The sequence below is a fragment of the Suillus paluster genome (genome assembly GCF_016628075.1).
Source record: "Suillus paluster strain FC165 chromosome Unknown EDB91scaffold_36, whole genome shotgun sequence".
Lineage (NCBI taxonomy): Eukaryota > Fungi > Basidiomycota > Agaricomycetes > Boletales > Suillaceae > Suillus > Suillus paluster.
In genome coordinates this window covers 283027-348230 of record NW_024537596.1, presented here as the reverse complement: position 1 = coordinate 348230, position 65204 = coordinate 283027, and the positions used below count along the sequence as shown (strand labels likewise).

At 47.4% G+C, this 65204-nt stretch overlaps 21 protein-coding genes across 21 annotated transcripts; 12 read left to right on the top strand and 9 right to left on the bottom strand.

The window, feature by feature from the left end:
* Positions 1–2413: 2413 nt before the first annotated feature.
* EDB91DRAFT_1083188 (uncharacterized protein) lies at positions 2414–3097 on the top strand (the record flags this gene model as incomplete). Its single annotated transcript, XM_041315591.1, has 3 exons — positions 2414–2483; positions 2653–2825; positions 2882–3097. The coding sequence occupies 3 exons, from the start codon at positions 2414–2416 to the stop codon at positions 3095–3097; spliced, it is 459 nt and encodes a 152-aa protein (XP_041175951.1).
* Positions 3098–8397: 5300 nt separating this feature from the next.
* On the bottom strand, positions 8398–10195 carry EDB91DRAFT_1141214 (uncharacterized protein). Its single transcript, XM_041318996.1, has 4 exons — positions 10006–10195; positions 9513–9949; positions 9245–9461; positions 8398–9191 (listed from the first exon to the last, which is right to left on the bottom strand). The coding sequence occupies exons 1-4, from the start codon at positions 10093–10095 to the stop codon at positions 8505–8507; spliced, it is 1431 nt and encodes a 476-aa protein (XP_041175950.1). The 5' UTR covers positions 10096–10195; the 3' UTR covers positions 8398–8504.
* Positions 10196–10318: 123 nt separating this feature from the next.
* EDB91DRAFT_1055285 (uncharacterized protein) lies at positions 10319–10953 on the top strand (the record flags this gene model as incomplete). The annotated part of the gene is made up of 2 exons (XM_041313903.1): positions 10319–10628; positions 10679–10953. 2 exons carry the CDS (start codon positions 10319–10321, stop codon positions 10951–10953), a joined length of 585 nt encoding a protein of 194 aa, XP_041175949.1.
* Positions 10954–11606: 653 nt separating this feature from the next.
* On the top strand, positions 11607–12187 carry EDB91DRAFT_1249799 (ACN9-domain-containing protein; the record flags this gene model as incomplete). Its single annotated transcript, XM_041323141.1, has 4 exons — positions 11607–11698; positions 11768–11847; positions 11901–12043; positions 12098–12187. The coding sequence occupies 4 exons, from the start codon at positions 11607–11609 to the stop codon at positions 12185–12187; spliced, it is 405 nt and encodes a 134-aa protein (XP_041175948.1).
* Positions 12188–12797: 610 nt separating this feature from the next.
* EDB91DRAFT_1249798 (cyanate lyase C-terminal domain-containing protein) lies at positions 12798–13623 on the top strand (the record flags this gene model as incomplete). Its single annotated transcript, XM_041323140.1, has 7 exons — positions 12798–12812; positions 12867–12945; positions 12999–13072; positions 13123–13308; positions 13364–13381; positions 13441–13532; positions 13593–13623. The coding sequence occupies 7 exons, from the start codon at positions 12798–12800 to the stop codon at positions 13621–13623; spliced, it is 495 nt and encodes a 164-aa protein (XP_041175947.1).
* Positions 13624–13799: 176 nt separating this feature from the next.
* On the top strand, positions 13800–15030 carry EDB91DRAFT_1291170 (uncharacterized protein; the record flags this gene model as incomplete). Its single annotated transcript, XM_041324851.1, has 2 exons — positions 13800–14197; positions 14265–15030. 2 exons carry the CDS (start codon positions 13800–13802, stop codon positions 14857–14859), a joined length of 993 nt encoding a protein of 330 aa, XP_041175946.1. The 3' UTR covers positions 14860–15030.
* Position 15031: 1 nt separating this feature from the next.
* Positions 15032–17084, bottom strand: EDB91DRAFT_491525 (uncharacterized protein). The gene is made up of 10 exons (XM_041327451.1): positions 16668–17084; positions 16444–16612; positions 16353–16389; positions 16108–16304; positions 15915–16057; positions 15823–15863; positions 15629–15771; positions 15421–15575; positions 15321–15372; positions 15032–15262 (listed from the first exon to the last, which is right to left on the bottom strand). Exons 1-10 carry the CDS (start codon positions 16824–16826, stop codon positions 15060–15062), a joined length of 1299 nt encoding a protein of 432 aa, XP_041175945.1. The 5' UTR covers positions 16827–17084; the 3' UTR covers positions 15032–15059.
* On the bottom strand, positions 17085–19943 carry EDB91DRAFT_491031 (beta-tubulin 2). The gene is made up of 23 exons (XM_041327449.1): positions 19825–19943; positions 19760–19768; positions 19629–19697; positions 19520–19555; positions 19371–19466; positions 19235–19322; positions 19165–19176; positions 18964–19109; positions 18861–18911; positions 18788–18808; positions 18661–18737; positions 18552–18612; positions 18439–18500; positions 18342–18384; positions 18205–18293; positions 18109–18156; positions 18004–18055; positions 17949–17954; positions 17856–17902; positions 17581–17808; positions 17507–17522; positions 17184–17451; positions 17085–17128 (listed from the first exon to the last, which is right to left on the bottom strand). The coding sequence occupies exons 1-22, from the start codon at positions 19849–19851 to the stop codon at positions 17398–17400; spliced, it is 1338 nt and encodes a 445-aa protein (XP_041175944.1). The 5' UTR covers positions 19852–19943; the 3' UTR covers positions 17085–17128; positions 17184–17397.
* Positions 19944–20051: 108 nt separating this feature from the next.
* On the top strand, positions 20052–21243 carry EDB91DRAFT_1237959 (cell cycle checkpoint; the record flags this gene model as incomplete). Its single annotated transcript, XM_041321650.1, has 6 exons — positions 20052–20094; positions 20144–20258; positions 20311–20653; positions 20703–20877; positions 20929–21102; positions 21134–21243. The coding sequence occupies 6 exons, from the start codon at positions 20052–20054 to the stop codon at positions 21241–21243; spliced, it is 960 nt and encodes a 319-aa protein (XP_041175943.1).
* Positions 21244–21608: 365 nt separating this feature from the next.
* On the bottom strand, positions 21609–23556 carry EDB91DRAFT_1083179 (uncharacterized protein; the record flags this gene model as incomplete). Its single annotated transcript, XM_041315590.1, has 4 exons — positions 21609–22184; positions 22225–23181; positions 23232–23473; positions 23526–23556. 4 exons carry the CDS (start codon positions 23554–23556, stop codon positions 21609–21611), a joined length of 1806 nt encoding a protein of 601 aa, XP_041175942.1.
* A 447-nt stretch (positions 23557–24003) lies between these two features.
* On the bottom strand, positions 24004–26773 carry EDB91DRAFT_1347922 (thiamine diphosphate-binding protein). Its single transcript, XM_041325947.1, has 9 exons — positions 26664–26773; positions 26462–26598; positions 26318–26410; positions 25789–26265; positions 25445–25735; positions 25155–25399; positions 24647–25102; positions 24462–24591; positions 24004–24405 (listed from the first exon to the last, which is right to left on the bottom strand). Exons 1-9 carry the CDS (start codon positions 26711–26713, stop codon positions 24371–24373), a joined length of 1914 nt encoding a protein of 637 aa, XP_041175941.1. The 5' UTR covers positions 26714–26773; the 3' UTR covers positions 24004–24370.
* Positions 26774–28612: 1839 nt separating this feature from the next.
* On the top strand, positions 28613–30390 carry EDB91DRAFT_1055213 (general substrate transporter; the record flags this gene model as incomplete). Its single annotated transcript, XM_041313894.1, has 3 exons — positions 28613–28845; positions 28895–29190; positions 29240–30390. The coding sequence occupies 3 exons, from the start codon at positions 28613–28615 to the stop codon at positions 30388–30390; spliced, it is 1680 nt and encodes a 559-aa protein (XP_041175940.1).
* Positions 30391–31254: 864 nt separating this feature from the next.
* On the top strand, positions 31255–33031 carry EDB91DRAFT_1249790 (general substrate transporter; the record flags this gene model as incomplete). The annotated part of the gene is made up of 3 exons (XM_041323139.1): positions 31255–31487; positions 31540–31835; positions 31905–33031. 3 exons carry the CDS (start codon positions 31255–31257, stop codon positions 33029–33031), a joined length of 1656 nt encoding a protein of 551 aa, XP_041175939.1.
* A 2568-nt stretch (positions 33032–35599) lies between these two features.
* Positions 35600–36500, bottom strand: EDB91DRAFT_1237955 (uncharacterized protein; the record flags this gene model as incomplete). Its single annotated transcript, XM_041321649.1, has 4 exons — positions 35600–35671; positions 35827–36161; positions 36211–36301; positions 36357–36500. The coding sequence occupies 4 exons, from the start codon at positions 36498–36500 to the stop codon at positions 35600–35602; spliced, it is 642 nt and encodes a 213-aa protein (XP_041175938.1).
* A 285-nt stretch (positions 36501–36785) lies between these two features.
* EDB91DRAFT_1083172 (uncharacterized protein) lies at positions 36786–41786 on the top strand (the record flags this gene model as incomplete). Its single annotated transcript, XM_041315589.1, has 18 exons — positions 36786–36870; positions 37025–37267; positions 37321–37397; positions 37449–37682; positions 37735–38043; positions 38098–38122; positions 38183–38206; positions 38262–38460; positions 38581–38797; positions 38847–39150; positions 39201–39559; positions 39610–39656; positions 39807–40015; positions 40068–40276; positions 40405–40491; positions 40593–41060; positions 41110–41257; positions 41347–41786. The coding sequence occupies 18 exons, from the start codon at positions 36786–36788 to the stop codon at positions 41784–41786; spliced, it is 3684 nt and encodes a 1227-aa protein (XP_041175937.1).
* Positions 41787–43726: 1940 nt separating this feature from the next.
* EDB91DRAFT_1055208 (uncharacterized protein) lies at positions 43727–44409 on the top strand (the record flags this gene model as incomplete). Its single annotated transcript, XM_041313893.1, has 2 exons — positions 43727–44226; positions 44277–44409. Coding segments are annotated over 2 exons (633 nt in total), but the record flags the coding sequence as incomplete, so codon positions are not given.
* A 1816-nt stretch (positions 44410–46225) lies between these two features.
* EDB91DRAFT_1002071 (uncharacterized protein) lies at positions 46226–46563 on the top strand (the record flags this gene model as incomplete). Its single annotated transcript, XM_041312249.1, has 2 exons — positions 46226–46363; positions 46417–46563. Coding segments are annotated over 2 exons (285 nt in total), but the record flags the coding sequence as incomplete, so codon positions are not given.
* Positions 46564–46877: 314 nt separating this feature from the next.
* Positions 46878–47108, top strand: EDB91DRAFT_1055224 (uncharacterized protein; the record flags this gene model as incomplete). The annotated part of the gene is made up of 1 exon (XM_041313896.1): positions 46878–47108. A coding segment is annotated over one exon (231 nt), but the record flags the coding sequence as incomplete, so codon positions are not given.
* Positions 47109–47598: 490 nt separating this feature from the next.
* On the bottom strand, positions 47599–49194 carry EDB91DRAFT_1249784 (uncharacterized protein; the record flags this gene model as incomplete). The annotated part of the gene is made up of 6 exons (XM_041323138.1): positions 47599–47897; positions 48056–48074; positions 48125–48298; positions 48367–48695; positions 48748–48849; positions 48900–49194. 6 exons carry the CDS (start codon positions 49192–49194, stop codon positions 47599–47601), a joined length of 1218 nt encoding a protein of 405 aa, XP_041175933.1.
* Positions 49195–49727: 533 nt separating this feature from the next.
* Positions 49728–52820, bottom strand: EDB91DRAFT_1249783 (uncharacterized protein; the record flags this gene model as incomplete). Its single annotated transcript, XM_041323137.1, has 6 exons — positions 49728–50063; positions 50148–50243; positions 50298–50545; positions 50593–50881; positions 50942–51432; positions 52157–52820. The coding sequence occupies 6 exons, from the start codon at positions 52818–52820 to the stop codon at positions 49728–49730; spliced, it is 2124 nt and encodes a 707-aa protein (XP_041175932.1).
* Positions 52821–59116: 6296 nt separating this feature from the next.
* EDB91DRAFT_1249780 (uncharacterized protein) lies at positions 59117–59917 on the bottom strand (the record flags this gene model as incomplete). The annotated part of the gene is made up of 2 exons (XM_041323136.1): positions 59117–59633; positions 59679–59917. The coding sequence occupies 2 exons, from the start codon at positions 59915–59917 to the stop codon at positions 59117–59119; spliced, it is 756 nt and encodes a 251-aa protein (XP_041175931.1).
* Between the last annotated feature and the right edge of the window lie 5287 nt (positions 59918–65204).

The following is a 65204-nucleotide window of genomic DNA, read 5'->3' as shown; positions in this document are numbered from 1 at the left end:
AAGGCTAGGAAAGATACCTATGATATCTGTTGAATATCTGTGTAAATCTATCTTCAAGTGTTCTTGTGCAGTGAGAGTGGTTTTGAGAAGATTGCTGAGCAACATGCCATCAGTGATCAAGAGATTTCGCGCGTACTGAGTACCGCTAGAATCACACCTTACAGGTGATCATGTCAGTGAGATCGTTGGTTGTTCGTCATGGCATCTGCTGACAGCACAAGATTGGCGATCTTCCTGTGTTCTCGGGTTCTAGATGGAAAATGCATGTCAGCAACACTGTTAGAATGATGCGTGCGTCTCGCAAGGATGGCACGATTGCAAGATATTTGCGCCATTGGCAGTGCTGCGAACCGGTTTGGCGATGCCCCTAGTTAGTCTCCCCTACCTGGAATAATGGCTTCGGACTTGAAACCTCACAACCAAGCTGTCTGAGCTTTACCAGCTCCACAAGAGCCACGACTTTGGTCCTGGGCGCCCAAGATTGCCAAAGCTTAATGAAACCAGTGATCGAGAAGCACCTGAGTGATCTGATTGGGGGATCAGCGAACTTCATGGAATCATGTAGTTGGAATATGTAAGTATAGCCTCAAGCTCAAGGCTTAGCTCACTAGAAAGAGGTTGTGAGATTGTCCAGACGTTCAAGTTGTAGATCAATATTGTAGATCTCGGTAACAATGAAATAATTTTCAGAGTTCCATTGCCACGCGGAAATGGAAACTGGTGTGAGTGCTGAAAAATAATGACTTGAACCTTGGCTGTCTCAGATCTTCTGCACACAGAATGTATATTCCACCTTGAAGTGCTAAGCATGCTTTGTAGGTAGCAGTACGGACGCTACTTCGATAACAATCATGTCGCAAACCATATCAATCCAAGCGCTCCGAGTCGATTTTCTTCTGGAACATTTGATAAGTTATTTCATCATTGCACATCAATGTTCAACCGATACTTCGTTTAGAAGGTCATACATTTAAGCTCTTCTAACTGGCGATGGTTCTATCAGCATGTCAATCTACCTCATGCGTAAGATACATTGGTCACTCATCAGCTTTGATCTGCTCTTCCTGATGACCGACCGAGTACAATGATCTGGCTTAGATGTCAACCTCGTGAGAGGACTGGTCCTTCCCGTGCGGACAGGTGTATAACCTGAGGAGCGTGGAGCGCGCACAGAACTCAAGGGGGCTTTCGACCAGTGTACGGTGCCGCTTGGTATTTGTCGCCAAGCTTTGCCCACCTCGTGTATTACTTAATTCCCCCATTTGAACTGTTCTTGTCAACATTGTCAAGACAGCGAGCCGACAGAAATCAAGTGCTGGCTCACTTCTATGTATTATCCCATCGTGACTGATTTGGGTGACAGGCAAGAGGGACATCTGCAATGGCTGAATGCAGATTCAGCGAGTTGATACCAAATCAGGTGTATAATAAAGCAGTGAGGCACTGCAGAATAGAGGTGCGGGTGGCAACGACGTTGCCATTTTTCAAATTGTAGATACCTACGATCGAACATGCCATGAGCTGAAGAGCAAGAAATAGTAGACTCTTGACTGACTGTATCCAAGTGCGGTGCCTCGAAGAGCAAAGATCCCTGGAGCCATTCTAGAATCTACCATCACATCTGCACGCTCTGCCTCTTTGCCTAACATAATATCATCCAGCCTGAGCCAATTGATGCAACTCCTCGTAGGTATCGCTTCTGAGGACCTTGAGATATATCCATTTCGCTGGCATGGCTGGGGCTATGTTGATTGTTCAATGTGGTTGCCTAAGGTCAAACTTTAGGATTGGGGTGTTTTCCCATGGAGGGTTTCTCATTGGAATCATCCCAAGGGATGCATGATACATACAAACAGCTTCTCCCACTCAAAGCCGCTAGTCCACATCATCACAGCTACACAAGCCCGCTGCAACATCTTGTGGCATTGATGTCTTATTTGCATTGGGATGTGAGTAGGCTTCGACCTTACTAAAGTGTTTCTGAACCAGCAGCGCGGCGCCATCGTGGCGTTAGAAAACCCCGGTTGAGTCTGCCTATAATATCTACAGAGCTGGAAAGCAATGACATGACAACATTACCCATACCTCTTCTGCTGTGTGATTCTGTGGAGTTCCCTGGTCCCCAATTTAGATCACTCAGGCACTTTTGAAATACCACTTTTATTCTGATCAAGTTTTGGCGATCTTAGGTGCCCAGGATACGTCGCGGGACTCACTGGGGCTGGTCAAAACTCACCCACAACCTGCTTGTAATTCCGGGCTTCAACACCATACCCGTCCCTTCCGTTCGCACTTAGTTGACCGGTCCTTGGCCTGGTCTTCAGGTGCTTTTTAAACCCGAGTTCCATTAGGCTATACAGCAGATGCCGACAGACCAGGACCAACTTTGAGGCGGTAACTGTGTTCACTGACTATGTGGATATCACTGGATGTGTTTCGACTCGGATTAGAGTCGTTAGAACTTAACCGGATATGGTGCGTATGTATGTAACATGTTTATAGGTACTTAGCTCTCATCTGTCCTGCATTCAATGACTTGACAGTCAACTAGTGCTTTATCTCAATGCTCACCGATGGATTCGGTATCGATCAACTTTGTTTCTTTACGACAATTAAGTACTACATAAACAACCACGCTTTCTTGGCGGCCAGCTGGTGCTTTATCTTACGGATTTGGTATTCATCAGCAAACCAGGGGTGTACTGGACAGAGCTGCAGAGCCCACAGCAATGCAATCTGTCATGAAAAAAGAAACTTCGTTTACAGATTACTACACCACTGCATTTTCTTGTGAGGCAACTGACGATCTGGATAATTGGTCCAACGTAATGCCCCATTCTGTCATTGAATGCTAGGGCATTGCTGATATTATTGCTGACAGGATATTTTCGCATACAACATGGGGCAATCTTGCCGTGATACACACAATATGATTGTTGTACTCGTGCGCAAACAAGGCCTGAGCCTACAAGGCGCTGTGGACTACCTGTGCCAGCTGTGCGAGGGCGCCATCCAGTGCTTCCAAGACGACCATGCTATCCTCCCTCATGGAGAGAAGAGCTTGAAATGCACCTGGCTATCTACGTCGAGGGGTTGAAGAACTGGATTGTTAGTTCCCTGCACTGGCCCTTCGATTCCACCTGCTATTCCAGGAAGGACAGGGCATCCTGTCAATCGGGATTCGGGACCGAATCCTACTTCCCAAAAGTAACGTTGTAAAGAGAAGTGCGTTGGTTTTACTAGGTGGGATAAATATTTCCTGCACTGCACAAATCACTTGCGTGGTAGAATGTTAACTTACACCATATACGTTTAACCATGGAGTTGAAATTTTTACTCTAGATCCATAACAAGCGTGATATGTTTTCTATATTCGTGGCTCTAGTTCTGGCTCCCATGCAGCACCCTTCCAGTTCCACATGTTCTGTCCGTGTTTTGTACTTCTAGTGGTATACCACCACTACACACAGAATAGTCTTATTCTTATGCTGAATAGAAATGTTCATTAGCATCAAAACTCTTATGATGTGTTGTGACGTGCTTCCCCATGCCATAAATATACAGCGCCAATATCGAAGATTAGCGCACTATGTAAGGGTCGCAAAACTTGTATGCCCTATCAAAGTTTACATTTAGCTTGTTCCAAGAGTTCAGCCTGGGTGAGCCCACCATTGGAAAACACGTGTGTGAGTATAGGGGGAGGTCACTGAGCAGGAGAGGAAGATGGCAAGCAATATAGTGCTTCTAAGGCATCAATAACAGGCACGAGGCGCCGTTGTTTTTGATTATTTGAGGCGACAAGATAACGGTGAGCAATTAATGCGAGATGCTCACCATAGTGCTGGTTGTCGTCCAGAAGACGTCAGGATTGCACCGAACAACTATTTGAGACACGTTTGGATATAACTTGGTATATGCATGGGTATAATTCTGCAAATGCCCAGGTTGTGCTCCCACTGTGGACGCGACTCATCCGAGAAGGACTACAGGAACACAAAAGTTGAGGGTCTCACTCCACCCGAATATCAGAATGACACTATAGCATGACCTGCTTACTAAATGCTACGTTTAGCTAGAAGTTGTAAAAAGTGAATCACAAATAACCAGGGGCTGTTATTTGTGAGGTATGCTCGACGTGAGATATGAGAGCTATATCTATGGTCACTCCTTCGAGTGGTGAAGACTAGATACGAGTTTCGCCAGTTGGGGGGAGGGGCTTCGGTTGGTGTTCGGCTTTAGCCGAGAGCCAAGAAAAAGAGAGTCTGAAGTCTCCGAAAAACAAGAAAAGATCGAAACGATGAGAAACTTTGATGTTATGATCAGCGCCGCGAGTCACGTGACACGTCAATGCTCGATGCAACTGATGCGAAGGCAAAGCAAGAGCAAGGAATTGTTTCGATCAGAGAAAGCTGAAAAGGAGACAGCCAGACGTCAAAATAAGCACAACCGAAGTCCTTGAGTGTGAGGTATTTGAGAGGGTTTTCAGAGCACGACACTACCCATAACGAGCAAGGCTCACAAACAGTCGTGGCTAGAAAACGCGACTCCCCAACTAGCAGACTTGCGAGTGAATAATGAGAATAGCAAAATTTGGAAGCAGTAGGACCAGCATTAATGGTGAAAATTCCTGAGTTCACGCTCGAAGGAAGTCGTGCCAAATGGAACGGTTTTCGAGGTTAATTGACGACTCACGAGTGAAAGGCAAGGTATGGGTTTTATGGAATCCTTGTGATGTCGCGAGCATGCCCGACGTCCTAGACTGACTGGGTATGAATATAAAGTTGAATAGAATCATCTCCGAGAGCGGGTGAGCACATTCTGAGGTTTTTCATTTTTGGGCAAGATGGTGGTAGTGCGGAAGGCCCTTGGCTAAATGCGGCCAACACCACTCGATGATCAGTATATGGCGAGGAAAAATCTCGTGACTATTGGATGTCCGAACGAGGTCTGCGCTGCGACTGGCGAGGAGTGCAGAGATATTGAATGTAAATTAAACCCTATTGACATAGTGATGCGGAGGTTGGCAGTAAAGCAAGAGTTGAATGAACAAATCAAGTCGCTGCACTATACCAATCTAACTCGTCGAGTTGGCATTGTGAAGGTGCACAGTTAATCCAATGGTTGAAGAAAACAAATTTTAAATCGTTGCGCTATATCAGAGTGACTCGTGTGTTGAAATTAAATTCAATGAAGCAAGGACTACCATGTCGCAGCGGATCTATTGCACTGTCACGAATCAAAGTTTGCCAGAGAGAGGGCCGGGAGGCGATCTGAAGTGTATCCATGCGACCAGATCCGAAATGGGACGAAGACGATGTATAGAACGGACGACTAGAAAGCAGGGTCATGCATCTTGCGAGTGTATATGAACGAAGTGTGACAATTCCTCGTCAGAGGTGACAAAGGGAAGATGTCATCAATAAGGCATGGTATGGTACCATGCTCTGGCAAAGCCGCGAATGGCGGGAGAGAAATGTCGAGGCATTTAATACCTCCATGTAAGCACTGAGTTCTGATGTGTACAAAACAATGAAATGGGACCAATATCCAGGTGGATGAGATGATGCCAGGTAGAATTCCTCTGACTGAAATGAGACTCGGAGGTGGTAAGCAGGTGCCAATGAAACTAGCAGAAGAAGTGGTGATAGCGAATTACATGCATCCGCAAGTAACGAGGTGTACCGGCAACAAGTAGCGATGGTCCGAACGAAGGGAGTTGGTCCCTCCTCCGGCGGTCGCACATACCTCAACCAGTGAAGGAAAAGGCATTGCCCTACACGAAGGCAGCCACACGGTCTAACAAGGAGGCGCGGCCTGTAGAACAGGTGTCTGACGCAATCAAGTTCCAAAACCAAAGTCTAGAGCAATCGAAGGTGGGGGGCGGACGACATGAAGCGAAACAGGTATCGGAAAGCACAGAGTAGTGCTGAACGGGACACTAAGCAAAGGAGAGACAATGACTCGTCGAAGCGCAGTCATGCAAAGTCCGAAAGGGAGAGACCACTTGTGCTCTGTAGTTATGTATTTACAACAGAAAGGGGCCGTAGACCCGCCGTTGCGGTCACGCGCACACCTGCAAGGAAAGGAAGGCATCGATCTGCACAAGTGCAGTCATGCGCAACCAAAAAAGAGGAAGGCATCGGCCCGCGTTACACGGTCATGCACGACCAACAGAGAAGAGGCGTCGACCCGCCGTCGCGGTCACGCACACTCCTGCAAAGAAAGGAAGGCATCGATCTGCACAAGTGCAGTCATGCGCAACCAAAAAAGAGGAAGGCATCGGCCCGCGTTACACGGTCATGCACAACCAACAGAGGAGAGGCGTCGACCCGCCGTCGCGGTCACGCACACTCCTGCAAAAAAGGGAAGGCATCAACCTGCACAAGTGCAGTCATGCGCAACCAAAAAAGAGGAAGGCATCGGCCCGCGTTACACGGTCATGCACAACCAACAGAGGAGAGGCGTCGACCCGCCGTCGCGGTCACGCACACTCCTGCAAAGAAAGGAAGGCATCAACCTGCACAAGTGCAGTCATGCACAACCGAAAAAGAGGAAGGCATCGGCCCGCGTTACACGGTCATGCACAACCAACAGAGGAGAGGCGTCGACCCGCCGTCGCGGCCACGCACACTCCTGCAAAAAGGGAAGGTATCAACCTGCACAAGTGCAGTCATGCGCAATCCAAGAAGAGGAAGGCATCGGCCCGCGTTACACGGTCATGCACGACCAACAGAGAAGGGGGTGTCAACCCGCCGTCGCGGTCACGAACACTTGTGCGATGCATCAACCTGCACAAGTGCAGTCATGCACCATCCAGAGGAGGAAGGCATCAACCTGCGCTACACGGTCACGCACAATCAACAGAATAAAGGAGGGGGGAGTCGACCCGCGGTCGCGGTCGCGCACACCTGTGCAAAGAACGAAGGCATTGACAGTACGTGGTCGTGTGCGGCCAACGAAGAGAAAGAGGCATTGACCCGCGGTCGCGGTCGCGCGTAGTCATGACAGCCACGCACGATATGTGAAAGAAAGTAAACCAACCACAGCAGCGGTTATGCACATCTCTATCCGAGAGAGACCCCACCACGCAAAACGCGGATGAGCAAACTCCAGATAACAGGTGTTCATCAAGGACGACAAAGAGAAAGGAGGTTTAAAATGGCTTGAAGCAGAGGTAGCAGTCTAGGGGGGAGAAAGACGTTGGAAGCACGTAAAGGACTGGGTATATGCGCTGAAAATACAGCATGTATGCGATGCGAATGAAATTCAAGTGCCGAGGCACGATCGCTGAAGCGTGTAAACGGCTGCCGAAGTATGTGTGCCCGAATACACACTCCGAAGTGCATGGATGGCTACCCATCCACTACAGATAGTGTCTAAACACGATAAGAAGAAAGCATACCGAAGACTGAGTATATGCTCTGAATTCTAGCATATATGCGCTGCAAGTGAAATGCAAGTGCCGAAGCGTGATCACTGAGGCGTGCAAATAGCAATCCACTAAATTAGTGTACCTAAGCACGAGCGCCGAAGCGTGTCAATAGCTTCGAGGCGCTGGGTCTGTGAGTGCCGAAGCACAGACGCCACAGCGTGCGGACGAGTGCCAATGTATATGCGCTAAGGCGAGCAAGAGGGTGCCAACGCGCCCGAGGAGGACCCAAGAAGACAAAACATAATGCAATCGAATAAAAGCCCTCGTCGCGGGCGAATCCTCGTCACAAAGAACGAGCAAAATTCATATGCGAGACATTAACGGACACATGAGGTGTTATCATGAGGAAGAGAAAACGAGAAGGTGAATGTATGCAGCCGGAAGAAGACTGACGTGAATAGTATGATACCATATCACTCAACTCGTCATGGCTAATGGCCGATAAACTGAATAGATTGAGGGGAACTCATCTTTGATCGAAAGGGGTACGAATACACCCATAACAACGTCGTATCAGCGTATGCAGGATACGCTCGGATGTCCAAGGACGACCAGGTTGGAGGTATTTTGTCAGACGCGCGAAGCGCCAGAATTCGACGGACAAACCAAACGAGCGTCGGATTCTCAACATCAAAGAAGACGAGTGAGCGAGAGATGAAGGAAAGAAGTAAGATGCGTGCATATGACGCATCGCAACTTAGATCACTCACTTGCTTAGTAAGCACTTGTTTGAGCTTTGCTTGCTCGCAGGCTCGCGAGCTAGCTCAAACGGCACGTCAACTAAGTGCATACCCGACTCACTTTCAAGTTGGTGATGTAATGTCCTCGGGGTCCTGACGTTGCTCACGCGCTCACAGATATCTATCCCACTGCCAATCACACTGGACCCTTTCAGCGCGTGAACTCCAGGGGTCGACGACATGCTTGTAGAGATGAGCCACGAAATGATAGGCGTTCCCAAAGACGAACCCGACGAAAAGATAACGACACGTGTTTTGGCCTAGGCTTTGACTATCTTCCTTCGATTGGATTGACTAGCAGTGTACAAGTGCTGAAACGCCGATATGTAAATTTATATATCCAGAATAGTGACAGCGCCAACATTCGAGCCTAGTGCAACGCAGCCTCTTTCCTCGTCGTAATCAAGGCATGTCCAATTCTCGCCGTAATTCTTCCACGATGACTTGACCTGCGGTTCACTCTGAGCATTCAGCAATCCAGGAAAGGCGGCGGCTACAAGTGTATCGTGAGATTGCGGGACAGGCATGGGTTGCAGGTGAACATTCGAAGATATTAGGCCGGCAATTGAATAGTCTCCTGGCTGTACCCAGACCGCAGTCCCATATGGGCCAAGCACCATGTCGGTGCATCGTAGGGCCCCCCGACGTGGGGTGATGATTTCAGTGGTCATAGAAGGAGGGAAATCGTAATGCGGCCTATCGACAGCGGTGTCATTAGACGCGATCATTGGACTCAAAGTCCAGAGTTGAATCTTGAATGTGGATGACCACGGGTCATCACTCTTCGTGCGAACGAGTATGGACAGCTGCTGCCCTTTCATTCCTGAAGGATCCTCGGGAGAAGATGGCGGAACAGCGACAAAGATGCCATCCACCCAACCAAATGTGCTCTTGGCATACGGGTGATGGGTGCATGTATTGGGATGTGGTGCTAATTGTGGCTCCGCAAATGCATGAACTGAACGAGCCCTGACGACAAGGATGGTCTTGTATGCAAAGACGACCTGAGTGCATTGGTTCTACAAATCTCATGATAATGAAAACGGGACTGTCAATTGACGGGGCGACATACCCGCCGAAGGCCTGCATCGACAGGACTTTGCATGACAGCATACTCCTGCGTTTTCCAGTTCCATATTACAGTTTCAGCTTCGTCGTCCGCCAAGGCCAGTAAGGACCCGCGCATAGCAATCGGCCGACGCAACGTCTTGAAGCGAGCAATGCATTCAAAGTGTGGCGAGGAGTCTGGCGCTGTAGACGTGATAGCCAATATCTCGATCACGGCGGAGCTGCAAATTATTTAGTGCACTGATGAACACGATCAGCAAGGCGGTACAGACTCAAATTGGTACAGTGACACCGCGAGAGCAGCTTCAGAGTCTTCAGACGTGTTCACTGCTAGAGCAGAGAAAACAGCCTTTTTTGGGGACCAGGAAGTAACTTGTGTCAAGGTACCGCGATCCCACAGTGTGATCATCGACCAGATACCTTGTGAGACTGTGACGAACCATCTCCGATCATAGCCTGGAATGAAGTGGATGCCTTGAACGGGACCCCCCCTACTCGCTGCGAAGCCGGACGCGCGAAATATTATAGAGGGAGCTTTCCAAGCATTTCCCAGATGGTAAGCTCGACGTACTCTGTCCTCCAGATCACGGACAGAGAAACTCGAAATAGGTTTCTTAGAGAACGGTATGCCCCACTGCAATATCTGAGAAGAAGCGATGTTCTGCCACACAATCTGCTGCCTTGAGAAGACTAGCAGTCTACGGCATGTCTAACATTTCGAGCAAGAGTGAGTAGCAAAACCTGGTTGAGACGAAACAATCTTACTTGTCTCAGGTTGAGTAAATCTGGAACTGTTAGCGCAGAGAAGACGCCGAGCAGCGTGTCGTCATCCAGAGAATCGAGAGAAGGACGCATGTCAGTAGTGGCCTTTGCAATTGAATATACACATGAGAGATCCTATTGGGTACACCTGCAGGTTCCTGTCAGTCCCAGACTTCCAGCATTTACTTACGATATGACTTGACTTCAAGATCGTGACATAACATACATATGCATACATACATGTAATCAAAATTACATACGTGCAAACAAGTCCTGCATATTCGTTTCTCCAATACTTTGCTTGAAGTACTGTGTTATGTCTGCCAAGGAGCCCAATCGTCATCAGCTCTCATCTCGTTTACAATACCAATCTCATATTCCCGCATTTTTGCAGAAATTTCAGAATAAAATTCAGGGTATAACGGACGAAGATGAGGATGAACCACAATACTACGACGACGGTTCAGGACGTCCACCAATACCTGTCCGTCCTGCGATACCTGAACGACCCGATGATGATCCTGGAAGTGCAGACGAAGACGGTATTGATGAAAGACCTCAGGTAGTTGTGCTGAAAGAAGGCAAGCATCTCACAGAGAGGGAAGCAGAGAATGAGAGACGGAAAGGTGTGTCTCACCCTGCATTCGAGACCCCTTATTCTGACAAGACTGCTTAGAGAAAGGACTGCCACCACTCCCTGATCCCACCAAGAAAGTCGAGGATGACGCCGAGGATGACGCAAAATCAGACATGAACTCTTCGAAGAAGAAGCACAAAGAGGCTGGTAGTCTGTCGTTTTCCTCTTCGGGTGCGAAGGCCCAACAATCCAACAAGCTCAAGCGAAAAGTTGTTGGAGATTTGGATGGTAGTGATGAAGGCACCAAGAAAGCATCGAAGAAAAAGTCGAAGAAACCACGGAAAGCACTACTTTCATTCGGAGAAGATGTGTAGTTCTCAGTCTCCGGCTTGGTAAGTTCTCCTCTCCAATCATTTGTGTATACACAATGACAATTCCAAGAATGTCGATTGCGTCAAGTTCTTACTGCAAGGGTATTCTCTTGCTTTCGTCATAAGGTATCGAAGACTCTTCCCGAAATAGGTTCGTATTCAAGTGAGACCATGACACGTCAATTGCCCAGTTCCTTGCGGTAAGACCCCTTGCAGATACAGAGGAGCATCATTATGCCTTAGCTCACGCCGTGCCATAGAGCTGTACGGACATGCTCTCGGAGTGTTACGACGACACGGTGACTTATGCCGATAAACTTTACGGCTTTCGAGAGAGCCTATCGAAATTTTTACAACATACAATTTGGAGCCCGTGCACGTTTTCTCTCGGGCTCCTACGACCGCTTTGATAGTAGACACAGACTTCGTGTGGAATACATACATATCCTGAGCATAACATTCTTGCATATCATGATCACGTGATCAAGTTTACAGTCTGAATCCTTAGTTGCGCGTTAGCTACTACGCAATAATATTTACCTCCAGGTCCAGAGGTATTTTCCATAGTCAGCCACTCCCAGCATCTTGTACAATCTCTGGGTGTTCAAAACATACCGGTTTCCGTGCCTACTGTCCATCGAAGGAACTACATAATCATGTACTCTACTTTTGTTCGCCTCGCAGAATCTGTGACCACTAAGCCTTTGAACCTGCGCCAGGCCAGTGTCACGCTATACCCCCCAATTCCGTATGTCTGGTCGTGATATTCCGGTGACGGCAAGCAACTCAATTTATTTTTGTTTTCGGTGTCTTGTAGCCTGTACCGCAGACTACTGAGGGCGCACCGGAGGCTCCCGGTCGAAATGCGATCGCTGGGTGATGACTATGTCAAAGCAGGTATGTGTTCTAAGATAGTGATGCACCACCGGCTCACACCGTTGTTCTTAAAGAGTTCAGAAGGCATAGAGAGATTACCAATCCAGTACACGTCATGGGATTTCTGACACAGTGGAAGATGTACTTGGATGAGCTACCTCGAGACCCGTCGGACTCGAGAAGCTTCAAAAAACTAGACCCCACGGTATTCGAAAAGGTCTTTATGATTCCGCTCATTTATGTATGGGATTTGGGGTTAACATGTTTCCAGATGTCTGCGGAACAACTTGGACAGTTGTACGAGTTTATGCACGCGACTAAGGAGATATGGAAACCGGTGAACGGCGAACAGGCCGATTAATTTGAGACCAAGAAATGACATCATCAGTCGTCCATACTACCCCGTCCTTCGTGTGCATACCGGACCAAGAAATGACATCATCAGTCATCCATACTACCCCGTCCTTCGTGTGCATACCGTTTGGTTCCGCGAAATCCTGGGCGGAACACCTAGGCCGAATGACCAAGAAATGACGTTCTCGGTCATCTATCCTCCCGTTTGGTTCCGCGAAACCCTAAGCCAAGGCATGTCATCCATACCCTTCCATACCCTGTCTCCGTGTGCATACATCCTTCCGCTTGCTTCCGTTCCGTCTTTGACACGACTCGGGTTCCTTCTGAGCGCTCAGGAACCGGCACCTTTCACATTGAGGTAATGTTAGTCTCCGGGGTAATCCGAGCCAAGACGAGAGAACCCATCTTTTTCGAACTACATTGCCTCACGCTTCGGTCAGTTCGCCATCAATAGCGCCGCACTCCTTCCCACTCCCATGAATGAACACATTGAGAGTCACGTGCACGTGTAGAATATAAATGAGGTCATGTAGATTACTTGGGCTATCATCATTTCACCCAACAATTCGCATTTCACCCAAAAATCCGCATTTCACCCAACAATCCACCCGTTCACAATGTCGCAAGCCGCTGTCAGTAATTTTCATTGATCTTCGTCTGTGACAGTTGACTGAGAAGTTGGGAAGACTGTCTCATCAAACAACCTGCCTTATGCTGACCTGCCCCCCATCGTGGCGGCGCTGTTCGAGGCTAAAGCGAAGAAAGGTAAGGCGTGAACGCGATATTGAATGACGCATTCTGATCTGACATTACAACAGGGTTGTCCTTTGAAGATATTTCTAAGGCAATCGGAAGAGATGAGGTCTGGGTAGCTGCAGCTTTCTATGGACAGGTTCGTCTACACTCTAGGATTGTGTCATGATCATTCATTCGTTTTCATAGGCCAAATTCTCTCCCGAGGAGCTCGAAGCTGTTGCGAAGGTCCTGGACCTTTCCGCAGTCAGCGTCCAGAGTGAGCTTGGTTCCCACTGGTGGCCTAACCGTGGTGGCCTTGGGCCTATGCCCCCCACCGATCCCGTCCTATACCGTCTATACGAGAGTGTGCTCGTGTATGGTCATGCCATCAAGGTCAGTCAGGGTTTGATATCATGCATAACGCAATCTTACAAGCCATCGAAATCAGGCTGTCGTTCACGAGAAGGTGAGAGATTTGACATTAAGTTGTCTAGTATGTCATATTAATTAACCTGCTTTCTATAGTTCGGCGACGGTATTATGTCCATGATCGACTGCAAAGTTAACGTCACGAGGAAGCCTGACCCGAAGGGTGACCGTGTTGTTTTGACTTTCGAGTGAGTTACAGCGTTGTCCGATGTTTCTGCTTAGGTCCTCATCCGGTTTTCTCCCATTAGTGGCAAGTTCCTGTCCTACTCAAAGTGGTAAAAACTTCGTACTTGATAATGTATATTTATGATGTATCGTTACCATAAATAATGCCAGGCAACCCTGACTGAATTGTTTCAGTTCTGCGTCCGATATTTCGATTCAGACCATGATATGATGAATAAGTCGCCCTCTGCGAGCGAATGCAACCTCAGTTCTAACCACTTCTACCCATGATGTCTAGTTTATGTTCATCTTCTGAGCGCTCTTCACGGGCGCACAGCCTTTCCTCGACCTCCCTATCGTCTTCGAGATCTAGTTCATCCTTCTTCTACCACGTTTCTAATGCCTCCAGCTCAAATACGGAGGTTTCTATCAGCTCCCCGGGCTCTCCAAATCCGCAAACATCGTCCCATAAGACCAAAGATTTCATCGCTGCTGCATCCGCTAAGCTATCCAAAGCTCGTGAGCAGGTCTCGCACGCGCTCAGCGACGCTACTATCCCTAAGGAGTCCAAGTTTCGTTCTTCCATAACTTCCGCTATCGTTGAGGAGGATGTGGGATATTATGGGTCGGATGGTGATATTCGTGGAGCGAATATGAAGTCAGCGAGCCTCCAGAAGGCACGACCCAAGTTCCTACGAGTGGACACAAAACAAGCGAAAGCGAGCTGCTTCTATCCTGTCCCTCCATCCATTTAGCATTACCACTAATGCCGGCGCTCCTAACACAAATACTACTTCTCGCAAACGTCTGCTCGCTCATCCTGATGTTCTTTCTAACACACGTGCTATTCCGGATTTCGAGCTCACCACCAAGACGTTATTGAAGCCGCCTGCTGGACTTGGCCTGGCTCTTCCGTCCGTACATCTATCGAAGCCTATCGCTCGTGCTTGCACGATGCCCTCTATCAAGTCCTCCTCTGAACACAATCTCCGAGACTCTCCCTCGTCAAACTCGCCGCCGCCGACCTCCCACCCCCATGGGCCGCCGAAGGTTTACCTTCGCCCCATAGAGCTTCCTGGCACACCGTCCCCTATGGAGCTTCTGCCACCTAGCATCATCATGTGTGAGTCAATGCATAGGAGTCTGTGCAAAGGTTTCAAGCAATCCTTATCTGCGCTTCCTTCGCCGGCCGAAGGATTGTCGCCACTCTGGACGCTCCCTCCCCTTACTGGCTTCGTAGCATCTCATACAACACCTCAGAGTCCCGTTCTACTCGGTGAAGGCGGGTTGAAGTTAATCAGTCATCCTATTGGCGGCGGAGACTGGAACCCATACTTCCCTTCGATCTAGGTAGGGCATGTGATGGTCAAGTATATCTGCCAACTAATCTGGTTAGCTTATACAGCACATATTAAACAACCCGTGTGTCAAAGCTAGATGATAGTGCACATATACGTATTGATGATAATGTAATGACCTGTTCACGTGTATGTAAATAAAATAACAACTGCAGCATAGAATATGAACGCACGACACGGACGAAACTCTTTCTATGCGACAGCGACAGGGAGACCCATCGCGATTCGACTGATAGGCTGGACAACATCTGCATCGACGCCAAGTCCAATGTATGGGAAGCCCGTCCCGTCCTTCGCGAAGTCGGGCGGGTTGGTACCGGCAAGGAACGTCTCGGCCTGCTTCTTTACGTAGGCTGTGTTTTGAGGGGTCTGCGGAACAGCCGGGATATACATAACTAGACATAGAATGGTCAGATCTGGACTTTTGCAGAGGGCTTGTTGGATCGGACTTACCAGCAGAGTCGCATGAACCGGTGTGTTCCTGCTCGACAGAGTGGACGACATCCTGTGCGGAGAATCAACACCAAAATGAAAGAGGGAGCGGATGACGCACGCAGTGCCAGAAAACCATGTCACCAGGGTTCACCTTGGGCACGGAGGTCATGGTATCATCTAGCCTGAGATGGGGGTGCAATTTTGGGGTGGGTTGTGGTCCGACCCAACCGTTGTCACGAGGCTGAATGCCAGGAAAATCAGGAGTGGATATATCTATAATCGTTCCTCAGGGGGCTGCAGAGAAAAACAAGACATTGTGTACAGACCGAACACCCAGTTTTCCGGATCAAGTATGTCCTTAGAGTCGAGGGGAACAGTCGGTCGGAAGAATGGGCGGAGGATGGTGTATGCATTTGACAAGAACACATCGGGGAATACTTTCAGGGTGCCTTGAGTAGGAGCGGTCTTGCTGTAATCGATATCAACCCTTGCATTCAAACTCGAGCAAAGGAAATCTGACCTTATAGCCAGCCAACCCTGGAAGGTCCGGAACACAGTTGCCTACGACAAATATGAGCAACGTCGTGCATTTCCAGTACTATTACAACAAACCTGTCCAGCTCTTCCATATAAGGATGCACGAGCATCAAGGCGGCCCTCGAGTTCATAGGGATCGTGCTGGCGCCAGTTGCCACTCAAAATATCCGCGAAGCACCTGCGGAAGTTGTCATCTTCCCAGCGCTCCATGGAACCCCCTAAATGTGTTTCAGAAACTGTTTGTTTTTGGTAGGACAAACAGGCACACCGTCAACATGAGGGGGGTGGACATCCCATTGCACACCGGGGTGACGAATGCGGATCCGATCTGCATATACCAACGGAACGTCGAGATCTACGCCTTCCATCTTCTTGTCGGTCTTTGTGCGGTAAAGGTTATTAAGCCAGATGGAAGCTTTAAGGACGTTAGGGTGGGCGCGTGCTTGTACTTGTGCTCGGGTCCAGCTAGCAAGGAATCAGTATCCGTGTCGACAACCGGGAACTATTTCTAACTAAAGGAAGAAGAATTGCTTGTCCCGTTCGGGGAAACCTGTAAGACTGGGAATCAGGCAAAAAACTTTCATTTAGGGACCAGAGGGCTGACCTTCGACGTGGGGGTTAGCTTTGATAAAATCCTCCAAAGCGGTCTTCCAGCAGGCAGCCTCACTCTCTTCAACAACGCCGTGGATGACAATAGAGCCCTTGCGTCGAATATCATCGAGTTGCTCAGGGACCAAAATGTCTAGGTACTGGAAATGGACTTGGGGGATGTACTGCGGAGCAATTAGTCACTCATAAATGAAAAAAAAAATTGTGTAAATGACTGACGTTGGGGCCCTCGTCCGTAATTTCTGTCGTGCGTTGATTGAGCTCCTGGAGAAGATCGTTCCAAGACTCAGTCAAGCGTCTCTCGTAATCGGGAGTCGCCTCCACAATTTCGCGCTTCAGGTCAGCAAAACGCTCAGGCCACTGTATTGTCAAAACCATCGCTGAAAGAAGATTCCAGCTAAGCCTTGCAATTATAGATGTCGGATCACTCGAAGCCCGCACTTCGCTCTTATAGCCTGATTGTTGACAAGGGATAACATTGTTTTTGGTTACGGGCCGCTTCTGACATCGCGAGTGTCCAGAGGCGCATTGTATGAACACCGACAATATTCCACATACGTATCAGGCGCTGATGGAATGCAAAATGCAGACAGCAATAGCAACGACGCTGCGAGCTGCGTGGTAGAGTCACGTCGGACGACCATTGCGATATTTTCAGCATGCTACGAAGTCCCGCGATTCTGATAACAGCATGAAGACCAGGTTGTGGACACCTCGCGTGAACTGGAGACATACCAAAACTCGACATTTGCCTGATCTGAGTGTTCGGTTGAGTTGAGGTCCGATGGGAAACAAGCTCATCAGTCGTATTTATAGAAAACAATGCCATCCAATTGGTCTCTGTGCATTAATAAAAATAGGCTGCGAAATTGGATCTATGCTGAAAGAATCAAAAGGTGATGTCACCGACGAAAGCAGAGCTAAAACCAAGTCACGATGTCAACTTGTATTATTGCTCGCTCTCGGCTTCAACTTCTTCCTCTTCCGCCGTGGCTTCTTGATACTGTAGGATACATAGTCAATCAGCTGTCATATCGCGAGAAACAGGTAATATTCACCTGTTGATATTCTGATCTGTATTCATAAATATATAGCCGTCAGTGATGAACGAGAGGTATAGGTATGTACTTACATTAAATCCTGAGTGTTACTCTCCGCTTCGGTGAACTCCATGATATCCATACCCTCTCCTGTGTACCAGTGCAAGAACGCACGGCGCTTGAACATCAGGGCAAATTGGTCAAGGTTTCGCTTGAAGAGCTCTTGTATGCACGTGGAATTCGCAAGGGCTACCGCTGCCTGAGGTTGGCCCACAGGAGGCACAGAGCAAAGCGAAACGGACACGTTGTCGGGGATCCACCTAAAATGTGTCAGTGAAGTCTCTGCTAGACCAGCGCTTTGGCGTACTCCACAAAGAGATTCGAATTCTTGCGCTGGAGTTGCGCAACTGAGGTCTGCACAACGTAAGTACTGGGAATTTTCAACAGTGATGCACCATACCTCTGCCTGCAAAAAAGAGTCAGATGATATTCATGAACGTGTACAGCCGACGTACCTCGTGTGACGACACCTTGCCCCGGAAAATGCAGGCAGCAGTCAGGTACCGACTAGGATTGCGAATGTCAGCGAACCATCAATTCTTGGGCATCATAGGACATACCCAAATCGGGGATCCGAAGCAACCAAAAGATTCCTTCTGTCAAACAGCCTGCAGCACGATGAGCGATAACAGATTATCATCCATTGCCAGACTTACGATGAAGTGAGCTCGGATACAGAGAGCCTCTGGAATGTCCGAGCTTTTGGGTCGTAGAATGGCGCGAAACTCGGCATAAGAAAATGCAGCTGAAGCACGGAGTCAGACCAGGTAGAGAAGCATTTCATAAAACTCACACGAGGGAACGGGACGAGATTCATCCCGAGTTTCCGGAGATCACTGAGGCAATCGTCAAAGATGAAGTATTCACTCATTCATCAAAGGATTGCTTACCCGTTGAGCTGACCAGGAAACCTCAGACTAGTGCTGACGCCACACATGACCTTGGCTATAAGCTGGAATAAATATTGAACAACGCGACATGTATGTAAACCAGTGAGGCGTACTTGGTTCAGATCTTTATATGCAGGACTTTTGATTTTAAGAGTGCGAACGGCTATGTCATACCTGATTTCATCAGCGGTTAGCGAGCAACACAAATGGGGAAATCCTCACAAGGCCTCGTTGTCGATGCAGATCGTCAGATCGCAGTTATCAACCAGTTGATGTATAGAAAGAAGGGAGTTATATGGCTGACGTAGATCAGTGGCAAATCAGCCAACAAATGAAAGCCATATCTTACTTCAACAACAGTCTCGGAGACCTGCAATTCAACGTCAGTCATCAGCCTCACCTGGAAGATGTCAGCCACTGACATTGGGAGCAGGAAGGATCGAAAATGTAGAAAGCATTCGATCGGGATATTCCTATTCCCGGATCAGTATATGGTGCGAAGCAGGAATTGTTCGTAGGGCTGACCTCACGCAGCTTTGACAGAAGTAGAGAACCTAGACCAGCGCCAGTGCCACCTCCGAGCGAGTGAATTATCTGAAATCCTTGTAATGCCTCTGTAGCCTCGGTCTGCCTTCGAACAATGTCCAAGATGCCGTCAATTAACTCAGCCCCTGAGTTTCAGACATCAGGCCTCTAAGCGAGCGGATGGCAGCGATATCTCCGCACCTTCGGTGTAATCTAAGCAGCGTTACGACACATTATCAGATCATGAAGTACAATGAAACACGCGACTTACATCCTTTCGCCCAATTATTTCCAGCCCCTGAGTCGCCAGTGAAGTACGTATCTGGTCGGAACAGCTGACCCAGCAGTCCCGAACGAAGCTACAGAAAATCAAAACTTTGTATCGTAGTTAAAAAGAGCAAACTGACGCGATTGCAGACCCCGGTTTCAAGATCCACCTGAACACTTCGTGGGACGTACTTAGTGGGACCATTGGAGTCCACTTGGGTGAAGTATACGCCTGCCTGTGAACAACAAAGATCAGCAGTAGATAGCAAGTACCTGAATGATCACGAACTCGTGCAATTTGTTGAGGATCATTGCCTTTATACATCTGGATATATGCCGCCACTATATCAGCTTGTATCTATGTGGGCTGAGCCCAAGGCTTCAAACCAGCTGCGCACCCCAGCATCGTCGAGGCCATGCTCCGCTAAGAGCATCTTCCAAAACGCCTCTCCAACTTGATTTCCTGCCTGCGATGGTATTTTTCATGAACAACCCCGAACCCAGACTATGAGCGTCCACAATGATTCACCTGTCCGACCTATGGACAAACTCGGAATCAGGGCAGCGATCGCAAAGAGATACTTATCAACCAACTTGTATGTTCACTATTTCTCGCGACATGATGGAAAGACGAAAGGAAATCGATGACCAAGGAGGTCCGCAAAAGAGTTTGAACCAGAACTGGAACAGAACCCCAGGGTCCGAAACGCTACTATGATTCAAGGGGTTACATTCGGGAAATGCCGAACATCATGGGCCGTCCCATGTGACCGTGTCCCATTTACGCGTCGCGTGCCACGGTCTGGCCACCAACTTCCACTATGCGTTTCAGAGCCACCATAGAGAATGTCCCAATATTCTATCGTCAGTAATTATCCATACTACACGTTTAATTCTTCTAACTTGTTTTCAGGTCTCATACAAGCAGTGGAAAAACTGCAAAAAAAATGTATCATCAAGTTCACCGAGAACGAGATGCATGTCATCTGCAACGATGATGCAAACGAGGGTGGCATTCAAGTATGGTCGTGAGTTGTATGTGGCATCCTTCTGCCGCATTCAACTCATCTTCACCGACAGCGTCGTGAAAGTCGAGTCCATGTTCACATCATACAGAATCCAATCCAATGCAAACAATGAAATAACCGTGACCCTGTCTGCAGAAGCCCTCCTGTCAGCTCTTCGATCTTCATCTTCGTCAGCATCATCATCCTCTGTGGCAGCTTCCCTCATACCGACATACGACGCTGACGAAGTCGTCATGAAACTTGCAAAGAAAAACGACCAGGCCGTCTTGAGTTTCGAGATGTTCGGAATGTCCAGGTCAGGACGTAAAGTCCGCGTCGCACATGATGTACGCATAGACGTCATGCGGCCAGCAGAAGGTGACAAACTACACGAACCACGGTGCCCAGACCCAAATGTAGGTACTCAATTCATCTATGCGTGTTGTGAAAGCTGACTCACATCAGGTTCATATCTTGCTCCCCCCTCTACAAAAATTGCGCACAATCGTAGAGAGGATACGTCCACTCTCAGACGTACTTGCGCTACGTGCGAACAACAGCGGCACCCTTCAACTGTCCATCAGCACCGACACCGTGAAGCTCGAGACACAATGGGTTAAATGCGCCAATCCGTCAATGAGTGAGGAATATTATCCGCGCTGCTAGAAATAATTTTCTTAACTCCTCCTAGCCAAAGAAGGGCTAGTTCAGATCGATGACGATGCGGAGGACAATTCGCTGGATAAACCCGACCCTGATAAAATGTTTTGCGTGCTCGTGTCCATCCGCAGCTTCCTCAAATTTTTGAATAGCCATGTTGTATCCACGACCACCATCGCATGCACGTCTCCTCCTGCGCAGAACCGTTCCCTCTCACCGATACCTTTTCCATGCAGGTTTATGTCACAATCACTGTGCTATATTGTACGTCTACATCGGCGAGATAGCTGACGCAGGAGGCGTCCTCACGTACTACATTCCGACTGTCATCGATGGCGATGAATAATCCCCTGATTTTTTTTGTTTCGTGGTGAGCACGTCCGTACATGTTGCAACGCAATCTGATAATGCAAAGGCTATGTTTGTGGCTGACCAGCTGATAACGCGTTCAAGAGAGCAAATCTCCGTCCGAATGGTATCAACCAACACACTGACTGATATGACTACCTTATCACCAGCTCCGACAATCAACAATAATATATTTCAGGCAGGGGTCAGACGTTCATGGAGAATGACAGACGAAGAAACTAACACAATAGCCACCTAACATGTAATGTGAGTGATACAACAATATCACGCTATCCAGAATTGGCAAGAAAGTGATCCGCATTGTTATTCTTGTTGTACGACCCGCGACACCAGCACATAGTCCTAATTCCATGCCTCCGAGCACACCTTGTCCGGACGTCTGCTGTTCCGGCCCTTACAGTCTATCTTCCCGCAATCCTGGCACGCATTTAGACAAAACGTGCGACCGCCCTTGCCCTTGCAATCCTGCGAACCGCACTTGCAGCAGTGTCGAGTTCGCTTCTGCGATGGCTCTAGGATCGCTACTTCACTGGTGTTCTCTCCGTAGCCATATGCTCGCTTGAGCCCATTTGGCTCGCTTGGTGTGTGCGGCTGAGAAGTTGGCGGAGGTGGAGCGCTTTGAGTTTGGGGGTGTTGGGGGTAATATGAATACCCGGGATAGGCATACGACACATATGGGCCTGGTTGTCCAAAAGCAAACTGTTGTACCTGCGGCGGTGCCTGTGCCTGCGGCTGAGGCTGCGGTTGCGGTTGCACAGATGTGGATGATGATGCAACAGGATGGTCAGGTGTAACACTACCAATAGATGGTGGTGCTTGTGGCGGAACAGAATGACTCTGGACCGATGGGCCGGATTCCGCAACGCCGGAGTCTCCTTTCCAGGCATCGCTGAACTCGCCTGTAGCGTCCTGCTCGTGCTGTTAGTAGACAAAGGACAGAAGTCGGGTAGATGCATACTTGGTTATTGCTTTCAAGTACTCGACGAAAAATATCAGCGCCCGCACCACCGTAATCAGCATCGTATTCCTGATCTTGGTCCCTTTTCTCATCCGCAGGCGGGTTCTGAACGGCGTTGATGATACTGATGATGTTGTCCTTCGGCATTCCCACTTTAAGACAGGCTTTAACCATGTTCCAAAGCGTTTTGGAGACGCCGACGGCATGCCAATTCCAGACATTGGTTCCAGGACCCAGATCGGCGTCACCTTGTAACAACCGCGCTGGAAACTCTTCTCTCAGCCTCACAGGGAGTCCCTGCATAACAGACGCATCCGTGCTGGCGAACTTGCGTCCTTCAGGAGACGTGCTAGCGACACACGATGGACTTTTGCACGCGTACTCGCAGCCAATTATGAAGAAGGGCTTGTCGAGATCGTAAACCTTAACTGGGCCGCTTCGGATCCGACCTCGGTTTTGGAGAGTGCTCCCACATGCGGTGCAATGAATGCCAGCGAGAACGAGAGGTAGTGGATCCCAATATAAGAACCGATGCTCGGAGTGCGTGCCACGGGCGGTTGTCCGAGGCGCAATCAATGACAGATAAGATGGCGAGGAAGGAAGCCACAAAGTCCTGAGAACCGAGTAAAGAGAAGGAATAGGATGTGCATCTTTGTTCTGGTTTTGAGATGGCATGAGTGAAGCAAGGTGGGACTTGAAAGCTTCTTCAACAGTAGGACCTCCGCTGGCGATAGGATTGGGTGCAGCTATAGCTCCCAACAGGGCCTGCATAAGCACATTAGGCTTTGTACGTGCAAGTTCTGCCCATTCATCACGGTTAAGGTTCGGATCTATGGAAGGTTGATGGGCGTTCGTCGCTGTATTTCCACCATTCGTAACGGGAGGTGATGTTTGTGGGGCTTGAGGGGCGAATCCTTGCCATGGTGGCGGGATGCCCGGGTGTTGCGGATAATATGCCTATCAATAATGATCAATGCTTCGGTAACCTCGATCAAACTCCAACACACCCCAGGGAATGGCACACTAGGCGGCAGCTGTGGTGCATCTACACTCAGTTTTGCACTCGACCGTCGTTGTTGATTCGCTTTCCGAGCCCCGACAGATCCGGCAGGCAAGCCATCTTTGCGAGGGCGGCCTACCGGACGCTTGATCTTTTCGCTGATGATAGCGGGATCAGGAGCCTGTTTCTTCCCACTTCCTTTGGGTCGACCTGGTTTGCGTTTCGGGGGAGGCTCGCTAGGGTCTACCGCTGTATGACAAGGCTTAGCGAAAAGGAAATTCTGATATGAAGGAGAACGTACCCTGAACCATAGAAGCCGATTCTGTTGGCATGCTCGCCATAGCGTTGTCCATAGAGATTTTCTGTATACATATGAGCGTCGTTGAGATAGAAATGACGCATAAGTTGAAGATGTAAGATTGGAAAGATGATATCCCTGCAACAAAGACCGAATATACGACATAACCCAACACGCTAGAAAGTAGTTATCCAAGATAAAACAGTAATCTCGACAAGGAGATCGCTCATTGCACGGCGCAAAAATGAAGTTAAAAATGATAAAAACGCAGGAAAATAGAGCATGAATCTTTGATGATTGAAAAAGTAGAGCTCACCAGTTATGAACGGTAGTCTTTCTAGCTAGTTTATGGAGGGTTTCTTGTTAGCAGTTGCTAACAGCCTTATCCCCTGAGACGCTCGGCTGTGGTCGTGAGAAAGCGTTTAGGCGACATTTGCTTTTCGTGTTTTATTAGGTCGGAGCTTCAATTGAAACCTTAAGTAAATTCTTGCCTTTCTACCGTTTGACCGCTTTGCTGCTCATGATGCTATCGATTGGAGGTAAGTGAACAAAGATTACTCTGCTTAGAATCTTCCCTTCCCCAATTCCACGATGATCAAAACCGAATGCAATTAGGAAGTGCCGTCTCAAAGTTGTCTTACGATGACTGGTGTCGAAACTCGGTTCTCTGACTTATCATTTGACTCGGTCTTCATTTGAAAAATCGCTGATCTTTTTATCCTATAGGTGCTTATCATCTCCTCAAGAATTCGAATCGTATTCACTACAGTATGTTCCGTCTACATACAAATTGCAATTGCATTACAGTAATATTGTGTTTTGAAGTCTATAATATACGTCCCATTTTTCTAGTTGGACAGTTGCTTGATCTTCATGATAATGGCTGCAGGAACATCACGATCAGTATCGGCCAGCATCAACTTCAATAGCAAGACAAACCTTGAGGGTCAAGGTTTTGGTGAGGAATTTGCTCGGACAGACCACCGCAGCCTTCCTTCGTCGTTCCCATGTAGCCATACTTGGGCGTGAGCTGGCGTTCAATGAGCCAAGTACCCATCTTGGAACCAAGCTGAAAGAGATCGCATGCGTCAGTGTATAGCCGCGCATTTTATACGGATACATACTCCGGTCTTCTGGTTCAGTGACTCAACGACCAGCACGAAGGGACTTGAACCGATCTTCTTCAGCGTCTCCTCATCGACCAGATTCAGCGTAGGCTTGTTGATCAAGCCAACATCCAAGCCCTGCTGGCGGCAGCGCAGGACAGCGTCCCACGAGCGGTAGAGCATCTCACCGAAAGAGACGACGTATCCAGCCTTGCCCTCGACGATCGTCTCGTCCTTGCCAGGCACAAACTCGTAGCCGTCACCGAAGAACTTGGTACCGTCCTCCTTGAGGATGTAAGGCACCTTGGACCGCGTGGAAAAGACGAAGCGGAGTCCACGCTCGAAGAAGACGCGCTTGATGACAGCGACCATCTGCAATGGGTCGGCAGGGAAGTAGAGCCACGACTGAACATCAGAAAGGCCGTTGTCGGCGAAGAAGGAGTTGATACCAAAGTGACAGGTGTTGTCGGCCATCTATTGACAAAATTAGCCCAAGTTTCAGATCTAACACCGGTAATTCACACACCTCATCAACTCCAGAGTGCGAGAAGTGACTAAGAACGTTACAGTTGTTCAGGCGGGCCATGGTGACCTCAGAGATAACCATCTCAAGGAAAGCAGAGAACGTCGAGAAGACACCGAATTTGTTTGCGTCGAAACCGAAACCAGCAGCAGTCGAGAAGTTTCCACGTTCCATGATACCAGAGGGAACGAACACCTCGGGGTGCTTTTGGTGGATAACCTTGAGACCGGTGGAACCCTCGAGATCACCTTTTTAAAAATTAGCCAAGTTCCTGAGTTGGTAACTGGACTCACTGTCGATAACCATAACTTTCTTGGCAGCCTCCTCCTTGCTCAGCGTGTCCAGCACCAAGTTGACAGCTTCACCGAAGATGACACGGTTTGCGCCAACCTCCTTGGTGGAGCCAATGTATAAGTACGGCACAGCCGAAGGCTTAATGTTATTGAGGATGCCTTCCGAAACTGAGGCAGGGTATCCGCGCGCAGTAAGGTATTTGATGGCGGACTTTACGGGGATGACATCGTGCCCGTGAGTGCTGCCCTCAATGTCAGCAACACCCGGAGCCATAAGACGCTTGGCGATGACTAGGATCGCGGTCAGAACTCGATATATGCGCGGGAAAAGTCGTCGGGCTCACCAGCAGCAGGACCATCGTAGGTAACAACCGCGGCGATAGCGGCCCACAGGGCGTCAATGTCCTCACCCTGAACGGTATATACCTTGAGACCGTGACCCTCAAGAGTCTTACTGACGTCATAGCCCTTCAGGTACTGGGATGGGTGTCCCGCAATTGTAACGTCATTATCGTCGATCAACAACTTGACGTTCAAGTTCTGCGCGACAGCCAATCTGGCGGCCTCGGCGTCGTTTCCCTCCTGCTGGGAACCATCGGAACCGAGACAGAAGACAACTTTGTCCTTGTTTGCCATTGCGACACCGTTCACCATGGGCCACATGTGACCGAGACGGCCGGAGGAGAACTTGACACCAGGTGTCAGACCCAGTTCGGGGTGACCGGGCAACTTTGAGTTGGCTTCACGGTAGTGAAGGAGATGCTCAGGGGGGATGTGCCCATCGAGAGCAGAGAGGAGGTATTGAGTCGCGACACGGTGACCTTGATATATTTTTAGGTCAAGTCCAAAATATGTATAGATCTCTCTACATACCTGCCTCGTCGAAGACGATGGGGAGGTACTTCTCTGAAGCCTCGAACAAGCTGAGGAGGATGCACACCTCCGGGATCGTGTCATATGCTCCACCTGAAGCGAATTGTAAGCGAGTTGTAAGCCATCTAAATCGATGCTACAAACCAGTGTGCCCGCTCACTCCCCGGGCTGCACCTGTCGCAGTAAAGAGCACAATAGCATCACGGAGAAGCTGGATGTTGTAGAGCAGCGTCGATTTCTGTTCTGCAGTCAACTGGGGCTTGGAGGGGTCAAGAGTCAATCTAATCGCATCATAAACCCGATTAAACACAAATTCCAAATTTACTGCAACAAGAATATCACTGACTTTCTGTACTTCTTGAGATCAATTGGGAACGTGCTCTCTGTGCTAGACATTTTGGAGGATCAGGTGCTAGTAAGTATTCGTGGTTGGAATGATAAACAGCTGATCATTCGATCTTGCCCAATCCCCAGCTTTATCAAGCTGAGCGTGTGAACTTGCAATTGCGGGCCGCGCTGCTAGTGACGAACTCACGCAACGAAAGGAAACGTTCGAAAGCATTTCACAAGGAGAGTGCACTCAGCTAGTCCCGGAGTAAGGCTAGCGTGTACCATTTGCTCACAGCACCGGTTCATTAGTGCTTTCGATGGGAGAACAGCAACTACCGTGAGCACGTTCACATTTGGATTAGTGTCCATCTTCCCAGTCATGTCAGCGTCTTCGCAGTCTCATGAGTACCGGTAAAACTTATGTGAGTGTCATTTCTGCCCTCTTGCGAGTTTCCAGGGAACGAACGAGACTTTGCAGAGATACCAGACACGTTCAATGAGAGAGTAGTCGGCCCGAGAATGTCACTGATATTCCCCGGGCGCGTTTATCGGAACCTACATCCTTTTCAAGACCCTAGCTTGAATGGTACAGGAACCTGGCAGTGCCCCTGACGAACTATGGCCGATCTATCGCGGCCAAGTGAAACGTCAATCAATCGCACGTCCCCGAGCTATCTGCGCTGCCCACCAATGTCAGCCCAACTATGTAAGGACTCGGTATGGCCTGTAACCCGGAATGAAAATAAGGTTGTGGTTTATCGCGCTAGCTTATCGCATGCTAGGTTGCAGATTATTGATGTCGCTACACCTTCCCAAGTGGATGAGATGGCTGAGCCGAGTTCTAAACGATCCTGGATCTCTCAATATGCAGCATGCATTGCTTGGACTTGCATAACTTATCATGCATAGATAAAACTGGTTCGCAAAAGTGGATGTCTTGGTCCTGGGGTTTGGATGTATTGATGGCTATATCACATCATCAATGCTCCTAAATTCCATATCCATATTGTGATGTTTGATGATGACTATGCACGATCATCGATACCAGTATCATCGCTCACACTCATCATTTCTACTGCTGGTGCGAAGGAGATTGTTCAAATCGGTCTCATGCTAAACTGCACATGGTTATATCGGAGCTCATAACAATAAGCCTGATCAGTTGGTTGAAGGTCATGGGTTGGCAGTGCAAAACATGTTCTTTGGATTGCGAAAGGGGAGTGATGGCGCTTCAAACGTTAAAAGTTTCCATGACTCGCGATCGACAGACCAATTCAAATGTCAGGCATCCTATCTTGCGAAACGATAAGAGTGGGCGATGAAATAGAAGGCGAAGGTTCTGCACGATGTGAGTCCACGCGTGTTTCAATCAGGTATGGATGTTGAATAAGTAAAGAAGGAAGACACTCGATCGCGACTTCTCGATGGAGGGATTTCCCGCATTGTGATGTTGTGCATAGTGTGGGCAAGTATAATATTACGTAATGAATAGATGTTGAGTTGCTGCATCTATTCGAGTTGCCATCAATCACCTTGGTAAACCGAAGGGCCTGAGCGCTGAGCGCTTGAGCGGTAAGTACTAGCCTCGGTATTTGAGGTGATCTGGCACTGCTGCTTGGTAATAGATTCACAGCCTTTTCATTTTCGCACTAGGTCGAAGCTAAGCCTTGTATGTTCTGGTCTTTCTGCGCAAAGGCGGATTGCAGGCGGAAGAGCCGGGAAGACAGTCGAGCCGCGCAATGTTACCAAATGCAGCTAGCGTCTTTGTTAATACGCTGGCAACTTTTTCGCGAAATCAGTGTGGTGCTTTTTGGAAGCGGTGCAGTCTCTCAATGGGGTTTGCTCGACCAAAGCCTGGATCCACTTAAGTTGACCGGGCAACAGCACGATACGGAGCCTTGCCCGCTCTCCTTTGGGTGAGATACGCTCACTCTGCTTTAAAAGGCATATACCCTCTGTTCTACGATGGTCACGACATTGAAGAGGGAGCTCCAGGATATCGTTCAGTATCGCAATGCCTACTTCCTTGCGTTTTCGGCGACCACAGGATACGTCTGCTTCGGATGGGACATTGGTTTAATAGGTGGTGTGCTCGCATTGCCGTCATTTCAAGAGTATTTTGGTCTGCTCTCGGAATCAGCGTCTGCACGTGCCAGCTTGAGCGGAAATATTGTTTCGGTCCTGCAAGCAGGCGGATTGTGAGTGCAGTTCAGTTCAGCACTTACACAATTAGACTCAAGTCATCAGTTTTGGGGCATTATCTTCGAGTTACTTTTCGAGTCGATTTGGGAGGAAGCCTATCCTGTTAGCTTCTGCAATCATCTACCTCATTGGAAGCATCATCCAGTCAACGACCGGAATTGGAATGTCGCCAAGTGTCGGACTGAAAGTCTTGTACTTCTCTCGTTTCTTCAGTGGCGTCGGAGTCGGTTTGATGTCAGCGCTGGTGCCGTCGTACGTGTCTGAATGTGCGCCGAGAGCTATACGCGGTCGATGTACAGGCAGCATCGAAGTCGCTGTGGGATTGGGAAATATGCTGGCTTGTAGGTTACATTCTGGACCTGCGAATTTTACCTGACCGATAGTGTATAGTTTGGGTCAACTATAGCGTCTCTCTCAACATTTCACCAGGAGAAATGCAGTGGCGCTTGCCATTCATTGTCCAGATTATACCTGGGGCACTCTTCCTGTTTTTTATGCTTTTCCAACCCGAGTCTCCCCGTTGGCTTGTCGAACATGGCCGCTACGAGGAAGCAGCTGCAGCCCTCGCATATATCACGAGGAAGAAACCCTCTGATGATGCTGTCGTGCTCACTCTCAGCGAGATCCGTGCTGATTTCGTTGGGAAGCACAAACTGTCGTTGCTCGCACAATTTCGCAAGATGGGAGAATCGAAAGTCATAGCTCTGCGCTGCATCATCCCTTCTATCGCCACCTTCTTCCAGCAGTGGTCCGGCACGAACGCGATCAATTACTACAGTCCTCAAATATTTGCCGGCCTCGGTTTTTCATCTACTTCCTCGACCTTATTTGCCACCGGTATCTATGGTGTCGTCAAATTTGTTGCGACATGCATAACTCTTGCTTTCGTCATCGAAAGTTGGGGTCGGAAGAGGACTTTGATTTATGGCGGCGTAGCGCAGGGTTTGATGATGCTTTGGATTGGTGGCTACACTGGTGTCCACCCAAAACAGGATGTTGTACCAGCAACCTACGTTTCTATTGTCGCCGTATATCTCTACGGCGTCTTCTTTTCTCTAGGATGGGGATTTACTCCCCTGGTCCTCGGCTCTGAAGTTGCCCCAGGCCATCTCCGTACGGCCGTTATGTCCCTTGCATCCGGAATGACCTGGCTGTTCACCTACGTCATCACCCAAATCACGCCCACCATGCTCGACCGCATAACCTATGGAACGTACCTTGTGTTCGGCGTCGCTTCATTTATAATGGCAGTATGGGTGTATATCTTCATACCCGAGACGACTGGATACCCATTGGAAGATATCAAATATTTGTTCGAGCAGGACATCATTGTTCGCTCGCTAGAAGACGCCCCTGGGGGTTGGATGTTCCTTGGGAGCCGCCGCGCCGTCTCCGTAGAAGAGCTGAAAGCCCTCGATGCACTTCCGCCGAATAGTCCCAAGGAGATTTTGGAGGAGTTGAGGTCGGGCTCGGAGGAAGAGTCCGCACAGGGTCATTCCCTTAGAAATTCACAAAAGTTGGAGGATCCTCTCATCATATGAACGCAGTATATTATAAATCCATGTGTGTATATCTTTTTTATTGTTACGCATCTATCAAATGAAGGGCTAGCTTATGTATTGGTTATCTAGCTTTACTTGTTGATGCGATAATCTGTAGTAACCATTGATTCCGGATGAAGTCAATTTACTTACGATAATGTCATCTTTGGTCATTGTACGTGTTCAACATCCACCAGAGGTTTGCGGGAGAACTTCCGACAAACTTTGATGACGAATATAAATCCCCTATCTAGGTAGCATCCATCCAGCAACTATCCATCCGAGACCCAAACCACTTGATCAGAGGTGTCACCTGGCCCACAGATAATAATACCTCATATTCCAAGGCTAGGGTAGGTGTCGAGTGTTGTTGATGGCCGCGGCGTCGTGCGAGAAGCAGGACTCCTTTCAGCCGTAATACTTTTTCTCTCAACGTACAGTGGAAGGAGCCATGGAAGTGGACGTATAGGGGACATTATTCCCTATACAAGCATGGAAACTACACGTATCATCCGATCTCCGGTACGTCGTGTCCAGAAGATGTCGGAAACCTGACGGAAACGCAGAAAATCCGCCATCTGCAGAAACTTGTGCCAGAAATGTTGCAGAGAAGTACCCCGCGTATAATTTATGCACAAAAACTTCCGCCACGTTTCCGTCATTGGAAATTTTGGTCATGAGGAAGGGCTATATACATCTTTGCCCGTTGGTGAGAAATTCTGCGGTGTCTCGATAGGATTGGCTTATTCAAAGCCAGGATCATATTTAAGCTGACCACGCAGATGATGATACAAAGGCTTCTGTGCTCAGGGCCTTTGTGCGAGATTCGCTCTCTGGTGAGCGACATACACACTCTGTTTTCCGATGGCCGCCAAATTGGAGAAGGAACTCCAAGAATTCATTCAGTATCGCAATGCCTACTTCATGGCTTTCTCTGTGGCAACAGGATTCCTTTCCTTTGGCTGGGACGGCGGTATGCTGGGCGGTATTCTTGCGTTACCATCATTTCAAAAATATTTTGGTTTGCTCTCGGAATCAGCTTCTGTGCGCGCCACCTCGAGCGGAAATATTGCTTCGGCCACGCTAGCAGGAGCCTTGTGAGTACATCTTTCAGTTTCAACACTTACACAGTTAACGTCACGTCATCAGGTTCGGGTCATTATCTTCAAGCTACTTTTCAAGCCGATTTGGGCGGAAGCCCACCCTGTTAGCTTCAGCAGTTATCTCCATCGTTGGAAGCATCATTCAGGCAACAGTCGGAATCGGAATATCCCCACATGCCAGATTGCAAGTCTTGTACTTCTCTCGTATCTTCGGTGGTGTTGGTATTGGTTCGTCAGCAGCTGCGATGTCGTCATACATACCCGAATGTGCTCCAAGAACCATACGGGGTCGATGTCAGGGCAGCATAGCAGTCGCAGCCGCACTTGGAAATATGCTGGCTTGTAGGTGTCACTAGCAGACCTGTGGTATATTGCCTGACATAGAGAGTGCATAGATTGGGTCAACTACAGCGCTTTGCTCAACATCTCACCAGGGCAAATGCAGTGGCGCTTGCCATTCATTGCCCAGCATTATACCTGGGGCGCTCTTCCTGTTTCTTATGCTTTTCCAACCCGAGTCTCCCCGTTGGCTTGTCGAACGTGGCCGCTATGAGGAAGCAGCTGCAGTCCTCGCATATATTGCAAGGAAGGATCCGTCTGACGATGCTGTCGTGCTGACTCTCAGCGAGATCCGTGCCGATTTCGTCGGGAGGCACAATCTTTCGCTGCTCGCACAAATCCGTAAGATGGGAGAATCGAAAACCATAGCTCTGCGTTGCATCATCCCTTCTCTCGCCATGTTATTCCAGCAGTGGTGCGGCTCGTTCGCGATTAGTTTCTATACCCCTCAAATATTCGCCAGCCTCGGTTTATCACCTACCCTGACGCTGTTGACCACCGGCATATTGGGTGTCGTAAAATTCATCGTCGCATGCATAACCTTTACCTTCATCATCGACAACTGGGGTCGGAAGAAACCCCTTATATATGGTGGCATAGTGCAGGGCTTGATGATGCTTTGGATTGGTGGCTACGCTGGTGCCCACCACGACCAGCGCGTTGTGCCAGCAACGTACATTTCTGTTGTCGCCATATTTCTCTACAGCATCTCCTTTGGCTTTGGCTGGGGATTCGCTCCCCAAGTCCTCAGCTCTGAAGTCGCCCCAGGCCATCTCCGTACAGTCGTCATGTCCCTTGCATCCGCAATGATCTGGGTGTTTACATATGTCATCGCCGAAATCACGCCCATCATCCTCGAACGCATGGCCTATGGAACGTATCTCGTGTTCGGCGTCATTTCATTTATAATGGCGGCATGGGTGTATGTCTTCATACCCGAGACGACTGGGTACCCGCTGGAAGATATTAAATATCTGTTCGAGAAGGACATCATTGTTCGCTCGCTAGAAGATGCACCTGGGGGCTGGATTTTCCTTGGGAAGCGTCGCGCCACCACCGTGCACGAGCTGAAAGCCATGAATGCATGTTCAACAGATAGTTCCAAGGAGGTTTGGAAGGAGTTTATGTCGCATTCGCGCGAGGAGTCAGCGCAGGGCCATTCGCTGAGTTCACAGAAGCCGGATGGCCACATCATATGAATGCTGCATGTTTTGAAGGTTACATAAATATCTCTGTGCGAGTGTATCTTTCTTGTTGTTACGTCGTGTTACACATATATGTCGATGAGTATGTATACGTATTAGTTATCCAGCTTAATCGCCGATGACCAGAAAATTCCCTGGTAACCTTGGTAGACGCCTTTAACACTGGGTATCGAGGGAGAACTTTCAACATAAATTAATGGCTGACAAGGACTGCGAAAGCGATCGAAAATCCCCCTATGCCTCGCCAGTAACCAAAGCTGCTTTATGCGCCTGTTTGCAGGCAGGCTTTCCGTTGAGATGCCTCTTCAAAGCATCCGGTCGTGTAATCGTGTGTTGGCAACCCAAGCATGTATGTTCGGGAGGTCAATGTCTAAGGGACTGCCGGCGACGTGCAAGATCGGTGATACTGTAACACACCTGGCTGCAACCGTCGAGTAAGCAGGGGAATAATGTTTGTTTTGGGCCAGCGGCGCTCCTTCCTCCCGATGCTGATGGCTGATATTCAGCATCATCTGATCCGCGAGTAGGCGTGAAAGTGTTGCATGAGGAATATAGCTTGCGGATTGTGGCTGTCTGCTCGTCACTAAGGCATTTTTACTTTTTATTGGCACGCTGGGGCATTGCGTATTCTCTTTGTGACTGCAGCCTGGATGCCGGGATCGCGGTCATTCGAAATAGAGGTTGGAGTGCGTGAAGGGGGAAGGCTAAAGGGTTCCGAGACATGCCGCTGGGTAGATTGAGATAAGGCAGTGTTGTGACCACTAGAAAAACAGGAAGACTGTCTTCCGCCCGATATCAAATACACCGAGACATTAATATTATCATATCCGTCATCACTCTTCACATCGGATGTAGGAGAAGAGGCAAGGCTATCTTCATCATCAGACCAGTACACGGGACTGAGAGAAGAAGCCGGAAGTGTTGGTAAATCCTGTTTGAAGCTATGCGACTACCATGTCATTGTATCCTCTGTCGAGTAACCGCAGTCATCCAGTTCGTTATCGGCATCAGATAGATGATCATCGAATTGGGTGCCAATTGGTCCGTCAACGGCCAAGTTATTGCTTCCCAGAATTAATAAGGATCCAGACGCTGATTGGAGCGCTGGATCCTCTCCACAATCCATGGATGGGATGTAGGGGACCATGATGTTGACCTCACTTGGTATTACAGGCACGGCACCACGGCACTCCTCATAAGACGAACGACGAGGGCGATAGCCAGGCCTGTCCCATGCTATTCCCATATCACAAGGTGAATTTTCTATCACGCTGGCGAAGCAACGGGATCGTTCCCGGCCAAAACCCTGAGGATGTGGATAATGGCGCAAGTCCCAGGCACGAGCCACAGCGTCGTAAAGCTGCGAATATGAGGTCACCATTCGTGACACATAGATAATCCAGCTTACACTGTCCGAGGGCTTGAAGGATGCTAGCTCTTTATCCATGGTAGAAACATCAAAGTAGTTATGCAAGGTGCAACTGTACCCGGTTGTGGTGACCTGACAGGCGTAGTGAATATTCTCTTTCGCAGATGCAAATGGCACCATCGCGGAGGTCGAGGAAAGCTATATGAGTATTGCAGAGATGTATGTTGTTCAAGTTGGAGCAGGATGAATGCGAAAGATGCGAATTTATACGTCAGTCTGTGCCAAGTTCCAACTTACAATGATCCTTTCAAGTCTTTCACAGATCCTGAGTCCTGACACGAGGGCAGTATGAGAAGCACTACTAGCACAGAGACATCCACCGCAGCGCACTTGAACAAAGGAAGCCTCGCAAAAAAGGTCGCAAAAAATGTCCCTTTATGTAGGAAAGTTGGATCGAAGTTGACCATCGATTCACTTCGAAGTTTGAACCCAGTCACGGTGTGTTACATATGCACCCCTCACTAGTCCCCTGCAGGGCAGTCGTTCCATCTTTTTCAAGATCGCCCACGTCTGTAAACCGTCCAGTGTTCACAGGAGTCCTGAACAGTTTTGTGATAGGTCGAGCAAGAATCGACTCAGATGGCAACTCGATGGTAATAGTTGGAGTAGGAACTACCCGGTATGGCATCAGCAGGTGTAGCATTCCAAATGCGGCTACAGGTTAGGCTCGTGACCAGCCTGGCTTACACTACCAGTTGCCGCTTTGGCCCGAACAGAGGTAGTGCGAAACTTATATAAAACACATGGCAACACGGTAGATACTGGTTTGATTGCAGCCTTGCCACATAAATAATAAATTTAACCTACATAGGGTACACATGCGGTGTTTATGAAAGGTTTTATCCTGATCCTGGCTGATAACTTGGTCACAGCTAAAAATCCGTCCAAATCAGGGCCAGTACAGACCCTTTGCGGTACATATATCGGACATATCAAGGTCAGTCATATAGAACAGTCGAAAATCAGACCCTGTATTAGACCTGTGACCTAGCTGGTGCTAATATGTAAGCGACCTGTATGGCTGATCCTCACATCTATGTGTGTACGCCGCAACCACCGCATCCACGAAAGCACTGACAGATGAACTATCTAGATCACAATCTTGGGCGATGGGAAGCGTCTCAGTGGCAGCATCACACTGACTCGGAGGCATCAAACAATGGTATCATTGGCACAGTAGTAGTACACACGATGCAGACTAATATCTAACCAACAAATATGTATCAGCGAACAAACGAGTGTCCTAGAGTTAGTTGACAGCAACAAGAGGGAAAGGGTAAAAGAGTGCAGTATGTCTGCTAAATTTGGCCCATATATCACTGAGCAGAGCCAGGACAGATTGATCGCCCTCTGTTTTCACATCACTCGGCTGTCCCAACCACTCCTTAATAAATGTCCCCTCCACAGGAACTCGAGGGTCCCACATTGGCCATTTGCCTCCAGGAAACAAAGGGTATGCTGCGACGAATGTAAGCCAAAAAGCATCGCGTCCCCATGTCCACAATTGAGACCTGATGTCTACTTCAGTCACCAACCATCTTTTGATCTCCCTCGATAGCGTGGCCCATTCCATCGGATTAGCATAGTTGAAGGTTTCTCGAAGTGGGAGGAATGGAATAACGACATCCTCTTGGGAGGAAAGATTATTGTCGGCTTGACTGGGAGTGAACTGGGTGAGGTAAGATCCAAAAATATCTAGTAAAAAATTCAGAACTCACGTCATCTATTAGTGGTGAATTCGGACGAGTGGGGCAAAGATCCACTGATATGGCCTCCATAACTGGGGAGGTAAATGGCCCATATTCTTCGGCAACAGAAACTGAAATATGGACAGGCTATCATGCATAATAATGAGCAAGTGTATCGACGACGGCAACAACAAGTACTCACAATATTCCCTTGAATTGTCTGCCTTGGGAGCCTGCCCGGAAAACACATGGTAACGAGGATGCGCTGCCATGGTGCACCATCGGAATCATCAAACTGACCCCCTGGACTGATAACGGTCGAAAAGTGGGTAACTTGGTTGGTCATTGTGGAGAGTTGATGAGGACCAAGCTGTGATTGAAGACATCGCGTCATGGGACTTCAGACTTGTTGATTTCAAGGGTGAAAACTCACGTGACCACATCACCAGCGCCTCAGAGATTGAGCATCAAGTCACCGAGTCGAGGCTTAAATATCAGTTCGGCATGACACTGAATAACGGAGACTTGGTTGATGGTATTAGTGTGTGTTCTTTCATCTCGTTGTATGAATGTTCTACTGACTTGGTGCTGCAGTCCTTCAATATTCTGATAATACTCAAAAGCGCGTCCAATGCACGGTGTGCCCTCTCAAGAATGGCAAATGTCATTTGATGGAGTTTCGGCATATCTCAAAACACATAGCACAAGGAATCCACGTCCGTTACGCTCAAAGAAAACGCTTCAAGCAGCACCAAAAAGTTGACCGGGCACATACTAATGATTTCATTGCTGCTGATGACTTCTTTGATACCAATGACTCTCCGATGGACGTGGATTTCTATGACGTGCTACCTACTGATGCGCTATTAGGTGCGCTACCATCCACAGCACCCGTGCCAGTGGCAGATAATGGGCACTCCGAATCCGAGCTTTTGAACAAAATGATTGGCAACCGCACGTTCGGGTTCGACAAGGGTCCTTTGGACTTATTCACAGAAGTCAAGGCAATTATCGCTTCGGGAGAAGTACCCTTCTCAACACCACTTGCCCCGATCAACGACGAGCAAGAACTTTCTGACGACAACACACCTGATTTTGGGATAGAGCTCCCTGGTGAGTGACTTTATGATTAATTCTGTGGGCCTTATACTCAATCACATTACTAGATGATATCCACGAAAGAACGAACATCAAGGACACTGTCTCGCTGGACAATCCAGCGTATCCCTGGCCATCAAAAGCGGTTTGTTTCTCTTTGTGTTAGTAAGATTGTAGCGCTTAAATTCCCATCAAGCATTTCGTGACCTCTCTCCTTTTCAGCTCTCCGCGTCTCCCATTTTCTGATGCCCAGAAGAGGGCAGTCCTCAGTTGGGTGCAAGAGCTCGGCGCTCGAGATGTCCCCTCACTTGGCGCCATCAAGAAATCCCATATGTATCTGGATACTCTTGTCGGCGATCCGACAGAGAAGGTGACAGCTCGTTCTGGGAATGTATTTTACATCAATGATGTTGCGAAATTGATCGCAAAGGTATGTCCAGCGTGTTTTTGTATGTAACGGCAACTGTGACACCAAGATCTAGGACTATGCAAATCCACTAACTCATTTTGCAATGCAAGACTATCCGGAAGATAGCGGGGAGGGAATGTCGCAAGTGTTCAACGGCAAGAAGATGTTGCTTGATCTGCCCTCACCACCTGCAGTTCGTGTGGATGGAATGATCTATTTCACAGGTGAACTATTACAGGATGATTCTGGAGGGTATTTTATACCGGAGCGCTTTTTTCATGCCGCGCTGCCTGCAGATTTGAGTGACGGCGACTCTGACCCATGCGAGCAGTCAGATGAGAAGGCCTTATATGCACTTGGTCGGGTGGTCGAACGAACGGAGGTATGTCTCCTGGTTGTGAACCTATCTAGATATACAAGGTCCTCACTGTATTAGGCCAGATTCATCGTTAACGAGGAATGTGAGATTATTCCGACATCTGCGTTCATGTGATCGTTTGAAGAGATTGCTGCAACTCCAGGTGAACTTGATTGTGGCCTCACGCGTGCGTTGATTTGCATTCATTGCATCAGTGACTCAGTACTCACACAACACAACAGCTTCATCGGCCAAATATGCATCGCTTTCTCCGAATCCGCTGCATGAGAAGTCTAACGGCCGGATGGTCCATATGGTTCCCCTCCTCATTTTTATGGACAATGTTTCTGGCAATGTCTCAAAGCAATGGAACAAACACCACACAATTTACATGTCAAATGCCAACCTACCACGTGAGATGCTCAAGAAGGAATTTTTTGTGTGATTTGTCACGTCTTCACCGCACGCTGCTCCTATGGAACTTATGCGGGCCATGAAAGAGTCTATATGGTATGTTGTTTCCTCGATCTGCTAAAGTTGAAGTTCTGACTCAATCTGCAGTAACGCTGCCACATCTGGTATTGTCGCCTGGGATTGCAAATACAATGAAGAGGTTTTGTTGATTCCGTATGGGCTTTTCCTGGCTGGAGACAATCCCATGCAAGCAGAAGAATGTAGCCACGCGGGCTTAAACTGCAACTATTTTTGCAGGACTTGTGATATTGGTGGGACGAAAGAACACAAGGCGTCTGGTGATGGGTACAGCAGCCTTTTCATGGTAGGAATATATTTGAACTACATTCTAATACCTAATGTTGTACTTGCAGTCGGGCAATCTACGAACCCCCGAAAATACGATGGCAGAGATCCGACAACAGTTTGAGATTGCGTTGAAGTCAGGAGCATCGGAGAAGATCAAGAATTCAGTGTCATCGACTGGTGTTTGCGATTCCGCTTCTGGTTTGATCCTTAACGCATTAGTGGAACTCGGGAAGAAACTTCGAAAGTGTGCGGCCAGCACCCAAGCAATGCCTGAAGCTGAAGTTACAGCTGTCCTTGAGAAAGAGTTTGCGGAACTTTTGCAAGGCAACAAGCTTGATGACACTATTAACCCGTTGTTGGGGATGGAAGGTTAGTTTAGTACTCTAGTGATTTTGAACTCTCATTCACACTTTTGGCAGGTCTCGATATACACTTGGACACTCCGACGGAAATTCTGCATACAATACTGCTTGGCATTGTCAAGTATTTTTGGGGGCAAACCGTTTTTTTGCTTGACAAGGCAAAGCTCATGGGCATCTTTCAGATCCGTCTCAACTCTGTTGATAAGGACGGACTCAATGCTCCATGCTTGAATGCAGACTACGTCTGCCATTACAAAGGTAGTCTGATAGGAAAACATTTCAAAAGCTTGGTGCAAGTGATGCCATTTTTAATTTATGACCTCGTCCCTTTGACTGTTCTCAATGTGTGGACTGTGATAGGAGAACTCGTTGTACTCGTCTGGCACACAAAAATTGTAAATACAGAAGCTTATCTTGTAGGTTTATGCAGAAATATTCAACAACTTCGATTCTCATCCTTTTCTAGGCAAAGTTGTCTCGAACGATTCAAGATTTTCTTAATGTCACAGTGCAGTGCGCGCCCAGCATCATTATAAGCAAGCCCAAATTTCATTTCTTAGTCCATCTCCCAGCGTATATTCGGCATTTCGGACCAGCCATGATATTTTCAACAGAACGATACGAATCCTTCAATCATGTATTTTGTTTGTCGTGTGTATACAGCAATCGCCAGGCACCAAGCCACAACACTTGCCGAGTATTTGCTCATCAAGATGCCATCAAGCATATCGTCACTGGCGGGTATTGGTATGATAACAAAGCCTCGAAATGGGTCCGGGGAGGAGCACAAATTCTAGGGTATCTTGACGAACACCCAGAGCAAGCACAATTGCTTGGGTTATCAGTCTTCAATCGCAGTACTCCGATACCTGGTAAACCTAGCCCACTATGTTCACTCTATCGCTGTTAATTCTTTTCACATAGGTTCCAGGAAAACTCAGACTACTCTTGGCACTAACAGAAAAACAGCAAGAGATAACACAGTGGCCTGGAACGAAACTCATTGCTGGAAGATTCTAAAGACTGCGCAGCCTGGCGTTGTTTACTATCAAGGCAAATCGGTTGTAGCGAGGGAAGGGGATGTCGCATATCTGAATAGTCATGTTATCTTCCGTCGAGCAACAGATGGACAGGTGAGCAATTTCTTCACTGCAGGACTCCTGATTAATGCGGAGATATTGTTAGACATGTGTTGGACGTGTTCACGAGATCCTCATGTCATCTGAGAATCCCAACACTGTTGTTCACAGTTGGACTCCAGCTCTTTTCGTTCACAGACGCTTTGCACGCTTCTGTCCATCTACCCTGTCTGAACCTGACCGACGATGAGATTGTCACGACGGCGGTGGTAAATTTGATATCCTATGACTGTGTGTGCTGTTTCTGACCCTTGCACTATAGGATATCATATGTGTTATCAATCTCCAGCACAACTGTGTTGATTCACAGTGTACAGAGACCCTCCAGCAACCTGTGCGCCAAGAACGGCTCGAAACTTCTCGTATGAAACCTATCATTCGGCACAAGTCAACCCCACACTACTTCATCAACGCCTACTCTATTCATAACTACAATCATATCCATCTTGTAATTCCCGAGACGCTCCGTGAATCGCCACTGAGAGTTACGAATGTGGCAGAGGTTCAGGAAATGGCCGTGCGACAAATGAAGCAGAAGAAGGCTTTGAAGAAATCCGGTGACACACCCCAATTAGATGACCATATGGAGCACAATACCCAGGTCCCTCTGGTTGCAGTTCCTACCTTTGATCGGGCCCCTCCCAAGTCAAGGACAACTGTGAAATCAAAGGCAAAGGCAACCACTTCCAGCACACAAAGGAAGGCAGCAACATCGAAGACCAGTCAAATGATTGCCGGTCCCTCTAGCCAGCTTCCATCTGTCCAGCAAGATTCAATGGTTCACGTTTTAGATCACCAAAATCAAGCTCACTTTGTGCCGCCACCAGGATTCCCTCCCCCCCAATACTACCACCCTCCTCTACACCATTCACAACTTCCTCCACCACAGTTATATGGTCCTGCTGCCACCAGCTCCGTATCTCTACCTAGGGGGCTCACAGCAACGTCACGAGGTTATAGAAAGGTCGTATACCAGTAAGTTCTTCGTCGTTATTATAGCATCAAAATTCTAACTACACCTAGGCTATAACATGTACCCAAATCAACCTGGGCCGCCGCCGCAGCAACAGCAGCACCTGTACTCCCATCTACACCCCCACCCACAATGGCAACAGCAACAGCACCTGTACCCTCATCCACACCCCCACTCGCAACAGCAACACCAACAGCACCCTCATCCACACCCCCGCCCACAGCATTAGCAGCAGTAGCACACTGCACTCCTCCGTCATATCATGATTGCAGCTCCTCTGCCGTTTTTCGTCAACCCATACCGCAGCAGCAGCACGCGGTTCACCAGATGAAGCTGCACTCCTCCGTCACCATCGCAGCTCCTCTCTGTGCTTGTCACCAACCCGCACTGCAGCAGCACGGCTCACTCACCAGACGAAGTTCCACCCCCCCATCACAATCACAGCTTCTTTCTGGCATCTGTCGCCAACCCACACTGCAGCAGCAGCAGCAACAGCAACAGCAACAGTGTGGCTCACCGGGCAAAGTTTGATCCCTCCATCATGCTCATAGCTCCTCTCTGGTGTCTGTCGCCAACCCGCACTGTAGCAGCAGTAGCAGTAGCGTGGGGCTCACCAGATGAAGCTGCACTCCTCTGTCACGATCACAGCTCCTCTGTCATTTTCGCCAACCAGCAGGAGATGGTGCGCTGGGCTGGTTAGAGGGACCTACAGTAATACAAACATCCTCATCGGCTTGGCGCTTTATGCCCGGGCTAAATGCAGCTGGAGGTTCGGAGGGAGATGCAGTAGGTGGCCTGGGAGGCCACGGGCTGGGCTTCTGCTTTGGTGGTGGAGTAGGTGACGGCGCCATGCTTGTTGTGGCAGTAGCAGTAGGGATGGAGGGACTTGGCGGCATACACACAGACTGCAGCGGCAGCAGCAGCAATGCACAATTCCTCAGACTCAGCTGACTCCTCCGTCACGACCACACCTCTGCCACTGTGTTTGCAATTCTTGCCTGCAGCCTTGTGAATGTACTAGTCGTATATATACTCTGTACTTATAATAGTAATTTGTACACCATCCCCCCCCCCCCCCCTTTCTGCGTCTGCAGCACCGTCTGATTTGCCTTGATGCATGACAGTTGGAAAATCCCTGTCAGGTGAATTGAATTGAATTGAATTGAATTAACGTAAACTCAATTAAGGGTGCTCTTGGCTTTTAACGAAGTTTGAATCAACTTGCAGCATTGGTTGTCCTGCTCCTTCACTGTCTGCAACATGATCTCACATTATCCTGTGCGTGCTCAAGCCTCCAAGGGCGGGAGGCCACAAGCTAAGCAGACAACAGCAAATGGTCTACTCACACCTAGTGGCAGCCTGCTCAGACGAGGCAGGAGCGTGTCAGTCAGCAGCAGAGGATCTCGACCGCCTTCAGCATGTGGTTCACAACCGCGTGGTAATATCAGTCGTGCATGCTCACCTCTAGTAGCCCACCTGCCATTGGCCCCAACAAGTGTTCATTCACTTTGCGAAACTCAGGCTGCTCAGATCGCTGCCATAGCTCCCTTGAGCATCCCATGTGCACCGTCATCTGATGGCTCCTTTGACGAGCCTATAACTGCTGGTGTTCGTTGCCAAAGGGTGGATTCTGGTGTTGGTCAGGGTTACCCGGTCACCCTTATGCCTCGCAGCACAAAATGACTCAAAGTCTACGCAAATAAAGTTGCGGAGGAGGTTAGTGTTCCAAACACCAGTCTTCATGAGTTCATTGATGTGGGTATTTTTTTAACTCGCTGTAAATGTACATGATTTAGTGCCCCTTCAGTGTGGAGGGATATACCAGATGCTCATCAGGATTGTAGCCCTTATGCTCAAGAATGACAGCGAAGAAAAGCTTAAATTGCTCGCCAATCTGAAAGAGTTACTGAGCTCTAAAGATTTCAAGGTATTATTTGCCGTCTCTGTACACCTCACGAGTCTGACTTATCATTCAATGTAGTCTACACTTCAAAACCGTCTGACCGCATGCATGCTTTCGCCCAACATCACTGCGTATGTGACAGACACACACCCACAGATCTTGGTAGGTCCTTTGCAATGGTATGAACGGACATTAAAGTGAACTGACACTGCGACAGAAATTTATCAAGGAACACCAAGAAGTATTCAAAGTTCCAGCAGCACTGTTTGAGGACGTGCAGCTCAACACTCTTTTCGCTAAGATCGTCAGCGACTCTCTCTCTACGATCCGTGGCAATATGAAGTCTAAGGTGCGCAGCGCCAAATTACAATGTCAAATTTTTCTGAGAATGATATTTGTCAGTTAACTGCATCTATTGCTAAACGCACTAGTATCACAGACGTCGCAAGGTCCCTCACTCACAGCTATATTGAAGTTGACGCAGCTCATTGGAACAGGCTCGCGTTTTTGGTATGTTTTTGTCGCATCAAATATTATATAGATAATAACCTCTCGAGACTAGCAGCGCTGCTTGCATGTCTACCTACTTGGCATCAGCAACTATAGGACCGTTCCCCTGAGTATTCTTTACTCCCCCCTGCTTATATCTTCTCTCCCAAAGGAAATCCGCGAAAAAATTGGACCACAGCTTGGCATCAATATCGACGAGATAGAGTGCAGCATGCTCAATGGTGATGCTGAAGAGGACGATGGTGGCGCCAATGCCTTCATCAATGAAAATGCAGCCCCCGGAACTGTCGGTAGCAGCAATGACCATGACGAGAATGAGAACATTAATGTGGATGTGGATTACAATAAGGACGACACGGACTTCGAGCTCAACACGGGTGACCCAGGGGACATTGACGGAGATGATTCGGTTGTCGTGGAGAAAGGCAAACCTGAGTCTGACCTCTACACACTAGGAAGATTTTGGAATTTTGTAGACTCGCTCGCAAGCGCCTGCAACGCTGCAAAGGAGCAAGCGATGGAAGACAAGGGTCCAGCATACGAGAAAGCATATAGCGAGTAGGTTTCTTGTTATGGTGCCTTGCGCTTTGTTGCTGATTATCATGAAGCATCCTTGTGCAGTATCTACAACAGGATCTTTCTGATTTCCCTGGAAATACCAAAGTTCCAACACTCCTCTCCACCAACCGCCCCCAGTGGCAACTGACTATTCAGAACAAACTCCTTTGGGCCCATGCTTAACGCTCGTTTATACTCTGCGGCTTGTGCATACTAAATCGGTGTTTCTATGCCATAATCATGCCTGTATCTACTATCCATCAGTAATGCAATGTTTTGTGCGGCTCATTTCATTTATTGCGTGCTTGATTCTCCCAACATTCAGAGTACCAGTGAGATCAGCCTGAGGATGGTGCGCAGGTGTCATCCAAGTATATTATATATCTGAGAATTGATGCGTGTCAGAGGTATCGAGCATATCTATACACGACATATGGAAGCCAACCTGTGTGATAGGTATGAACCAGATGTCTGTGCCAGGTGTGGTACAAGATATATTCAGAACCCGTCATTTCCCGTATAGACTAAAGCCCAGGTAGCCAATATGTTCTGAGTGTCTTGGAGACGTGTCTCGGTGGTCGTTAGTATATCTCTCAAACCCCGCACATCCTCGCTTCACTAAGGCTATAGTATATTTGTCTCCAATAGGTGGTGTGAAAGTCATATAATTAAGGTGGTGGAAATGTGCGCCACAGCTTACCATTTTTGGGACTGTACAACAGGGTTTCGGCACTCAGTAGTGTACTAATACTACGGACAAGTCGAGTGGCGAAGCCAGGCTGGTCGATCTCAGAGAAATTTGGCAGGAGGAGCGAGGAGTCTGAAATTTGACAGATGCCGGTGATGCCGGTTTAGGTAATTGTTGTATTTTGTACAGCATTGACACAAGTCCTTCATTCGCACCTTAAGCAAAGTATTGTACGCTTCTCAAACATCATAGTCCATCAAGCAACAGTACTTAACATCTAATAGGATGATACCTTTTCATGCCTTTCACCAGCCCATGCCACAATATCAGCCACCTGTTGAGCCTTTGATTTGGATTGTCAATCCTTCGAGCCTCGACATTGATGAAAAAATCCTTGCAGTCCTAAAAATCCTTTGTTGGCTTTGGATGTCAGTCATGGACCTCATGTTGCACTCTATCTCAAACAAGACCTCCATGCTACCTTGGAAAGAAGGTTTTTTTTCAAAGCAATGCCCTTGTGCAGTTTTTTAATGTGTTGAATGCTGATGAGTGAGCGAGCAACTTCGTGTCATTTTACAACCAATCACTATCGAACTTGCATGTCTACACACCTGGTCGTACAGCCAATAGACATGTGAAGGATCTCCTCCTTGATGGGAGCACTCACTTGAGATCAAAAGGATTTGATACATTCGTGAAGGGCTACACAGCATGGGTAAATAACAGTGCAGCATTTCCAGAGGAAGAGGATGTCATTGAGACTTTGATAATTTGAAATGCAGTCAAGTTGCATGAGTAGCATACAATATTTAGTGGTCCCATTCATGCCTATCAAATTATTGCTGTTTTCAAAACAGTTGGCACAGCCGCCGAAACACCACTTTTTCAGCCCTTTTGAATACATAGAATGAAACAATTGTTTCTCAACAACCACTGCTCCAAATGCTATGATTCTTTAATGAAAGATGATCTATTTTATGGTGCCCAGGGCATGCCAACAAAATCGGAGAAATTTGACCACTATCTCAGTATCTTGTTTTCATGGTGTTACTTTCTGCCTCACACAATTTTCCAGCAACAACAACCGATCCTCTCCACTAACAGTCATTCATCTGTTCATTATCTATTGTCTCCTGAGGGCACAGCAAAGAAATCGAGAGCTTTGAGTGTGATTTTCATCGTGTGAGCTTGCCATCGTTCACATCTCGTTTGTAATCACTCTCCATCTTCAACATGGCCAAAGGCAAGCCCATCAGCAAGGATCTACGCTGGACCATTGTATGAATGGCTCGCCTCATTGACCTGGATGCCATATCTACATACACTGATGTCAGCCGCTGCCAAATACTTCGGATCCTAGCATTGTTCAGAGCTACAGGCAAGGTAACAACAATGACGGACTGTCATAGGATTGGTCGCCACTGTCATTTGACTTCCAAAGATGTTGCAGTATGTACTAATGATTGCCTCAATACTTCATACTAATTTATTGATTTCAACAGTTCTTACATGGATCTCTCGATAAAACATGTGACAGCTACCTCGACGAACTCAAAGAAGGATTAGAGGAGATCTGTGGGGTGTCTGTCTCCATGCCCACAGTGTGGTGTGCACTCCAGAGGAGTGGATATTCTATGAAAAAGGTGTAACCTTTTGTGGTCTTGTTTTGCTTGTCTTGTGTTGCAATGGCTGACCACACTACTCCTTAGCTGACATGACAGGCAATCGAACACAGTGCAGAAAAGCGAGCTGCATATATTTACAAAGTTGGCCTGTGCTATAGACCAGACCAACTTGTTTTTGTAGATGAAAGCTCGTGTGATTGATGGACATCATATTGAGGGAGAGCTTGGTCAATTCGGGGTCGCCAAGCAGTGTAGAAGGCTTTTTTCATACGTGGCAATAGGTACACTACTATCTCTTTTGATGTATTTATTGATTCACTGTTTCCCATAGATACTCTGTACTTCCAGCTCTCTCTCTCGATGGTATCCTGCATGTCAGCATTATACAAGGCTCTTTCAACTACAAGTCCTTTGGTGAGTTTATTGAGGGTTTATTACTTCATACCAACCCTTTCCCTGGCCCAAATTCTGTAATCGTCATGGACAACTGCCAAATTCACAAGTCAGACTTGGTCCTTGAGATGATACGAGAAGTGTCAGTAATGCTATTTGTATTGTTAATTGAATAACCTTTGTTTTCCAGTGGTCGCCGCTATGAATTTCTCCCCCCCTACTCGCTGGACTTAATCCAATTGAACCAGCATTCTCTGCCATCAAATCACACATCCGCAGGCATGGCAGATTATTTAGGGCAGCAACAGAGTCCCAGAGTGACAGTCGAGCTGTTTTAACACAGCTGCACAATGCTGTATGGTCAGTAACTGCAACAGATGCTGAGGGATGGTTCTGTCACTGTATATACATGTAAACTTTTGAATCTGGGTCATATTATGAACTATAAACGAAATTTGAGTTGTATTAGTAGGAATCTGTAGAGTCTTCATGTTCAGTAGTGGATATCTAATGTGCACCATGGCGTGCCCTCTTTTCCCTCTTGGTGATCTTGTTGGAGTCGCTAGTTGCGTACTTGATCAGTAACCTTGCGATTCCTAATGGCATACCACACAAGTCTGCCAATTCCTTTGCACCATCTTTTCCGTCCTCGGCAATTTGAATGATTCACTTGTATCCACTGTTATCAAGTACACTAGCATACTGTCCCCACACCTGGCCATCAGCTCCACGCTTGCCTGAATCCAACTTGAACAGCCACTCCAGAACATGTGGGTAAATTGTTGGTGCATCATTCGGATCAAAAGAGTCTGAACTGGGAACTTTAAGATGTGAATGAGCGTGAGATGAAGAAGCTTGAGGTGTCGGTGTCTGTGGTGGATAGTGATGATAGTGTAGAGCTCCATATCCAGGTGGTGGTGGAGGTGGGTATGGATAATAGTATGGAAATGGATGAGAAGACATTTCTGGTTGAGATTGAGATCATTTATGGATCCTTGGTGGGCGGACTACATCCTCTATTTTCAGTTCACTGGGAGGATCCTTCAAGCTTGTGTGGACACCTTCTGTCTGTAATGTTATTACTCAGCGACCATTATAATACTTGATATATATAAAAACCAACCAATAACAGACTCCAAAGGCTAAGGTCCTTATTAGTCAAGTGACAATGACTTCCATTCAGAAGGATCACACAGTACTCGCCACTATGGTTACCACATGCATGTTCTGCTTGCAGTTCGATAATATATTGTGGCGCTGTTTTCTTCTTTGGTGCAATGTCTGTCTCATCACTATCTCCTGCTTGTTCAGAATCACTATCATCTTTCTTCGACTTCACCCTCTTCTGGCCATCTTTGCGACCACCCTGATGTTAGTTTCCAATCAGTAATTTGTGATATATCTCATTGAGGTTTGCTTCATCTTCTTCTTAACTTCGTTTTTTCCTCTTTTACCAGCATCACGATCAATGAGAACCACCTTGAACTCCTTCTGCTTTGCCTTAGATTTGGATTTTGCTTGCTCATTCAGCTCTTTCTGGGCAGCCATGAATAGTCTTGCAAGATGCACAGGTGTCTGGAGCATACAAGGCAGCTCTTTCTGCAGCATTGTGCTAAATTGGTATGCAAGATTCAGGTCTTTCATGTGAATACCCATTTCGTCGGCAACCTGGTAATGAAAGTCGGTCCAAGTGATATTGGAAGAGTATGTAGTGCTATCGGTTGCACCATCAATAGGGACCATAAATTCAAGATTGAAAGCACCTTGATATACTTTCAGCATGTTCAGTGACTCCGTAATGTGTATGTGACTTACTGTCTTTGTCCTCCTCATCTTCCTCGTCTGAGGACTCAGTACTGTTGCTCATAGCTTCTGGATCCAAGGTTACCCTGCCTCCATTCTCTGCATCATCATCTTCTGTGCCAAAAAAAAATTGTCATCATTTGTCTTGACTTCTGGCATATTACTAGGGTCAGGTTGCTCCAAGTCACAATACTCTTGATCCTCTTTCAAGCCATTAGAAAGACCAAGGAGTCCCTGGGTTGCTGTTAGAACATCCTGAGGCAATGAATCAATGTCCAGAGGTGATGTCACGGAGGTTTTTTTGCTGCCAGGCTTGCTGATGGGTTTTGGTTTTGGTTTTGGTCTTGGTTTCTGAGTTTCTGAGTCATGTATAACAGGAGGAGTTTTCGTTTTTTTCTCCTTGGAGGGTCTGCCAGCCTTGGTTGTCTTTGGTACTTTCTTGTCTTTGGCAGAGCCCATGGTTGTGGACAAGAAAGAGGTGCTGAACAGCTAGTTTGAACTATAATGTTTATACTAGTAGGCTGACAGACAGGGTCATCAGACACACTACTGCTACACGAACTCCACAGGCAGGTAGACAGTTGAGACACAACAGAATATGGAGCTAGGATGATGTGCACATTGTTCAGAATCAAGCAATTTACTGCATGAAGCTTCAGGATGTCATGGAATAAAATATGATCTCAACAGTCCTAGTAATGTGCTCACAAGACGGATTTTGCACCAAAAACTCTGGATTTTGTTGCTGTGCCCTCAGGAGATAGTACCCAATGAACAGAAAAGTGACTGTAGGTTGAGCAAAGAGCTTGTTGTTGCAGGAAATTTCGTCAAGTCAGAATGCGGCCCCATGAAAACAAGATACCAAGATAGCAGTCAAATTTCTCCGATTTTGTTGGCATGCCCTGGGCACCATAAAATAGATCATCTTTCATTAAAGAATCATAGCATTTGGAGCAGTGGTTGTTGAGAAACAATTGTTTCATTCTATGTATTCAAAAGGGCTGAAAAAGTGGTGTTTTGGTGGCTGTGCCAACTGTTTTAAAAACAGCAATAAATGCCCTTTTCTTTGGCCGTGGGTTTGGTGATTCAAAAACAGATTCAGAATGTGGATGTTGAACAGCAGCAGAAAGAGGAAGATTGAGATCTGGTGTTGCACACTGACTGGACTGCGGAGACGATGTGGGGCTGTATGAGTTGACTAGTGTTGTGTCAGTGTCATACAAGTCAGAGGTAGTCTTGATGAGAGACGGGATGTGGTCGGCAAGGACATGAATGTCAGGAAGGTGTTGCTCTGGTTCGTCATTCTCAGACTCCAGCTCAAATGGCATCTGATTGGAGGGGAGAAGTTTTTTGGATGCTCATGTGGGCTTTTTTGGGAGGGACCTGTTGTAACTGTCAATGGCACTGTGAACCTGCTCAGCATAGGAATTTGCCCATTTGCTGCTCTCCTCCAGAAACAAGACCACATCAGCAGTTGATTCAAAAGCAGCCTCTTCTTCTCGTGCGAGCTTGCTTATACTCAGATCAGAAAGAACCCATTCATCCAGCTAGCTTTGAGTGACGACATCATTGGAAAGGGCACTCTTCCGCCAGGCTTGGAGCAGTTCTTCCAATGGTGGGCGCTGCTTTGTTGGACAGTATTTTTTGCATGTCTTCTTGGGCTGGGCTTGTGGATGAACACTGCTTGTTTCTGATTTGAGTCTAACTTGCAGAGCGATTGATGGTAACATTTTTCCAGGCAGAAAGTAGTTGATGTTTGAGGTTGTATCAAGATGCTGGTCGCAACAAAATGTGCTGTTGTATTCGAAAGCTGCACTACCAGTGTCAATGCTCGGCTCAGTGAATAATCTCTCTTACCTTCAGCTGTTGTGTCACTATTATATTCAGCTAGGAATTGTTGATGACATGTAGAAGTGTTCACAGAGTCAAGCATAGCAGGATTGGTACATCGCTCTTTTGCTGTGGGTTTCCCTTTGTGCAAGACTTGAGCATCAATGGTGATCTTGTATGCCCACTTTTCCACAATCATCAAGACATGACAAGGCTTCCAGTCCTGTCCCCCTCGTCCAGTGCATTGTTCATGCTCAGAGATGTTGATAGTGATACCGAATTGGACCACGAGCTGTATGTCACAGACATTGATTCCCTGGAATGAGGTGAGCACATTAGCTATCAATTAAATTAAATGTCATCCAGGAACAGTCACAGTGGATGCTCCCGAAGTTGCAACTATGCCCTGAACAAGTCTATCTGGCTTTTGGAACTCGTTGAACACCATTTTGTTGTGTTCCATGGACATGCTGGAATGGAGGTGCCAAAACTTGAATACATGTTGAACTGCCTCAGGTAAACGAGTATTGAGGTATCTTGCAACAACTGCAGTACTGAGTTTGTGATCTATGAATATGAGGGACTTTGGAGGATAAGACATGGATGGATGAAACAGCTTGGATACAAGAAAATCGAGGTTGCTGAAATTTTTGATGGAATTGACCATGGGAATCACTGCATGACTGACATTGGGGCGGTTGGTGGTAAGCATAAAAGTATCTGTCAGATCCCTAGGAAGATTCAGAGATTTGATGATCTGCTGGAGCATGTCTTGAGGAAGAGTTGCTGAGAAGAGGGCGACAAGAACATCGACTGGGAGTTCTAGCAGTACTTCAGCAAGCTTCTCTCCTGGCTTGGGCTCTCCAGCTGTGACAATAAATTGTGCCTTGTCAATGAAAAAGAAACCAATTCATTTGATGAAATTCTGGTCCTTTAACATCAGTGCAAGACGTGGAATATGACCACCTTCAGGAAAAAATTGCTTGGGTGCAACAATGAGGTTATAGAAAGCTCCTGTGTACACACACTGGAGGAGAATATCACATTAAAGTCATCTAGGACAATGACTGCACATACATTCCAAATATTCTTGTCAGATGGAGTATCATGATTAATCGTGATCAAAGGAATGCCGTACTGCTCAAACTCCTGAACCTGTGATTCACAAGGACAAATTTGTTACGCCGAAGTATAATGCAGGCAAACAATAACCAATAAGACCAAAGGTCTGTCGATACGTTCAAGACAACAGTCTTAAGAATGCCCTAAGTCAAGTATAGACTAAGTACCGAAGAGGTAACTTAGAATCAAGTCAGATGTTCAGAGGAAAACCAGCGTAGGTTAAGCTGAAGAATCAGCGTCACCTAGCCAGGGTTTATATAGTCCAGAGGGTACAGGGTATGACATAATAATAGGTATGTATCAGTAAGCACATGCGTAAGCAATGAGGTGTCTGAGTAATACCGAACTAAATATAGCATGATAAGAGACATGCTTAGAAAGCATGGATCAAGGGAAAAAGAAGCAAGATAAGCACAGCCGTAACATCACCCCCTTCTTACATGGAAAGTCCCAGACTTTCACTCAAGACCATGACGCCGATCCTCCTCAGTTCCTCCGAGCCCGTCAAGGGCCTCAAAGAAACCTTGTTCCTCCATGAGAGTCAACGTCAATTGTTGAAGCTTCTCTTTGATGTCTCGAATACTATAGTCGAGAGAGAAGAGCTCGTCTTCTCTGTACTCAGCATTGTGCCTTTCCAAGGTATTTTCGAGACGATCACCGAGATGATAGAGGTCGTAAAGGGCGTTAAGTGCGGGATCAGTGTCGATGGCGTCTTTGATGGGGTTCTTGAAAAGTTTGGATGACAGCATAATCCTATGGCGAAGTCTACGATCTTCGAGATCGGGCAAGTAGGGGTCAGTCGCTACTTTCCAAGGAGCTGCTCGTCGACGAGCTGCAATACGCTCACGAGTTCTGATCGTAGTGGGGCTGGTGTGAGTGTCAATAAAAGTGGGGATAACGGGTTCGTTAAATATTTGGTATGGGGACGACACTCTAGAGTTGGGTATGGGAGATGTCGGACGAGGGGGTTCAGGGGAATTCCTTTGACTAATAGTCATATAATGGGGACGAGGAGAGAAGATGGGGAATCTAAGATTTGGGATAGGAACATTAGGAGCACTGTTGTGCGTGATGACGAGGTTTATATCCTCGTCGTTGGAGGAGATGTAGTTACGTCCACCGGTAGAGGGCATGGTCTGAATGGTTTGGTGATAATAGTTCGAGTTGAGAGGGGAATGAGTCGATGTGCCTGCTTATATCTGTTCAAGATTTCAGCGGAGTTGGCTAAATCAGACTCCGACAACCATTCATTATCGGCCGATGGGTAACCTTTCCATTTGACAAGGAAGCGTCGTCGTGAGAGAGTTCCTTTATGTCCGAGGATAGCTTCTACCTCATGTTCTTCTTCTCCAGTCAATTAGATCAGGAGGTGGCAATGGGAAATTAGGACCGTGTTCTTCATTTTCGCGATAGGGGGTTAGAAGCGCTGCGTGGAATACCGGATGAACACGCCATTGGCTAGGAAGTTTTAGGCGGTATGTGACTGGTCCGAGGACTTCCGAGATAGTGAAAGGTCCTTCTCTTTTGGGTGCTAATTTCCTATTGGGGTAATTGAGATGAAGGTTCTTTGCTTCTAGCCAAACCTTGTCGCCTTTTTTGAAGGGTGTGAACGATCGGGTGATTCTTTGCCTCATGGTTTGTCTAGCGAGTTCATGTGATGATAGGGCTTCTTCTCAAGCTTTCTGGAGTTCTGATATTCTCGCTTCGACGGCTGGGAGATCCGATTTCTCGGTAGCCAATGGTAATGCTTGAGGGTGATATCCCATCATGAGATAGAAGGGAGAAGCGTTACGAGCGGAGTGATGTCGGGAATTGTGTACGAATTCTGCCATGGGAAGTTTTTCTGACCATGAGGTTTGGTCGTTCGCACAGAAGATGCGGAGATACACTTCTAATTCTTGATTTACTCGTTCTGTTTCTCCATCTGTTTGAGGGTGGAAGGCAGTGGAGAGCGCGATTTTGTATCCGAGAAGTCTTCCTAGTTCTTGTGCGAACTTGGCTGCAAATTGAGGTCCTCTGTCAGAGATGATTTTATCATAGAGTCCAAAGCGTGTATAGACGCGGTTGAAGAATACGTCAGCGACTCCTTCTGCATCAATCGTCTTGTTGCAAGGTGTGAGCACCACCCCCTTCATAAGCCCATGGTCTACCATGACCATGATTGAATCGAAACCATTGGATGGGGGGAGGTTGACAATGAGGTCAACGGAGCATTGAGCAAAGGGGCGGGAAGAAGTAGGGGCGGGAATGGGACAGAGCGGTGGTGAAGTCGGGTGGGTGTTGACTTTATTCTGTTGGCAGACGGCACACCCCTCCACGTATTTGCGCACGAAGGTCAGGAGGCCAGGCCACCAGTAGTCGTGAGACAGGATTTCCTGAGTTTTAAAGCATCCAGGATGTCCGGCAGTCGGGGAGTCATGATGGAGGGAAATTAACTCTTTCCGCAGGGGGCCAGGGGGAACATAATTGCGACCTTTGAAGGTGAGGATAGCATCAGAGAAGGTCCAATCAGAAAGTGCAGATTTCATAGGGAGGGGTAGGGTGGGATTGGAAAGAGCGTCTATGGTTTGTTGTACGACTGGGTCCACCGAAGAAGAGATATGAAGTTTTTCATGCATAGAGGTATCAATGAGGTTGATGAACAACCCGTCTGGTAGGACTGTAACGTCAGAATTGTTGGTAGCATTCGCGGGGATGTGATCCGGTCGGCGGGAGAGAGAATCGGGAATGGAAAGATCTTTGCCAGGTACGTGTTGGAGTTGTAGGTCAAAACGAGATAGGAATAAAAGCCAACGAGCTTGTCGACAGTTGAGTTGTTGGGCTTGTCAGAAGTAAGTCAAGTTCTTATGGTCGGTCATTACAAGAACTGGGAATGGGGAACCTTCAAGGTAGTGACGCCAAGCCTCTAAAGCTCGAATGATGGCTAACAGTTCTCGGTCAAAGATCTGATAGTTTCGTTCTGCAGGGGAGAAAGTTTGAGAAAGGTAGGAACAGGGATGCCAATCACCATTGGAGTCCTTCTGAAGGAGTACTCCTCCAGTTGCATAGAGAGATGCATCTACGGTGATAGCGAATGGGGTATCTTTGTCGGGAATGGAAAGTATGGGAGCAGAGAGGAATCGGTTCTTTAGGTCAGTGAACACTTTATCGCACAGTGGTGACCAATCGAAGATGGAGTCTTTCTTTGTAAGATCAATAAGTGGTCGTGCGATGGTTGAATAGTCAGCAATGAAATGACGGTAGAAGTTGGCGAATCCCAGGAATGATCGAACTTGTTTGACAGTAGTGGGTTGTTCCCATTTGACTACTCCGTCTAGTTTGACTTTGTCCATACAAATTTGTCCAGGACGAATGAGGAGACCAAGGTATTCGACTTTGGTAGTGTCGAAAACACATTTTTCAGGTTTAAGGGAGAGCTGGTGATCGTGAAGTCGTTGTAGTACTCGCATCGTGCATTGGTGATGGGATTCAATGTCTTTGGAGAAGATTAAGATATTGTCCATATAAATGACCATCCAACCTTCGTCTATCATGTCCGAAAAGATGTCGTTCATCATTGCTTGAAATGTTGCAGGGGCATTACATAGACCGAAGAACATAACCGTTGGTTCGAAGAGTCCTCTAGACGTTTTGAATGCTGCTTTCCATCTATCTGGACCGTGAATTCTGACGTTGTTGTATCCTGCGCAAACATCCATTTTAGTGAAAATTGTTGCGCCCTTTAACTTGTCGATGAGGTCGGGAATGCGAGGAAGCAGGTATGTATCTTTTACGGTTGCATCTTTTACGGTTGCATCTTTTATGGTTGCATCTTTTACGGTTGCATCATTGAGTCTTCTATAGTCTTGACATGGGCGAAGGGATCCATCTTTCTTTCCTACGAAGAAGAAGGGAGATGCTTGTGGGGATTGAGACGGTACAATAGTTCCTTTTGCCAGGTGTTCGTCTACAAATTCGTTCATCGCCTTTTCTTCTGGTGCTGACAATGGGTAGATTTTGCAAGAGCATGGTTCGAAGTCTGGTTTCAGTTTTATTTTATGGTCAAAGGGTCGAGATGGGGGCAGGGTGTCCATAGCTGCTTTGTCGAAAACGTCTTTGTACATATGAAAGACTTCAGGTACGAGTTCTTCAAATGTCTTAGGCTTTTCTTTTGCGTAGGCCTCTTGAGCTAGTTGTTGAGCGACATTGGCAGCCTTTCGAACAGGAAGAGGGGCAAACATGAATCGAGCGGAGTTTGGAACTTTAGAGATTCTGTTTGTTCGGGATATGAAAGAGAACGTGGGAGGGATATGTTCTTGTGTGAGTGGTGAATCGAAGTTAATTTTTTCGTATACTCCCACGAATTCTTCTCCTTTGACGTAAGCGATAAGAACTTCATCGTCTTGTAGTTCTTCTATTATTTCTTCTTCTTCTTCTTTGGGTAGAAGTTCCGGTTGTTCCTTGGGAATTTCTTCCAAGGATATGTATGCTTCTTTGTCTTTGATTTCTTCTATTCTTGGTTGCATAGAAGCGTGTTTGTTTCTGTCAGAGATAAGGGTTTGAATCATGATTGGGTCTTCTTCTAGCGAGATTTCGCTTTTAGCCCAGTCTATTGTTGGATTTTCGTTTTTGAGCCAGGGAAGTCCGAGGATGATGTCTTCGCCTCCAAGGGAGGTGATAAGGAAGGTAGCGAACATAGTTCGGCCTCCTGCTGAGAAGAATAGATTGCAGGCCTTGTTAATAGTTCCTGCTTTGTTCTTTGTTCCATCCACATTCCGGACTTCGATTTGTGAAGAGAGATTGTGAGTTGAGAAATTGTTCTTTCGTACATATTTCCAGTCAATGAATGTTCCAGCGGCGCCCGAGTCAATTAGGGCAGCTGCTTCGGCGGTTTTATCGGACTTGCAGGATTCGATCGAAATAGGAATGTGCATAGAATTCGAATCGCCTACAGAAGATACAATGAGTCCAATAGATGTACTAGGGGTTTCCGACGCCGGTCCGGTCTCCCCATTTAGAAATCCTTCTTAGAAGAAGAAGGTACTTTCGACGCTTTCCAAGCTTTCCAAGCGAGGAATTCCTGATACTCTGCGTCTTGATCGTCTTGTTCGATCTTAGTCTCACGGACTGGTCGTCCGGCCGGCTTTTGCCAACTGGGAGCGGATTCTCTGTGGTTAGGGCAATCCTTCATAAGCCCTTTCTTTCCACACTTGAAGCAGAGTCCCAATTTGTGACATCTGTCTTGTTCCGACCGAGAGAGTTGAGTGTTACGAACTTGAGTTGTTTCTTCATCGTCAATGTCAACTTTGTCTATGTCCATTGCGTACAGGTCGTTTTTCTTTGAGAACCCTCCTCCGGAGTTCATGAGTAACCTTCTAGATTCATATTCTCTAGCGGCTTCAACCCATTCCTTGATATCGGCGGGCATCTTTTCCCTCATAAGGATTGCTTCTTGGACTTCTTTCTTGAGCCCTTGTCTGAAGCATGTTGTTTCAACGTCTGAGTCTACGCATTGAGCTTCTGCCGAGATTCGCTTGAAATAGGCAATATATGCCGAGATGGTGGAGGTTTGCTTTGCTCTCATCAACATGTTGACGGCCGTGAGTGTGTCGTTCTTAGGGAAGAACACTGCTTTGAATTCAGTGATGAATTCGTCCCATTTTCCCATAGGGGTGTCGGTGTCGTGTTTCCTATTAATCCATCCTGTGGCCCATTGCTGAGCATGTCCTTTAGTGATAAACGACGTTGCGAATGTGATGCATTTTTCATGGTTGTCGTAAATGTTCTTGTTTACGGTGATGTATGTGGAAACGGTTGTCCACCAGGCTTTGGCCTGTTTCTGTGTTCCGTCGAAGTTAGGTGGTCTGTTCAAGTTGAGTTCACCCATTTCTTTAAGTGGTTCAGATGGAGGAGGCGGAGTCGGGAATCTAGGTGGTGGGTTCGATGGTCCTGGTTGATCAGGTCCGTATCCTGGTATGTATTCGTTCTCTAGTTGGATAGGTGATCCTGGTTCAGAAAAGTGTTCTGTCTCTTGTTCCGACTCCGAAGAGTATTGTCGTTGTTCTCTATAAGCCACAATGCTTCGTGACCGTGACAACTACTAGGGTAGCATCGTCTTGTGATAGAGCTTAACCTTTTGTTACACCGAAGTATAACGCAGGCAAACAATAACCAATAAGACCAAAGGTCTGTCGATACGTTCAAGACAACAGTCTTAAGAACGCCCTAAGTCAAGTATAGACTAAGTACCGAAGAGGTAACTTAGAATCAAGTCAGATGTTCAGAGGAAAACCAGCGTAGGTTAAGCTGAAGAATCAGCGTCACCTAGCCAGGGTTTATATAGTCCAGAGGGTACAGGGTATGACATAATAATAGGTATGTATCAGTAAGCACATGCGTAAGCAATGAGGTGTCTGAGTAATACCGAACTAAATATAGCATGATAAGAGACATGCTTAGAAAGCGTGGATCAAGGGAAAAAGAAGCAAGATAAGCACAGCCATAACAAAATTTGACATTTTTAAGGTGATAAAATTGTATATTTGCCATACATGATCACGCTGCAGCAGTTTCAAAGGGGTGAAAGTGATGGCTGTCTTGTCCAGAGAAAGAAGTAAAGGCAGAATCATTGCGAGGGTCTTTCCGGAGCCTGTTGCAGCTCAAAGTACAATGTGTCTTGCAGAAAGTAATGATATGAGGCATCTGAGCTGGAACAATTTCAGATGTTGTGATCCTTGGGAAAGAAAATTGAGTTGCGAGAAGGCCTCGAGAACTTGCTGGTGTTGTATTGTTGAAAGGGCACTTGTAAAGTCCATTGGGAGATTTTCAATCATGTCTTGAGCAGCGAGTGATAAAGGTCATACAGAACTCATGGTTGAAACTTAACATAGCATATAGTCTGAGCGAGAGCAGATGTGTAACTTGTAAGTACTGTATGATTGCAAGTACCTCTGGCATCACTGGCATCTGTCAAATTTCAAACTCCTCACTGCTCCTGCTAAATTTCTCTGAGATCGACCAGTCTGACTATGTCAAGCACTTAACAATCTCAAAGATGTAGTCCAGACTGATTATGAGTCTAGCTACAGGTTGTGTAAGTGTCTGTGGCATTTTGATAAATGTCCACACCAGAGAAGTTGACTTTTTAGAGTAAACTTTTGGCTTAGCACAGAAAGAGCTGTCAGAACTAAACTGTTGTTACTCAGAGAGGGAAAGGATCAACTGTCCCTCTAGCACTATGTAAACTAGCTTATATAGGTAAGGAGAGACTTGGGTAAATAGGGATAAAGGAAACAGAAGGAATAACTAAGAACAAATGGGTGATGCTGATAATGCATACAGATATTGGTAGCTAGGTACAATGTCTGTGTGCTTGGCTTTTGACGAGTGTTACATATGCCCTCCAGGTCTCAAGATGGAGACCTGTTTTCTTTCTTGTAAGCGAGTGGCTCTAGCTAGTAGAAGTTATGCCCATTGAGTTCATGGCAGCTAGCAAGAGGATCATTGTCAGGAGGTTTGTTAGGACAAGGCCAGTAATAAGGGCTCTACCAAAGAAGTCCTCATTAGCAACACCATGGAGGTGGGTGCTATGCCTCAAATCAAGCTCTTCAGCTCTCACAATGATGTCAAGGACATCAGGGCCAGAATCCACAGTGGGAGCGGTATCAACAGGGACAGGGTTAGGATTATTTACAGGGGTGTTGATGGCATCCACAATGATTTGAGAGGTAGTCATGGGAGCAGGAGCATGTTGCTTAATTGCAGGGGTATGAGATTGTTGGTTACTGTAGCGCTTTTGTCTCTGATTATCTAGAGTGAGGTGGTGGTTGTGCTGGAGTTGACTGGAAAGTCTCTTTTTGTGGTCTGCTTTGACCTGGGCAGTAAAGGTGTATGCCTCCTTTTTAATGGCTAGTTCCTCTGCAAGGCGAGAGGCTGGTACATAAGGGGGCTGCAAGAGAGGGGATTGCCTAGCATAAGACTTACTAGCCTGAGCCTCAGCATGAAAGAATCACAAGAAGACGCTCATAGTGTCATCGCTCGATTCGCAATGGTAGGAGCGATTGGGATTATCACCATGGTTATGGTGGTGATGCCCACCTTGACCACCATGGTTAGGGGCATAGGTATGGCCACGAGGGGGGTTGTGTGAGGGGACTTCACCCAGTTCTGCAATGTAGTTTGGGCTATTGACATTTATTGCATTGGGGGATTCTGTGGATCTTGGGCCCAAGGGAGAGTGGGGAGAAGACATGGGGTGAGGAAGAGAAGGGTCTGGTGAGGTTGGTGAGGACCGATCAAGTCCTTTTGAGTCCTGGGACCCTGAGGTGCTGTGGGGAATTCCCCCACTGTAGGCATAAAACCCTGTCCTTTCCGCATCATCTCACATCAGTTCTGCATATTCCGCACGTTCCGTGTTTCCCGCGCATCGTCCGATGGGTTCCGCATTCCCATGCATCCTTCTGAACCTGCCCGCACTATCCGATATTCCCGTGCATCATTGGACAACCTTTGCATGTCCTGTCCCCATCCTTCCAGGTCCATTGGTACGCTGTATCTCTCTTCCCATTGTTCCTAATGTTATCTGGATCAAATTGACACATGCCCTTATGGCACGGACCCCTATTCCGGAGTATTGCACCCTTGTGCACTGCCTGCCTTCACTTCCACTTCCTGAGAACTTACTACCTGTACCTCAGTGTTCCTTGAAAATAATCTTCCCTTTAAGTAGTGGTACTCAGGGCTTGGGGGTGTTTTTATCAAATCCAATCTTTTACCTTCCCACTTTCCCTTCACCTTACTAGAGGACTGCTTTGACTTATGCCCACTATCAATCTAACCTTGTGATATACTTCCTTCAACTTGACCTGCAAGTTCCGACGACTCCTTACGTTCCGCATTGTATCCAGTTGAGTTCTGCTTCATTCCGTTCCATTCCGCTTGGGTTCCACTTGAGTCCCACTTGTTCTGCTTGAGTTCCGCTAGTTCTGCTAGTTCTGCTTGTTCTGCATTTTTGTGGATCCTCATCCTACCTGCGGTAGGGTTGAATAGGGTCGCTTAGACAGAGATTAGCACTCCCCAGTAGCAATCCCCTTTAGGGTCGAACGTGCTTGTTCTCAAGTGAGGCAGTAGGCAGCAAAGACCCAACTTTGTAGTAGATTAATTTCTCTCTGCTGCACTTGTTGTACCCACAGCGCTGACAGGTGTGACAGCAGGTGACTTGGCCAGTAATCTGTTGACATTATTGAGGACAAGTCTACTAGCCTCAAAGGGGGTGTTCACAGTGGCAACACTGATATTGGGCAGATCTGGTGCGGCCTTTCTGGGTAGATCTTGAATACCAGGTACCCCAAGAGCCTCCAAATACTGTCCAACAGCTTTGATTTGTGAAACAGAGTGGTAGGGGAGCCAAACGAAGTCGCCCATTGAGTACTCAATTTTGAATAAGGCATTTGGGCCCTGTCCATGGTGATCTATCACTTGTGTGACGGACAATTCCTCGGGTGTGCCTATGTTGCTCATTTGGCAAATTTGTTGTCCCGGGAAACATCGATCATCATTGGGGATATGAGGATGTAGGAGGCTCATGTGAAAGGCTGGGTGGATTCCTCGCTTTTTTAGGTCGGCAGGGAGAGATCCAGTAGTAAGGAATTGTTTTTATAATCCTCAATAATTTTGAATGGGCCCACATATTTTGGGGTGAGCTTGCATGCTTGTCCCTTGGGGAGTGCCGAGTATGTGCCCCAACTTTGGAGCGGGTCTGACAATGTCCGACGATAGGATGGGCAGACCGCTTTGGTCCACTTTGTGGGCCAGGAGGTAAAATGCTACTAGCAGTGATCTGACTAGAAGCAGAGCGGGTGAAGTGGAGAAAGTGCGTTGGGATGAAGAGGAGTAACAGGATTGGTTGGTTGGGTCAGAGAGGTAAGAGTGAATACTTAGAGCATGGCTCTAAGTTGGAGTGGAGGGTTGGAGGTGATGACAAGGTAAACTTGTGTCCAGAGAGAGCAAAGTCCTATGGAGAATTCCCACTAGTAGAGACTGTGGGAAGATGAGTAATTTTAAGACTGAGGAGTAGCTAAGTACATGGTATGTTTTTATATACTTCTACGTAGGAGGCAGTGACTAGTAGTCCTTGGTATGAGGCTATGTACTGAGCATAATTTGTAAGTAAACACAGGTGAAAAACATAAGTCGGAGCGGATATCAATATGTACACGTTGGATCAGTTAGTCGAGCAGTTATAGGAAGTACCGGTGATCTGGGAAGTAAGTTCTATGTATCAACGGAGAAAGTATATTCCTAATGGGGAAAGAGGTTCCAGTGGAGTGGAGATGATATGGAAGGTAACTGATGAGGTGGTCAAGCAGGAGCGTAGGGGCGGATGTCGGAGCCGACTGGCTTGAGCAGAGGGCAGATGGAGCGGAGGTGATAGGAAGGCAGGAGGGGTGTAAGGCCAGGCAGAGCGGATATTGATATTGTCAGAGCAGTTGGATCAGGTATATGACATCCCCACAGGTCACAATGGCTTCTCACCATCCTCTGTTTGACTTTGATGTTCCCCTCACATCCATCTTCAAATATATAAGATATTACTGTTTATTACTCATTGTGCTTAATACTACTTTTTTTCGCTTTTTTGGTGGTCTTAACTTGTGAGCTTGAGCACACCCTTAATTCACTTTTGCAAAAGTCTATTAAGTTGGAAAAGCAGCATTCTAAGTTGTTTTCACAAAAAATTAAGTAAAATAAGCAGGAAAAGCAACTGGTGGTTTTCCTAATGTATGCTACGAAAATTTCTTTATATCACTATGCTAACTACCTATAAAGTTACCAAGTCCCTCATTCATACATCTCAGTTCTTATCAAAGACTGAGATGTAAGCCTTATGTTCCCTGTGCTACTTATTATAAAGAGCTAACATACCCAGTAGAGAATATTTGTCTTAACAGGTAGTCTAGCCTATGGAGACTAGACAAAGTGTTAGCCTAATACAAATGTCTGTTAGTGTCTAGGTATGGTTCGGACATACGAAGAGCTCACCCTCAGTCGTGATGGAACAGACTGAGGGGAGAAGATGAGATGAAGGGATCTATATATGTTGGTTCATATTCCTATTATTCAACTCCACCACCAGCTTGTCATGTCGGCCACATGCATAGCATTAACACTCCTCCTTGATTTCTCACTACAAACTGAGGCATGTGCATAGACGCTCAAAGTCCTTTCGGGGAAGAGCTTTGGTAAAGATATTGGCGGTGTTGTTGATGGATCTGACATAGTGTAGCTTGAGTTGCCTGCGAGCGACTTGTTCACAAATAGAATGGACACCAATGTCGATGTGTTTGACCTTGGAATGGTAGGACACATCTTTGGAGAGAGTGATGCCACCAGTGTTGTCACAAAGGAGGGGAGTAGCTGATGGTTGAGTGAACTTGAGTTTGTGTAGTAAGGTGCGAAGCCATGTGATCTCTTTAGTGGCTTCGGATGCTGCAACATATTCAGCCTTGCAAGTAGATAAAGAAATAGTCTTTTGCTGACAAGCGCTCCAGGTGACCACGCCACTGCCTAAGGTGAAACAATAACCACTGATGGATCATTGTGTGTCGGGACAGTTGGCAAAGTCGCTGTCTGTGAAGCCTAGAAGTCGCGCTGGGTGCTCCCTGCCAAGGATGAGTTGAAAATCGCAAGTACCTTTGAGGTAGTGGACTACACGTTTGGCAGCATCCCAGTGGACGGGTCCATAGCAGTTGAGATGACAACAGAGTTGTTGAACAGTGTGTGTGATGTCTGGGCGCGTCCCGATGGCGAGGTACATAAGGGATCCAACGAGCAAGCAATATGGCATGCATGACATAAGTTCACATTGGGCATTGGTAGAAGGTGCATGAGTGTGACGGGAGAGGTGTAGGCCAGTTTCCATTGGCGTAGAGACAGGAGCAGCATCCTTTGAGCTGAATTGAGTGACAATTTTATCTATGAGAGCGGTTTGAGATAGACTGATGGTGCATGCAGTTCAATTATGTTTGAGACCGATGCCAAGACAGAAATGGGCCTCCCCAAGGTCAGACACGGTCCATTTGGTCTGTAGTTGATCCTTGAAATCAGAGATGGCAGCTCTTGTACTCCCAACAGTGAGAAAATTGTCCACATGAACTGCGACGAGGAGAATTCCCGCTGTCGTCCGTTGATAGTAGATGCAGTGCTCACATTTCAGGCACATAAACCCCCAGGAGATCATGGTGTCATTCATGGTCCGATTCCAGACGAGTCCCCCCTTGTTTCATACCATACAACCCCTTCTGAAGCTCCCAAACCCAGTCTTCCTTCCCCTCTTCTACAAAACCCTCTGGTTGTTCCATATAGCAAACCTCATCAGTCTCCAGTAGCCCATAAAGGAACATGGTTTTGATGTTGAGTTGGTCAATTTCCCAGTCCAAAGTGGCGCCAAGGTGAGTAAGGATATGAAAAGACTCGAGGCATGTGGTCGGTGCAGAAGTTTTAGTGTAGTCTTGCCCCCAGACAGCAGAGTAGCCACAGAAAACATAATGTGCTTTGAAGTGGATGGGCTTACCGTCTTGATCGCACTTGAGTTTGAAAACCAGGCGCCCACGCATTATTTTACAGCCAGGAGGGATCGCCGATTGAGGTACGAGCTTGTATACTCCAAGGTCATGCAGGGAATCAAATTCTTCCTTTAAGGCAGCGGTCCACTCAGGTGTGTTGTAGGATGCCATGGTGTCCGCATATGTGGTAGGGTCATCCACAAGCTCGTATTCAAGGTGGTCAGGCATTGCAGCAAATAGGTCAGCAAGGTTAGCAAGCTCCTCCTCAGACAGGAGAGGCGAGGTGTTGGCGGATAAGGCCCGTAGTCAATCAGCCACCACAAGAGAATCTAGTACAGTGTGCTGAGTAGGTGACATGTATGGCTTACCATCCATCATGCAGTGTCTTTCGAAAGGCTGCGGGATACACATAGAACATCGGGGATCCACCACGGCAGGAGCCAGTGGGGGGTTAGGGCCAGGGGCAGCATCAACATCCGGGACCTCCTCAATAGAGATTGAATGCGTAGGGGTAGGGGAATTGTCGACGTTCAGGACCTCCTTGATAGTGACTGAATGTGTAGGGGTGGGAGAGATGGGTAGTGAAGGAAGATTCATGCCGCACTGGTGTGACTCTATAAAAGAAATGTGATAAGAAACAAATAATTTGTGAGTTTTGCGGTGGTAACAGCGGTAAGTTTTCAAGTCAAGTGAGTACCCAATGAGAACACACTCGACAGAGTGACTATAGACCTTGGGATTGTGTTGATTTTGAATTAGAATGAATGCGCAACAACCAATTTCACGAAGGTTTGAAAGATCGGGCTTATTGCTGTTCCAACGCTCAAAGGGAGTATGGCCCGCTTGGGAAGTGACAGGAGTACGGTTCGAGAGATAACACGTGGTGAGAACAAACTCATCCCATCGATTGACAGGAAGGTTGCAGGCAGCTCTCATAGCATGAGCTTTACCCATTAGCATACAGTGCAGACGTTC

Coding starts and splice junctions, on each gene's coding strand:
- EDB91DRAFT_1141214 (XM_041318996.1), bottom strand. CDS start 10,095: ATGCGTCCTTCTCTCGATTCTCTGGATGACGACACGCTGCTCGGCGTC. Junction 9,950..10,005: donor ATTTACTCAACCTGAGACAA/GTAAGATTGTTT, acceptor TCGAAATGTTAG/ACATGCCGTAGACTGCTAGT. Junction 9,462..9,512: donor GTGTCACTGTACCAATTTGA/GTCTGTACCGCC, acceptor AATAATTTGCAG/CTCCGCCGTGATCGAGATAT.
- EDB91DRAFT_491525 (XM_041327451.1), bottom strand. CDS start 16,826: ATGGTTTTGACAATACAGTGGCCTGAGCGTTTTGCTGACCTGAAGCGC. Junction 16,390..16,443: donor AGCTAACCCCCACGTCGAAG/GTCAGCCCTCTG, acceptor CCAGTCTTACAG/GTTTCCCCGAACGGGACAAG. Junction 15,864..15,914: donor TATATGGAAGAGCTGGACAG/GTTTGTTGTAAT, acceptor TATTTGTCGTAG/GCAACTGTGTTCCGGACCTT.
- EDB91DRAFT_491031 (XM_041327449.1), bottom strand. CDS start 19,851: ATGTCGCGAGAAATAGTGAACATACAA. Junction 19,556..19,628: donor ATGGCCTCGACGATGCTGGG/GTGCGCAGCTGG, acceptor GCATATATCCAG/ATGTATAAAGGCAATGATCC. Junction 19,467..19,519: donor ATCCTCAACAAATTGCACGA/GTTCGTGATCAT, acceptor TGTTGTTCACAG/GCAGGCGTATACTTCACCCA.
- EDB91DRAFT_1347922 (XM_041325947.1), bottom strand. CDS start 26,713: ATGTCTAGCACAGAGAGCACGTTCCCAATTGATCTCAAGAAGTACAGA. Junction 26,599..26,663: donor GATCTCAAGAAGTACAGAAA/GTCAGTGATATT, acceptor TGATGCGATTAG/ATTGACTCTTGACCCCTCCA. Junction 25,400..25,444: donor GAAAGTTATGGTTATCGACA/GTGAGTCCAGTT, acceptor ATTTTTAAAAAG/GTGATCTCGAGGGTTCCACC.